This window comes from Adiantum capillus-veneris, chromosome 21 (genome assembly GCF_014529385.1).
Source record: "Adiantum capillus-veneris isolate H3 chromosome 21, ASM1452938v2, whole genome shotgun sequence".
NCBI classification, from domain to species: Eukaryota; Viridiplantae; Streptophyta; class Polypodiopsida; order Polypodiales; family Pteridaceae; genus Adiantum; species Adiantum capillus-veneris.
Window position 1 is genome coordinate 91,805,698 of NC_140951.1, and position 72,089 is coordinate 91,877,786.

At 42.8% G+C, this 72,089-nt stretch overlaps 3 protein-coding genes and 1 pseudogene across 4 annotated transcripts; all 4 read right to left on the reverse strand.

Moving 5' to 3' along the window:
• Positions 1-4,400: 4,400 nt before the first annotated feature.
• CCP2 (ubiquitin-fold modifier) lies at positions 4,401-41,719 on the reverse strand. Of its 2 annotated transcripts, none has more exons than XM_086493942.1 (5): positions 41,600-41,719; positions 41,457-41,519; positions 4,877-4,968; positions 4,764-4,796; positions 4,401-4,671 (listed from the first exon to the last, which is right to left on the reverse strand). In XM_086493942.1, the coding sequence occupies exons 1-5, from the start codon at positions 41,626-41,628 to the stop codon at positions 4,598-4,600; spliced, it is 291 nt and encodes a 96-aa protein (XP_086350068.1). In that variant the 5' UTR covers positions 41,629-41,719; the 3' UTR covers positions 4,401-4,597. The 2 variants fall into 2 exon arrangements, with proteins under 2 accessions (XP_086350068.1, XP_086350067.1); XM_086493941.1 differs by having other exon boundaries at positions 4,877-4,974; positions 41,600-41,695.
• Positions 41,720-44,653: 2,934 nt separating this feature from the next.
• On the reverse strand, positions 44,654-45,034 carry LOC147431343 (uncharacterized). The gene has a single exon (XM_086493661.1). It carries the CDS (start codon positions 45,032-45,034, stop codon positions 44,654-44,656), a length of 381 nt encoding a protein of 126 aa, XP_086349787.1.
• A 125-nt stretch (positions 45,035-45,159) lies between these two features.
• LOC147431344 (uncharacterized) lies at positions 45,160-47,069 on the reverse strand. Its single transcript, XM_086493662.1, has 2 exons — positions 45,624-47,069; positions 45,160-45,582 (listed from the first exon to the last, which is right to left on the reverse strand). Exons 1-2 carry the CDS (start codon positions 47,067-47,069, stop codon positions 45,160-45,162), a joined length of 1,869 nt encoding a protein of 622 aa, XP_086349788.1.
• Positions 47,070-49,761: 2,692 nt separating this feature from the next.
• Positions 49,762-50,443, reverse strand: LOC147431345 (uncharacterized; annotated as a pseudogene).
• Between the last annotated feature and the right edge of the window lie 21,646 nt (positions 50,444-72,089).

Sequence of the window (72,089 nt, forward strand, 5' to 3'; positions counted from 1 at the left end):
TGTGTGTAGAAGAGGCCTCCTTTTAAAAGCCAAAAGAGATGCCCTCTCTCCTGAGAGGTAGCCGTGTGTAGCCGCCCTTGTGTTGAGTCCGACTTGGACTCTCCAATGCGCCCATGTGTGGCTGCTCTTGAAAAGACAAGTCCATCTTGAAATTGACCACTGGCCATTGAATTCAACCACTGTCCACCGGTCCTTGACTTCCGACCATCGGCCCACCGGCCATTGACTATCGGCCATCGGCCAACCGACTGATCGTTTTTCGACCACTTTCAAACCGCCGTCCGGCCATAATATTCCGACAAAAAAGAATATTCCAGCAAAGGCCATTAAAATTTTGGTTTTCAGCAAATGATTTTTCTTCACACACGACGGCTTCTCCTCATAACAGGGCCTTACAAATATGTGTTTTTAATACAAAAAATTACAAGGGATAAATCAAGCTCCATACTTAACAACCGGCCTCAATCGGCCCTATCACGTTGTCATCGACAATGATGTCGTTCGCTTTGTGCTTCACGTACCTATCAGCTCTTGCCAACATACTCGGAGCGTCAGCCCCACTGTCGGTCCACGCCGTCCCATCAACGCGTCCATGCCCTCGATTATCCTTCGTCCACGTACTCGATCACATCATGATGGAGTCGCATGTGGCTCTATCAAGCACCTGTCGGCCCTCGTACATGCGCTTGGCTCCTCGCCACACCATGAGCCATCCCTTCAGCGCATCGGCTGTCGTCGATGAACGCATCATTCGCGCCCTTGACCATCGCATCCTCTCATGGAAACCTTCTCTTGCGGACTTCCCCCAACAAGGGGGTTTCCCCCGTTTGCCGGTCCGTGCGTCATGGTTCTTGGGGGTTTTGTCGATCTGCGCCAGATTGTGTACAACTATAAGATAGTGGTGCTCGATTGAGACGAGAACAGGGCGGACCGCAGAGCGAAGGACATGTGAGGTGAGGTAGACATTGGGATGCAATCCCTCCTCTCATGCTAGTCCAAAGGCTACCTTCCACCGACGGGCTTGGCTACTTTCGGGCCGTTTTCAGGTCTCGCGGGGCTCAATGCGCTCGGGGTGGCCGACAGGGCTCGATAGGCAATAAGTGATAGGGGACCGTGTCCAGGGCCGAGGCACCGACTATGGTGAGCTTTCGCCCGGGCCGCAGTGTGATCAAGGAACACGACGGACTTTTTTTCGCCGCGAGCTACGTGTTGTTTGTATCGATATGGAAGGTCCCGAACCCGTGTGCATAAGTAAATTAAAAGCTATTTATAAAAAAAAACTTTTTTTGTGATTCAATGATATTTTTAAATAAATAAAATTTTATTATTATTTTATACTTTCAAAAAATAAACAATTACATAAAAAATAATTTTTTTCTTAAATTATCACGTAAATAATTAGGTTGAGATATCTTGATTTTAATTTATTTATATTATTTTAAAATAAAAATAAAAGATGACATGGCTATTGAGGTAGCCATGCATGAATGACATGGTCATCCATGTAACAAACTGATGTGAATGATTGATGACATGAAATGCATAGATGAAAAGATCAGGTGGCGGATGGGATCCCCTCATTTGCCATGTCATATGATGACGTGTCAAAATGGTGACATGTAATGATTAGGTGGCAAAAAAGGAGGTGATAAGTTGACAAGGTGGTGATGTGGCATGCTTGGTGGCTCATGAGGTGGCGAGTGATGTGGCAAGCCATGCGAGCAATACTACTTGTGATATGTGAGGTAATGGATAACATGGCACTTAAGGTGAAGTGGCATGCAAGGTGGTAGTGGAGGGCGGTAGATGAGTTGGCCGTTAAGAGTGACATGGCAAGCAAAGAGTTACGGTCAAAGTGTTGACTGTGGTGATGTGGAAGGTGAGATGGGGTGATGACATGGACCTTTGGTGAGTGGCGGCCTCCTTGTATGAGGTGGACTCGCCAACTAGGATTGGGAGAATAGAACCAAGCCATATATGTTGACAAATGTCAAAAAATTTAGGTTTGGTATTTACCAAACGTAAGGAGGCACACCTAAAGTGACTGGTACAAGTAAAAAAAATTAAAACAATGAAAACGTGTCTTTCACTTACTCAAATTTTTTTTCTATGAGGACCTCACACTAAGAGTTATTACATATATGAAAATCAAAATGAGTGGCAATGTATATTATTTATTAGATTTTTTAAAAATTTTATATCAAGATTCTCTGAGCAGTCTTTGTTATTTTCTAAGGTAGATCTTTATAAAATGAACCGTTGAAGTTTAAAATTTTTTGCATGGTCACATTCTTTGGGTCATATTTACCTGATGATCGTTTGATCTTGCAAAATAAGTTCTACATCATTAGATATATGGTGTTAAAATTTTAGATTTTTGTAAATAAAAATTCTAACAAAGAAAAATGAATATTAATTATACAAACATCCAAAAAATTATCAATAAATCAAGTTAAATTGCTTGCCAAGTGAACATTTCATGTCCAAGAGGGTAAATAAAGAAGAAAAGCCGATAAAAAATTATAAGTATTTCTTCATCAAGGTCACAATGCAGTGGCAAGGTGTGATAGGCTCAACCAGATTAGTCATTACACAATAAAATTACCATTTAGATGTGAAAAAATGAAGATCGGAGCTTTCCATTGTGTTTGCAACTATGTGCTTTGTGTGGCTACCAAATCTTGCCTCTTCAAGTAAGTGCAAGCAAATCAAATGTACGTAAGAATGGCAAAAAAGAGACTATTTCTCAACTGTCTTGGTAGGGGCAACTACTGAAAGTGGATATTATCATGCATACACCCAAAAACATAATGGATATATTGATAACCAACTCACGTTTATGATTATTTTGACCAATAAAAAGGAAAAGTTAATATTTGAAAAGACTCTAGTAATCTCGTGTGGACATTGAACATGTACACCAAACGTCGTGTTGACACCTTCTATAAGCAATGTGTCTTGGAGAAGCCTTCTCGTCACCCCCTCTATTCACAATCCATGCTTCCAAACAATCATAAAAGATGTGAATAGATGTGTCACCTTACATTTGTTTGGGAGAACTTATCTGCTTTGCCACATAAAAGCTAATTTATTCTTCAATCAATGCAATGCTTTAAATATCATCCTAAAGGGGGGCTCAAAAAGTGTACCATAGTTGGCATACACATCTATGAGTGCATTACCATGGGGCCAACGACTTCTTGAATAAACATGGATATTTAGCTTTTCCTTTTCTCTTGAATGGCTTCCTCATTGCACTTTAGCTTTTCTATGTACACAATATTAGGTATTTATGTTTATGGAGGCAAAAACTTTCTAGAAGATGCTGGCCTTGCCTCTCTTGGGATCAACTTCAAAAAACGACTTTGGCTGGTCATAAAAGAGTAGAGGAACAGTTAGAGGATCTCTCTTTCAATGGTTTCTCGTCCATAGTCTTTTTTCCTACACCCACAAAAAACATAATTCTCACATTCAGATTACCTCCAATAGGTTTCCATAAAAATATTAGGGAAGACAACTGTACATTAGCTCGTTGGGTTTCCACTCTTGAATGTTCAACCCTAAAAATGTAGCAACCATTGTCCTCTCTCTCAATCAGCTCCCTAAAAGACACATTATCAAACCTCTCTCTCTCTCTCTCTCTCTCTCTCTCTCTCTCTCTCTCTATATATATATATATATATATATATATATATATATATATACCCCTCCCTCTTCTCTGCCCACATAGCCATAACTCTTAACTCTCTCTTTCTATCCCCTCCCACGGGGTTTCAATTTAAAAGGTCCATGCCACATTATGTCTAGGTCACATAATTCCATGTCTAGGATAGACATTGTAGAGTTTCAACAACCGTAGATTGTGATCAGCAATACATCGAAGTTAGTGGAAACGCCTGAAGTCCTTAGTATAGGCTGGACCTAGAAAATGGGCTGTTTTCAGTAAAATGTAGTGTGCACAACTTCGGAGGCTCACGATGATCGAATAGTGAACACTTCAGAGGGTTACATATTTTTTCCATCATTAGTGGACACACCCTTCAAAGAAAAGTCCAGCCACTTTCGATTCATTAAACACATCAAAAATTCAAAGGAGAGAAGCTTTCTAGATAATAACATGAAAAAACTGAATTGTCGAATACTCCCCATTTAAACTAAGCCCTTCACGACAAAATAAGTCCTGTTGATGAGACCAAAGTGCTCTTTTGAACTAGCAATACTTGCTCTCTATACTGTGTATGTGTCTACCAAGGATGAGATATATATAGCCAATGCAACCAAACTTGCTTCACTAAATAGCACGTCTTTCATAAGTCAAAACCTTGCATGTATCAAAACTAATATCGAACACATATGTATATGGCTTAAACATCACAACACTACACACCTCGGAAGTCTCAACAAGAAAAGTGTGACGTGGTTCACTGAGGATAATCCAAAAAGCTTGCACTCAACCCCCACCACACACACAAACATATTATTTTCTTAACTGCAATTGATTGCGTATTATTTTCTTAACTGCAATTGCTTGATAATTGCATATAGTTTGAGGATACACAACAATGACAATCTCCAATGTAAAATGTCATTTGCCCATTCAAAAGGGAACACATCCCACCCTATCACGAGGAATAAGCCGCAGTTCTGATCCGTGCTTCAAGAAAACATTTCCTGCAACAACACAATCGCCTCTATTTACATGTATATACACACACATAACAGGGTACATTAAAACACATTAGATCCAACTTTCATTATAATACCTGCACTTTGTTGAGGATTGATACCCACACCATCTGGAACACCAAAAGCCTATTAGGGAAACTGAAGAACCTAACACTACAGCGTCACAAAATTAGTTGACACAATAGCTTACCATTTGTGATTATCGCACTTGTCTGTGGTGGCACCTTGAATTCTTCGGCTGCAAATTTCAACACTGCTGTAAATGGTGCTTCCTCGGGTACACTGAATCTGTTCACAAACAAAATCTCTCTCTCTCTCTCTCTCTCTCTCTCTCTCTCTCTCTCTCTCTCTCTCAAGATAGATATTCTAATAAAATAAACATCTCAAGAGCACAGCCTCAAGAAAAATATACGAAAGACAATCACCACAAAAGTGTGATTCCAAAAAAATTCATAAATATACGAGTTACCAAGACTATTTCTTTGGTTTTCAAAAAAAATCTCTCAGATCTCTGAACACAAACATTCTTTTGGGATCCAAGAGGGGAAGAGTTCTCTTCATACTATGTCATACCCCCAGCAAGAGGAACATCATCACTATCAAAACCACATGAAAGCACTCTAGAGTATTTTTCCCCAGTCCTTCCTACATTTTCTAAATCCAGCCCGTAGGGCGGTAGACTTTAGCTTTCACCCAATTCTGTACTCAACGAACTTAACTTTACTTTACGACACAAAGGAAAACTTCACGAATAAACCGCTTTTACCGGGCTGAAAATGGCCTACTCTAAGCCCATTTTGGCAACGTAATCTTAGCAACTAGCTAATCCAATACCTGTGCAAGAGGCTCTTGCCTTGGCAATCGCGCATGAACCCGCACAATTGTACATACAGATTAAAAGCCCTCAAGCACGGCATCACGTTTTTGTATTCAAAGGGGGGGAGAGGTGCGCGAGAGCGGAATCATCGCGCTACATAAGACAAGGGAGAAGGCAAGCTTTCCATTAAAGTTGTGATCACCTATACCCACTACTCACACACACAGTAGTTCACTTATCAAGTCAAATCAGCCCCCTCTCATTTTGGGCACCCCCTCTTCATGCAGATCAGGCAGATTCATCCGGTGCCGCCGTGTGTCCACTTTGCGTCTTTTAAGTTAAATTCCTAGTACCCACCGACTTATAAAGTGTAGCGAGGGGCCTAAATGACTTTGAATTGAGCCTAGACACCCTTTCACTGCTCGGATTCCAGTGCCCGATTGGCCCGACCTCTCGTGGCGACCTGTCCTTCTCGACTGCGGGTGAAACTCTCGGTCGTCAGCTGTTTCACACTAGCCACAAAATGTCCGATCATTTGTTACTTCCAAAAGAAGGTCCCAAAAATTAAATAAAAATAAAGGGAAAGAAACCAACAAGTAAGCTTAGTGGTTGCCACAACCTCGGGACATACCCCCCTCTTGAAATCGCAAACGTCCTCGATTGCATGTCAAATATACATGCCATAGATGATTTAGTGTGATTAGCACCCTTTTATCATCACATGTATCCACAAGAAAGGTCATGAAACATAGATACAAATGACTTAATGAGACCTTCATTGCACTGAATCCGTATGTACATTTGATGTGCTAGCTCCATCATTACCCGTCCTTTGAGCACGTTGAGTTGGGGCATACGTAGGCTATAACCCAATGGCCTCAAGGTAAAGCTGCAATACATTCGGTGACTCTAGCAGTTCACACTCTTCCATCCACTTTGCATCCATAGGTGGATAGTTCTTGAACTTCACCAAATACCATCGTGCAACTTTTCCCTTAAACTTTCCTTTCCTTATTTGCCAAAACCTGTTCAGGTACCAAGATCTCATCAAGTTCCTCAACTTCTAGCTGATCTTCATCTGGCATATCTCTAGCACATCACCCACAAAGGGTCTTAGAAGACTCGCGTGAAACGCATTATGAATCTTCCAAGTATCAAGCAATTCCAGCCTACACGCAACATCGTTGCCATTTCAAGAGGGGGCTGATAACAGCTCAGAAGTGCTACTGTGTGTGTGAGTAGTGGGTGCAGGTGATCACAGCTTTAATGGAAAGCTTGCCTTCTCCCTTGCTCTATGTAGCGCGACGATTTTCTCTCGCGCATCTCTCTCTCCCCTTTGCACATATGGTAATGCCCCACTAGTTGGGCTTCTCATATGACAATGTAGAGTTCTGGGGGTTTTATGCGCATTTGCCAAGACAAGAGCCTTCTGTACATGAACCGGATTAGCTAATTGCTAATCCCTTCAAGTATACACAGTTCCATCGCAAAGGAATGCGAAAACGGAGAGTTTTCTCGCATGAAAACTTGTCCGATTTACAACGGAACTATCCCATTACGTGCGGGAGCACTTGAGACACACGTAGGCGTGCTTGCTCCGCTCGAAACGATCCAAAAGAATTACAGCCTGCTGTGTTTTTCTGTAGGTTTTGTGTTTCGCACCTAACTTGCAGGGAATTGCCAAGGGAACCTCGGAAAGGTGTAACAGACTTGGACACTCCAAGTCAAGATTCTACCGCGACACGACAGCAATTCACTTCAAAACAGTTCACAGTTCACAATTGATTCGACACGGCCCGGCCGAGTTCCATGCCTAGAGATATTGGCCCCAAAGACTAGCGCCCCTTTCGGTATTTCTTTTTGTATTAATCTGCAACTCAAAGTACAAGGGAGTGGGAGGGTCTCACTCTCAGACTCTGCGTCAAGATGCTCTAAAGAGTGGGAGCCCTAACCACACTTATAAAAGAGTTACAAGGGATGCCAAAAGCAGAGCCCCAAGGCTTAAAATTAAAGCCCTTTCTCTCTCTTCAAGCTTGCGTAGAATAAAGCAATCACTTGTGTAAAATTTCCAGCCTGCATTTGCGTAGAAAAGAAAATCTGCCGTACTGCTGCTTTTCTGTACGCTGCTTGCCCGCTATCCGTACAGCCTTCCGCAGATTGCGCCGCAGTTTCCGGGGGTGTCACTGCTGCCACGTCAACCAGGCAGAGCGGGTGTGTGTGTGTGTGTTCATGGCAGCCACGTCACCAGTTTGTTACATACCCCCCTCTTGAAAGCATTGTAATCGCCCTCGATTATGCCTGCAAAACAAACAGAAGCCATAAACTGTCTTAGCAGACACTGATTGTCAGTACTGACGCACTAGGAACACACATCTAGCACATGTACCAATCAACAATCGCACCACACGACATCACCTGACATCACATGACAAATCACATTCAAAATTTTATTCGGATCTCAAACCATGATTTATCGGCAACGTATTTAGCAAACGAATCTAGATCCACTCAGGACCTCATGGATGCCTGATTGACTAATCCTTAATGCAACCATGTCTATCGAGATCATTCAGACCAAAATGCTGCAGTCATTTCGTCTACCGGTTCCTGCACTCAAACAAGTCAAGAACAAATTAATATCATATTATCGGGAATTCCAATTCATCAAATCATACAACAGAATATTGTCAACCCACAGTATCCCTGAAACTCAAAGAGACATCAGTGACTTTAGTATCAAAAATCAAAGGCAAACTGTTGACAAAGGAGTGGAGCGACTCCCCTCTTGTGCATACCCACTGCACCAGATTCCGCCCAAGCGGAGTTCGGGGTTCCATTTAGAATAGACTATGCTAATCCAAATGCTTCAAGGTAAAGATTCACAATCTGAGGAGTATCTGCTAGGTCCTCCTCCTCCATCCACTTTGCATCCAATGCAGGATAGTTCTTGAATTTAACCAAGAACCGATTTATCACTTTACCCTTAATCTTTCTGTCTTTATGTGCCAATATCTGTTCTCGAACAAGGATCTCCTCATTTTCTTCCACTTCGGGTTGCTCATCAGGCTCCCCACCTTCGGGCACATCGCCTTTAAAAGGCTTCAGGAGACTCACATGAAAAGCATTGTGAATTCTCCAAGTATCGGGCAGCTTCAGTCTAAAGGAGACATCATTAATATTTTCGAAAATCTAGAAAGGTCTATAGTATCGCATACTAAGCTTTGGATTGAAGGCTTTGCACTCGGACAACGGTGGAGAATATGTCTCCAAAGAGTTTACAGACTTTTGTTCAAGTAGGGGAATTAAGCGTGAGTTTACAGCTCCTTATACCCCTGCACAAAATGGTGTTGCGGAACAAATGAATAGGGTCCATCCAAGAGCGGATTATGTCTATGCTATCACACGCTAATTTACCGCAAGTGTTTTGGGATGAAGCACTATACACAACCGTGTACTTGATCAATAGATCACCACATGCTTCATTACACTTTCAGGTACCTTTGGAGTTATGGTCAGGACATAAATTGTCTTATAAAAAACTCCGCACATTTGGCTGTGAAGCTTATGCACATGTACCCAAGGAGTTGCGTAGACACCGAGTGAAAGAGGTTGAATTTTCTCAGGCGTGCCTTCTCAAAATGTAAGAGCACCCAATCGTTCTCCTTCAATTTTTAATCGCGACGATGGCGATTTACTGCCTTTTTCTGTCTTTCTTGAGATTTCTGCAAAGCCTCGTGGACCTTGGCAAAAGCCGTGTCAAGTCACACGTGTACTCATCGGCTTCAAAAATCTTATCTTTCGTGCTTAGGAAGGGTGGAACCTTCATGGCACCTTCAATAATCTCAAATGGCGCCTTCCCCGTCAAAGAGTGTATCGCGTTATTGTAGGCAAATTCCACCAAAGGTAAATACTTCTCCCATTGAGTCTTCTAATCAGAGATGTAAGACTTCAATAAATCTAGTACCACTGAATTGGCAATCTCTGATTGAACGATGACGAGAACTCCAACCACGTGCCAATGTTCTCCCAAATAGCCTTCCAAAACAAACTCGTGAATCTGGGATCCCTGTCGGAGACAATCGTCTCAGGCATGCCATGTAATCTGAAGATCTGGGCCACAAACACTCGCTAAGTGATCCGGCTTGACTATTTTCTTCACTGGAATGAAATGAGCCTACTTGCTAAATCTATCAATAACAGTCCAGATACCATCGTGACCACTCTGTGTTCTTCGGAGATCAAAACTGAAATCCATTGCAATACTTTCCCATGGGTGGGTGGGTATGGGCAAAGACTGTAACAATCCATGTGCTTTATGCCTGTCAAACTTGACCTTCTGGCATACCAAGCAACTGCGCACAAACTCGTCCACATCCTTCTTGAGTCTCGATCAATAGAAGTATCTCTCTACCCCTTTCATGGTGGTAGCAATGCCGCGGTGACCCGTAAAAGGCGGACAATGGCATTCAGTCATAACCTTTTCCCTCAACGGTTGTGTAACGCACAACATGGTTTTCCTCATCAAGTAGCCATCCCGAATGGAATATCCCGCTATTGTCTCCCCATCTCATATCCGTGTGAAAACGTCTGCAAAATCCGTATCCGTGGCATACTGATCGACCATATCCTCGAAGCTCCTATGATGAACCGCGGAAATAGCCAAAACCAAAGCATCTACCACCAAATTCTTCTGTCCCTGAACATGGACAATCTGGAAGTGAAACTGTGACAAGATGTTCGCCCACCGCATCTACTTTTCCGATAGCTTCTGTGACAAGTAGCATAAACTCTAATGGTCTGTAAAGACAGTAAAATCCGCTCCGAGTAGGTAATGCCGCCACTGAGTAAGAGCATGGATAACCGCCAAAAGCTCTTTCTCATAATTCTGTGTTGTCAATTCCGGCCTTGAGAACAATTGGCTCTCGTAAGCAATGACATGGCCTTCTTGCATTAAGACCGCACCCGAGATTACAACCACAAGTATCACAATATACTTCAAGTGACTTTTGCAAGTCCGGCAAAGTCAAAACTAGTCCCGTAGTCAATTTCTCTTTCAATGTGTGAAAGGCAGTCACCTCTATGGGTCCCCACGAGAAAGAGACTCCTTTCTGTGTCAAGATATGCAAAGGGGAAGTAAACTCTGCAAACTTTCTAATGAACCGCCTGTAGTACAAACACAAGCCCAAGAAGCTTCTAACTTCATGGACATACTTCAAATCAGGCCAATTACGGATAGTCTCTATATTGGCCGGGTCCATCTGCACTCCTGCTGCTGAGACAATGTGTCCCAAAAAGTGTATCTCGGGAGGGAAAAATTCACTTTTCTTCGCATTAAGCACCAACTTGTGATCTCGTAATGCTTGAAAGACCTGTAACAGATGTTCTCTATGTTCTGCCTCATCCTTGGAGAAAACAATGATGTCGTCAAAGAAAGTGCCAACAAATAATCTGTACTCTCGAAAAATCATGTTCATCATCCGGTTAAAGGTCGCTGGAGTATTGGTTAGGCCAAAAGGCATCACCAAAAACTCAAATACCCCAAAAGTCGTCCAAAAAGCTGTCTTGTAGACATCTCCCGCCGCAATTCGGATCTGATGATATCCGCTCTTCAAATCGATCCTACGAGGATTCTCCAAGATCCGTCTTTCTTCAAAACCAACAACACTGGAGAGCAGTACGGTGAAGTACTAGGTTGGACACGACCCTTTTCCAAGAGGTCTTTCACTTGGTTCATAATTTCTTCGTTCTGGACTCGGCTCACACAGTAAGGTGGCCGGTTCGGTGGTGTGCTTCCAGGTATCAAATCAATGGTATGATCCTCAGGACGAGCGGGTGGTAACTCGCCTGGCAGGTCCTCTGAAAAGCAATCGCCATGAGTGTGGAGAAAATCTTGGCGTTCTTTATCAAGTTTAGACAAGAAGTAGCATAAACTCTGATGGTCTGTAAAGACAGTAAAATCCGCTCCGAGTAGGTAATGCCGCCACTGAGTAAGAGCATGGATAACCGCCAAAAGCTCTCTCTCATAAATCTGTGCTGTCAATTCCGGCCTTGAGAACAATCGGCTCTCGTTAGCAATGACATGGCCTTCTTGCATTAAGACCGCACCCGAGACTACGACCACAAGCACAATATACTTCAAATGACTTCTGCAAGTCCGGCAAAGTCAAAACTGGCCCCGTAGTCAATTTCTCTTTCAATGTCTAAAAGGCAGTCACCTTTGTGGGTCCCCACGAGAAAGGGACTCCTTTCTGCGTCAAGATATGCAAAGGGGCAGCAACCTCTACAAACTTTTGAATGAACCGCCTGTAGTACGAACACAATCCCAAGAAGCTTCTAACTTCATGGACATTCTTCAAATCCGGCCAATCACGGATAGTCTCTATCTTGGCCGGATCCATCTGCACTCCTGCTGCTAACACAATGTGTCCCAAAAAGTATATCTCTGGTAGGAAAAATTCACTTTTCTTCGCATTAATCACTAACTTGTGATCTCGTAATGCCTGAAAGACTTAAACAGATGATCTCTATGTTCTGCCTCATCCTTGGAGAAAACAATAATAACGTCAAAGAAAGTGCCAACAATAGCCTATACTCTCGAAAAATCCCGTCCATCATCCGGTTAAATGTCGCAGGAGCATTGGTTAAGCCAAAAGGCATCACAAAAAACTCAAATAACCCAAAAGTTGTCCGAAAAGCTGTCTAGATGTCTCCCTGTGCGATTTGGATCTGATGATATCCACTTTTCAAGTCGATCCTGCTAAAGCACGAGGATCCCTGAAGTCGGTCAAGTATATCATCGATTCTAGGAATCCGAAATCTCTTGTTGATAGTGATTTTGTTAAGAGCTCTATAATCGATGCACATTCTCCAAGATCCGTCTTTCTTCAAAACCAACAACACTGGAGAGCAGTACGGTGAAGTACTAGGCTGGACAAGACCCTTTTCCAAGAGGTTTTTCACTTGGTTCATAATCTCTTCGTTTTGGGCTCGCCGCACACTGTAAGGTGGCCGGTTCGGTGGTGTGCTTCCAGGTATCAGATCAATGGTCTCCAACACGGACTTATTAGCCACTCCCACCCTTACTTCATCACGCATCGGGCGCGCTCCCGTCTCCACCGCTCATGTCTTACAGGGCATAAGCCAATTAAGATCACTTACAAGAGAAGGATCCATATTTGTTCCGAGTCACTGTTTTTCTCAGAAGCAGTGCCATGCAGAAGTTGATGTCTACAGCTACCAAGCCGCACACTTCCAAGTACTTGGCAAGCTTTCAAGAAAATTATTGCCCGAAGTTATATGGTTTCTGACATCTTCCTTCGGGTTGCAACTTCTGGCAAAGTGGGGTATCCTGAAATGTTTACCATGGAAACCCTAGGAGATTATAACTTGAAGTTTCTCGACATCTCCCAGTAGATGTCTCTTCACGAGCAGATGACCTTGGAGGTTTAGTGTGATTGCTATCTCTTGGGACTACCATCGCCGCCAAAGAAACACTGTCTGTCCAAGAGCTGATGGACCATGCCATGCTCGGCTACGACCTCATGGAAGGAACCTAACCCTAATTTTTGGTGCAGGTTTCAAGATGGAAAGTCAGTCAACTTTTTGAGCTCGACTAATGTCGAGATTGCTTTTTAAGTTTGAGTTTTGTTTGATCTTGTTTGGTGATCCTGTTTGGAATTTGTTTGAAATGGATGGTATCTGCTTTGAACCTGTTTTGGTGCCGATTTGAATTGTTTGACTCTGGTTTGATACTAGTTTCAATGATTGGTGATTTTACTCCCGCGTGGAGAAGTGAGAAATATTGTTTTGGTATTGTTTGAACCGCGGAACGACGCAGGCCGATGCCTGGGGAGCGGGAGCGTTTGGTTGTATGCTTGTAAAATAATTGTTGTTGTGACTTCCGACCCGGACCTCGATAGTTATGCGGGAGGAGTATTAAGAAGTCTGAGCAGTGGTTACTCTCAGCACCTCCAAACGACGCAGGCTGCGGTCTGGGGGGCGTTTGGTTGTAAAAGGCCTCTATATCTCCCAGCCTGGACCTTTCTAGGTTATGCGGGAGGAGTGATGAGGGAGTCGTTGAATATCTCCAGGCCCGGACCTTGTTAGGTTATGCGGGAGGAGTGTTCATCGGCGGCTTTATGTTTCTATGTCCTGTAACATGCATATGTGAGCATTTGTGTTGCATTGTGATGTGCCAACCACTGAATATTCCTAATTGGATGAGATTGCCTGGGTATGTAATTTTAGTGCATCAAGACACCCGTGGAAGATCAGTACGGTCTGGGTGTGATGGCTAATTTTACTACGCCGGAATATCAAGAGTTCCGATCTGGACGAAAGGAGAAGCTAACTCCTTGATCAAAATAGCCGATAGGAGCAGCTAACTCCTTGATCAAAAGAGCAGAAAAGAAAAGCTAACTCCGTAATAAAAAGAGCAAACTGATTGTCCCTCGGAATGACCCTCGGAAATTTTTGAGCTAACTTGAGTTGTTTTGCAGATATGCTGTAATCGCGGACGATTTCAAGAAGGGGAGACGTAACAAACTGCTGACGTGTCAAAGCCTAAAGAATAGAGCCAACTTACAGATGATACGGTTGCCTGAGAGCAGAAACCCTAACCCTAATTTCTGTCAAAAACCCTAATTGTTAAAACCCTAATTCTGGAAACCCTAACCCTAAAACCTGCAAACCCTAATTCTAGAAACCCTAAGAAGAACAAGCAACAGAAGAAGAAGTCCTACCAACTTATGGGGACCCCGTCCGATGGGGCCCCAAGTGACATAAAGGCATTAAAAATAAAGCAGAACACACTCAAAAGACTTTGCACATCAAAATATGATGATGTGGCACTTGTACGGACGTCCCAGAATTCGCGACGGATTATTAGGGAAATTCCGAAACTTTAGGAAAGTGATTTTTTGGGGTCAGCTTTTCATATTTGATGCTTTTAGGCTTTGGGAAAGTGATTTTTTGGGGTCAGCTTTTCATATTTAATGCTTTTAGGCTTTAGGCCTTTAAATATGAGCCTTGGGGGCCCTCTTTGGCACTCTTCAACGCGCAGATTGCAGAGGAGGTGCTCCTCGGCTGTTGTACTTTGCGAATCAGTAGTAATATAAAGAAATACCGAAAGGGGCGCCAAGGCTTGGGGCCAATACTCTCTGGCGTGGAATTCCGCCACTCCGTGTCGCGTGTCATCTCTCTCTCTCTCTCAGTTCAGTTGTTATTGAAGTGCTAAAAGTCTGTTCAGTCTGTTCTTTTCTATTGGCACGTGGTGCCCGTCTTGTGACAATATGTAAGTGTTGCACTCGAGCTACTGAGAGCTGTCCGGAAAATATCCCAACTCTCGAGCAATGTGCATAGCAGAAAAGTGGCTTTGAACTCCTCGTCAATCTCAAATTTCAGACCTGACAGTTGGCTGAAAATTGAGTTGAACTCATTGAGGTGCACCGACATTTGCGTGCACTCCTTCATACGGAGATCCATAAGCTTCTTAAGCCAGTAAACCTTACTAGCAGCACTCTCCTGTGCATACAAATCGTCCAATCTCTTCCACATGTCCCATGCTGACTTTTCGTTCTCAACATTGAACAATAAGCTGTCAGACGCTGAAAGCATAATTGTGGAACGAGCTAACTTGTCCACTTCCTCCCATTCCTCATCCGACATGTCAATAGGTTTCTGTCCCTGCACTTTAATCGGTTTTGCCTGTTTCTTTTGCAGCATCACATTATAACATTGCTTCTTCCATATCGCAAAGTTATGGGCCCCTTCAAGCTTCTGAATGTGCAAAAGATTGCCACTTTCACTGCTTGAAGCCATCCCAAGTGAGTGCAAATGCTAAAACCCTGATTTGGCGACTTCAACACACCCAAATGTGCGCAAATAGGCCAAAAACAGCCTGTTCTCTCTAAAAAACAGCAACCGATTTTCACTCAAAATCAGTCCAAAACGGCTTACATTCACTGCCAAACCCTTACCAAAGGTTTCCACAAGGTGTAATACATCTATTGCTTGCTAAAATTCACTGTTTTAGGGCAAAATTCAGACCTGTAAACACCTACTTTGCTGAATTTTCAGACCAGTACTAGTGGAAATACCTGTAAAAATGACCTGTGAAACTCGCCCTGCTGAAATTGTGTCGAATTGACGTCGAAATTGGTCAATTTCAACAAAAATTGACTGCTCTTTGCCAGTTTTCGAAACCCTAATTTTGCGGAAATGGTCACCGTGGGTCTATTCTACAAGATGAGGAGACTCCTTCGCGAAAAGTTGAGGCAAATTTGGCAGAAATCCATGCGCGCAGCGAGCAAAATCAAAATTCTGATTTGTGCTCGCGAGATGGCTCTTCTGGGAAACCCTAGGCTCTAATACCACGTGTGGGGAAGGTGAAGAAGAAGCCTTACTTGGTACCTCTTGTGATGGCCATGGAGAAGAAGGGTAGAGTAAAGCAGGAGAAGCCCACGAAACTGGTTCAGAAGGAGATGGCGTGGAGAGGAGAAAATGAGAGAGAGAGAGAGAGAGAGAGAGAGAGAGAGAGAGAGAGAGAGTTCGTACGATTTGGGAAAAGACCCCCTTGTAGTGAGTTTGGGGCTATCTCTTTATTATATGAGTGACCTAAAGGTCCAAGGGCCATTCACATTTGGGCCCTTGGACTCGAGGCCTAAAATGCCTTTATAAACATTATTCCCGAACATGCACGATGCACATGACTCTCACCGGTGGGCACACGAGAATGAACACCACTCTAGAAAAAATAGAAAGATTCTTTTAATGGCCTAAAATGCGAAAGGATGTGTTTTGTTATGTCACACAGTGCACTATTTGTCAAAAGGAAAAAGCTCCTCGGGGTAAGCAGCAAGGCCTCTTGCTTCCGTTGCCTATTCCCGATGGACCTTTCAGGATATTTCCATGGATTTTGTGACTAACCTTCCACCTAGTTTTGCATTCAAGGAACACTCAATGTTTGACAATTGTTGATCGTTTCAGCAAATTTTGCGTCTTGATTCCTTGTAAGGCCACAGCCACCGCACAAGATGTAGCGCGGTTGTTCATTAAGCATTGGTACCCCCTCTGTGGTTTGCCCAAATCAATTGTTTCAGATAGGGATGTTAAGTTCACATCCAATTTTTTGTGCGCACTCTTTGAAAATTTTGGCACTAAGCTAATGTCACAAAGTGATGACGTGGCGGACAGCAGAAACGCTAATTTCTGCCAGAAACCCTAAAATTCCTGCAAACCCCAAAAACTGCCAAAAACCCTAATTCGCAGCAAACCCTGATTTCTGGAAACCCTAACTGCTGCCTGAAACCCTAATTTCTGGCGCCAGTGCCACATGGCAGGGTTGTACGGATTTTTCGGAAATTGCGCCGCAATTTGCGCTGGCAGCTTTTGGGCGTTGCTTTTTGCATAAAAGAGAGAGAACTTGCTTTTTTTTTAATAAAAAAAAAGACTCTCTCTCTCTAAGAGAGAGAACTGATGCTTTTGATTTTTAAAGCTTTTGGGGCTCTGCTTTTGGGCATCCCTTGTAACCTTTAAATTAGTGGTGAGGGCCTCACTTCTCAGAGCATCTCGACGCAGAGTCTGAGAGTGAACCCTAACCACTCTCTTGTACTTTGATGATTGATTAATATAAAAAGAAATACCGAAAGGGACGCCAGTCTTTGGGGCCAATATCTCTAGGCACGGAACTCCGCCGGGCTAGTGCAAATCTATTGTGATCTGTGAATTGTTTTGAAGTGGTTATTTGGTGCTGTCGAGGTTGATTCTTGACTTTGGAGTGTCCAAGCCTGTTACAGCTAAATTTTTCATCGGCTTTTCATCCACATTAAATGGTCAGATTCAGATTTACAATCAGTTGGCTTTTGATGTTTTAAAGTCATATGTGCATGATCAGCAGTCCCATTGGGAGCTCTATCACCCATTAATTCAGGCTATTTTAAATGACTCTTTTCCTCTGCCATTGGTCGAACTCCGTATGAGGCAGCTTTTGGCCGTCCGTTCCAGTCACTTTTGACTCGCTCGGTCAATCAAATGCCTGATGCCAATGCGGAAAGTCAGTCATTGGAAGAGATTTCTAAGAGTGTGAAGCTTCGGCTAAGCAAGGCTCGGGAGTCTTACTCACGCCAGGCTAACAAGTATCGTCAGGATGTTTCGATCAAGAAAGGGGATTGGGTGTATTTAAGAATCATGAAGTAACGTCTTAAGCAAGTTGAAAAGAAGTGTCCAAAGTTGTCTTTCAAAATGTATAACCCATTTCCTGGCATTAAAAAGATAAATGAGGTTCAATGAAATTGCAATTGCTTAACTTATGGTCAATGCACAATGTTTTCCATGTTTCTTGGTTGAAAGTGTTTTACGGAACACCTCCAAAGGACATTTCAGAAGAAGAAGAACCGGAGATCATCGATGAAGTTGAAGTCATGGAGCCGGAGCAAGTGTTGTTGCATCAGTTTCGCCATGGTTCAGAGAAGCAAGTGAGACAGTACTTTTTGAAGTTCAAGGATCGAGGCACCCACGAGGCAGTGTGGGTTGATGAAGAGTTTTTCAAAGATTATCCCGAATTGTTGGCAGCTATAACCGGCCTGTACAACGTAGAGTGCAGTACTATTTCAATTACCTGTTAACTTTACATAGAGCACTGAGAAGGAAAGAGAACACAGTTGCGTCCAGCGACTAGAATGCCACTGCGCACACGACACCGACACCCTGTAGGCCCCAAAGACTGGCGCCCCTTTCGGTATTTCTTTATTCAAATTAAGGTAGACTATCCGACCACTTAGCACAGGCTTTCACAAAGCTGTCCAAACCTGACGAGGGCAGAAAACGCAGGTTTTCGACTTGATTTTGGCAGCATAACGATGCAAAAACCCCTGTAGGTCAAAAGCACCTGTCTAGGACGTATTCCCTCGCTATATGGAAGCTTTCTGGTGAGTGAGTTGTCACAGAAATTCAACGGCCTGTAATTCTCTGTTTTCCACTGCCGGGTGCCCAAAAGCCTGTATACGCATCCCAAGGCTCTCACGAGGCTCCCCCGGGGTTCCCCTGCAATTTAGGTGCGAAACCCTAAACCTGCAGAAAAACACAGCAGGCTGTAATTCGCTGTTTCGGATCGTTTTTAGCGGAGCGAACACACCTACGGGTGTCCCAAGGGCTCCCGCACGCAATGGGACAGTTCCCCTGTGAATTGGACACGTTTTCACGTGAGAACTCTCCGAACTCGCAATCTTTCACGATGGAACTGTGCGTACCTATGGGGGATTAGCAATTAGCTAATCTGGTTCCTGTTCAGAAGGCTCTTGCCTTGGCAAACGCGCATAAACCCCCAGAACTGTACATGTTCATCTGAGTAGCCCAACTAGTGGGGCATTACCATATGTGCCAAAGGGGAGAGAGAGATGCACGAGAGCAAGTCATCGCACTACATGAAACAGAGATTAAAGCTGTAGACCTGCACCCACTACTCACACACACACTGTAGGTCACTTCCATGAGCAAAAATCAGCCCCAGCCTCAAATGGGCGCCCCCTCCAGCTGAGGTGTCCTGCAAATGGCTCTACAACTGCCAAGTGTCCAGTTTGCCCCTTTGAGTTAATTCCCTAGTTCCCACTCACTTATAAAGTTGTAAGTGACTTTCCGAGTGCCCCAGATTTCATTTGGCGGGCACAGGCTTCCATACTCATCAGAATTCAATGCTAACTGGCCAGACCAGTCCCCGACTAACCGACCCAGACTCCCGATGTGAGAAACCTATTCGGCCGCAGCCGTTTCACACTGGCCATGCAATGTCCACTTGCACCTTTTCAAGGGTCCCAGGGAAACAAGTAAAAATAAAAATAAATAAAATTATCTAGTACTTATTTATTGAAGGCAACAGGAAAAATACACCTCCTGGTGACACACCCCACCCTTGAAATACTGCAAGCGACCTCGCTTGCATGCCAATAATACATGCGGTATCTCCTGATATCATATATATTCTATGATGGGAATCCAAGATATACATGCGTCCGGAAATGTAGCGTTGGACGATTAAACAATCCCACCAACCTGGCTACGACACATATATCAAGCATAGAAGTCTTCTAGTGAACTCTCAAGCACAAACTTCTCTAGCTAAATGTTGTATGGAAAGAGTAGATACAATTGCTTAACTACTCTCTTGAGCATCATGAACCATGCTCTTGCCTTGCTCCAGAAAAGACTACATCGTCAATGTGGGTTCCATCTGAAAGGCTTCAAGATACAATTGCAATAGCTGAGGTGAATCAACCAATTCAGACTCTTCCATCCATTTGGCATCCAACGATGGATAAATCTTGAACTTCACCAAATAGCGTCTTGCAACCTTTCCTCTAACCTTTCTTTCTTTATGTGCCAATATATGTTCAAGAACAAGGATTTCATCCAATTCTTCCACTTCGGGTTGTTCCTCATCAAGCATATTCTCTGGCACATCACCAACAAAGGGTCTTAGAAGGCTGACATGAAAAGCATTATGTATTTTCCAGCCTTCGGGTAGCTTCAACCTGTAAGCTACATCGCTGATCTTTTCTGAAATCTGAAAAGGACCATAATATCGCATACTGAGCTTAGGAAACAAGCGTTCCTTGACTTCCCTTTTCCTTAACCTGGCCTTTTCAAAGCGCAAAAGCACCCAATCACCAAGTGAAAATACAAGTTCACGACGGTGACGATCAGCAGCTTTCTTTTGTTTAGCCTGAGTCTTCTCAAGAGCAATCTTTATCTTCCTGTATGTTTCATCCATATCTGTATACTTGTCTGTCTCAAAAATCTTGTCCTTAGTCTGCAAAATGGGCGGGACTTTCTTCCCTCCTTCCACTATCTCAAACGGTGCCTTACCTGTTGACGTATGCACAGTGTTATTGTAAGCATATTCAACCAATGGAAGATGGTGTTCCCAAACAATGCCTTCCAGAAAAGACTCGTCATACGTGGATCCCTGTCACTGACAATTGACTGAGGCATCCCGTGATATTCAAAGATATTGCTCATGAATATCTTGACCATGTGTTCTGGCTTTATCTTCTTCCTCACAGGAATGAAATGGGCCTGCTTACTGAACCTACAAATGATAGTTCAAATCCCATCATTGCATGTTTGTGTCCTTGGAAGATCAAAGATAAAGTCCATTGCTATGCTTTCCCATGGCCTATCTGGGATCGGCAATGGCTGCAACAATCCCGATTGCTTTTGTCTGTCAAATTTGACTTTTTGGCATACTAAGCATGATCTTACAAATGTGTCAACATCTTGACGCAAAGCTGGCCAATAGAAGAATGCCTCAACCCCTTTCACTGTCGCATCGATTCCACGATGCCCAGTGTCACCAGCGTGTGACTACTATCTATCCTTTTTGTTGATTTCTTTCTTATTATCTATTTACTTTCACTTTTTGGAAACACCCCTCGGGAAATCTAACTGCCCTGCATTGCATAGCTAGTGTGGAACTGTCCAGAGGGAGTCCGGGCCTGAGGGCAAGAGAGCACTAAGGTTGGACAAGGACTATGGTTAGCCAAGTGGGGTCATTGACTAGCCAAAGTGGAATCCTTTGCTACAGAGGCTACATTTCAGTTCTGGATGTGGCCGCAGTGTACAAAGAGGGTCGGATGACCTAGAAAGATACAATGGCAGCATCTCCTAAAATTTAGGGAACTGCTATTTTGGGACCTGAAAATGTCTTCGCGTCATTACGTGCAGTTTGACATGGGGATCATTTTGTTACTCTGTGGCCAAGTCAACAGAGGCTGCAGGTGAGATATTTTTAGACCCGAGGGTCTAAAGCGGGAAAATGCACAAATGAGTGACACTTGGCACTTTGAGGCCAGTTTACTACTTATAGAGAAGGCAAAAACGTGATTTATAGCTGGGAGGCTCATTTTGCAAGTCTCTGTCACAGGTTAAGAGCTATGGAGTGCTTGCTTTCCCTCTTATGCACAGTGCGGTGCCAGGAGTGATGCCCTGCACGCTACGCACTGCCCTCTCTCTCCCCTTTGGCAGTATGTTATGCCCCTCTAGTGGGCTTTTCATTTGACCAATGTACAGTTGTGTGGGTTCATGCGCGATTGCCGAGGCAAGAGCCTCTTGCACAGGTACTGGATTAGCTAGCGGCTAATCCCCCCGCAGGTATAGGTGAATTCGGAGAGGTTTCACGCCAGAAATCTCGTCCGATTCAAAGGGCAAGTAGCCCTACAGGTGCGGGAGCTCGAGGACTTGCTAGGGATGCGACCGGCACGCGAAACGGAGCCCGAAACAGTGAATTACAGCCTGCTGTGTATTTTTGCAGGTTTAGGGTTTTGGCCCTAAACGGACCCTAATACCCCCAGGAGGTTCGGGGACGCAAGGGGACCGCTGTACAGGCGATCTGGCGCATTTTCAGGGCTGAAAACAGAGAATTCAGCGTGCTGCAGATTCTCGCCAGGTTTTGCAAAGTGCCCGTATGCGTCGGGAAAGTCAGTCAATGCGTGGGAATACTGACCGTGAAGGGTTCTAGTACAGTTATGTTGCCGAAATCAGGCTGGAACAGTGGAAATTCAGCCGAGTTTGTGCGGGGCAGCTTGTAGGGAACCACAGCGTTTATTCCCTCTTTTGAACAATAAAGAAATACCGAAAGGGGCGCCTAAGTTAGGGGCCAATCTGGTGTCCGTCTACTCATACAGGTGCAATCTAGCAGCCTGTATCCCTCTCCCCTTTGTTGTGTCTTGAAAGTACAGGTAAAATAGACGACTAATAATGGGTGAAAGCTAAATCAAGGTTTAAAGTAAAGTCTACCGCCCTTTTTGGATTGAACAGGCCGGTTTCATGGTTCCATCGACGGGATTAAATCACTTTTTCCCATAGAAGTGAGCCTTGGGCAGTTTTGGGCTTGAAGACACAGGGATCATAGACCAGACACAGGGAATTGTAATTATGGCTGACAGACCAGATGATGTGACTGAAGAGGTTTCCTCTTCACAGGGTCAACAGACACATGAAGTGGGTGAGTCCTCAAGACCACCACAGACTGATGATGATATATTCAGGACCCAGTTGGCTACTGCTGTGGCTATGTTCACACAAGTAATGCAGAACCCAAGGTTTTTAGCCTTTCTGCAACCTCCTGTTCCGTCTCAGCAAGTTGGGTCACTGGATCATATTCAAAAGCCTGTTAAGGCTCGAGCACAGGTGATTCATACCGCACAGTCAATGGAAACACCTGTACACTTGACGGAGAACATGCAGTCTCCACAACGTATGCCTAAGGTGCAAGAACAGGTGGCTGAGATGCCAGTTTTTCAAGCTGTACCAGTTCAGCCCGCCACCTTTCAGCAGCCTATAGCTGGTTCTAATGGGCAGGGAAGCAACCTACAGGCTATGCAACAAGTCTTCCCACCACCTTCAGTACACCCTGGCTATTTTGGAGGTGGATCGGTATTTCAGAGCATGGCTGGTCATGCACCTGGAAATCAGTTTTATACGCCAGGAACAGTGTTTGGGGGTGCTCAAACGATGATGCCTAACCCCATGTACAGTGTCATGGGTATGCAACCAGGGTTTCAAAGCACTCAGGGACAATTTGGGATGCCACAAGCAAATTTTGGTATGGCTGGAATTACAAATCAGCAGCCAAATATGGCATTTCCAGGTCAAGTTAATAGCGGCCAAGGAACACAAATGAACCCTAATAGTGTTCCCATGTTTCAGTCACTTCCATATGACAATTTAACGCCGCTGGAGAGGCCAACTCCGTACAAAGAAGGTGGCAAAGGAGTGTCATTCACGACCTTTACAGGGTTTGATGACAGGAAGAAGGCTCTTTCATTCCTCCAGCAGTTTGATAAGGCCTATGCAGGGGGAAACTTTACAGAGGCTTCAAAGGTCCGCAAGGCAGCCACTTTCTTGACAGGGAATGCGGGACAATGGTGGACAACTTTATTGCTTCAAGGGCAAGCTCCGTCCACATGGATTTACTTCAAGCAGATTTTTGCAGCAGCATGGTTATCTGATGATTTCGAAGCAGATGTCATGACAGAATGGCACCAGCTTAATGCTGCCACTTGCAGAAATCTGGATGATTACAATCGGAAGTTTTGGAAAGCTCTACTTCCAGTAACTTCCTATAGGTTTGTGCCATTGACAGAACAGATTGAAAAATACTGTTGTGGCCTACCTAAAGGATTGAGAAAGTACTGTACGAAGACAAAAGTCACTACTTTGACGCAGCTCATCGAGGTAGCAAACACTGGCAATGGTTTGCTCAAGGGAGAAGATTGTGAATTTAACACTGGCGTCAAGGCAGGATCAGGCAAGAAAAATTCAGCCAAGAAGCACGTTCCCAATGAGGCTCCTAAAGGGACTCAGGAGTCAGCCAACGCAGGGAAAGACAAAGCTACGGCTGAATCAGAAAAAGGACCAGCAAAGAAATGGAAAAGACGTTTTCCTCGCAAGTCAGAAGAGCAAAAGAAGGTCCTGAGGACAGAGAACAAATGCTTTATATGTGAGCAGCCTGGCCACATCGCTTACAACTGTCCTACAAAGAAAAGGCCAGCTGATTCTGAAGACAAGGAAGACAAGAAAGGAAAGAAGCCCATGGCTGGTCTAGTGCCAGATATGGTGGGCGACAAGCCAAATTCAGATGCAAGTGAGCTTTGCAGAGCATGGGGAAAGGTTAGGGATCAAACAGTGCTTATCTTCTTTGATCCAGGTGCCAAAGCCAACTTCATTTCCCCAGAATTGGCTTCAAAGTTGGGAATCAGACCTGAAGAGATGGGGTATACAGCAGAGGCAGGTTTGGCATGTCCTGGCCATACAGAGGCTGTGACACCCATCATCGGAAAGTTGCGTCTACATATCCAGTCCTATGTAGATGCTGAAGAATTTTACATCATGCCACTGGACGGATGTGATGTGTTGTTAGGTATTCCTTGGTTATTTCGTGTACAGGGAATCATGGATGCCTACAACAAAAAGATCACTGTACAGAGCAGGGGAAAGACTCACATTCTGGATGTAAAGCTTAAAGGGGAGTCTATTCCTACTGTATCAGCTTCTGCTATTACTTCTGTAATGAAAAAGCATCTTTCTGCGTACTTGGTTTTTGCACGTGAAGTGTCAGATTGTGATGAATCAAATTTATCTGTGCTAGATAAAGAAAGGTCAATGTTTTTACAACAGTATAGTGACTGCTTTTCCGATTCATTACCGTCTCAATTACCGCCAGAGAGACCCGAGGACCATGCGATAGATTTGGTGCCAGGCAGTAGCCCACCAAATAAGCCTCCGTACAGGGTTAGTGCGGCTCAGCAGAAAGAGATAATGGGCCAAGTACAGGAGCTGTTAGAAAAGGGGCTGATTCAGCCCAGTTCATCTCCATTCTGTTCTCCAGTGTTGTTGGTGCAGAAAAAGGATGGCTCATGGCGTATGTGCATCGACTACCGTGCACTGAACAAGAATACCATCAAGAATAGGTTTCCTATACCTAGAATTGATGATATTATGGACAAATTAGAAGGAGCAGCTATGTTTAGCAGGATAGATCTAAAGAGTGGGTATCATCAGATCCGCATTAGATCAGAGGATGTGCACAAGACTGCTTTTAGAACGACGTTTGGCCTTTACGAATTTTTAGTGATGCCCTTTGGTCTCACAAATGCTCCTGCTACGTTCAATAGGATGATGGACAGAATTTTCCGTCCACACCAGCAGTTTGTTGGTACATTCTTTGATGACATGATAGTCTACTCAAAGAATGAAGAGGAGCATAGGCATCACTTGGCCATTGTGTTCAAAGAGCTACGCAGTCATAGGTTGCTCATCAATGCAAAGAAAAGTGAGTTTTTTCTGGAAGAGATTCACTTTCTGGGACACATTGTCTCAAAGGACGGTGTCAGAATGGATCCTGCAAAAGTCGAAGCGATCAAGTCATGGCCAAATTTGAAGACGGTGCATGATGTCCGAAGCTTCTTGGGACTATGCTCCTATTACAGAAGGTTTATCCGAAATTTCGCTGAGATTGCTTCACCTTTACATGCTCTTCAAAAGAAGGCAGTCACCTTTAGATGGACACAAAAAGAGATTTCAGCTTTTAATCTCTTAAAGGAAAAGATGACTTCGGATCCAGTCATTGTGTTGCCAGATCTTAGGAAGTCATTTGTGGTCCAATGTGATGCCTGCGGTAGTAGCATTGGTGCTGTGCTAATGCAAGATGGCAGGGTAGTAGCCTATGAGAGCAGAATTTTGCAAGGGCCAGAGATGACCATGCAGGTCTATGAGAAAGAGTTACTGGCTGTGATTCATGCGCTCTTAAGTTGGAAACACTACCTGCTAGGTGCAGACTTTGTTGTCCAAACGGACCATCAGACCTTGCGATACTTCTTGACACAGACAAAGTTATCTGAGAAGCATATGCGATGGGCAAATATCTTGTCCATGTTCCATTTTCAGATTGTGCATGTGGAAGGCAAGAAGAACGTTGTGGCTGATGCCTTGTCAAGAAAGCCACAAATTTCAGCTGTGTCGATTCCTTATCATCATGAACTTGATGATATGAGAGAACAGTATGCAAATGATGAAGATTTTGCAAGGGTCTTCGAGCAACTAATGGATGGACAACGTCATGAACACTATCTTCTTAAAGACGGGTTCATGATGATGCATGGCAGATTGTGTGTCACAAAGCCATTGCGACGCAAAGTTATGGAAGAGAGTCATGTCCCACCGTATGCAGGGCATCGTGGTATCGATGCTACAGTTAAAGCGGTTGAGACATTCTTCTATTGGCCTACATTGAGAAGAGATGTGGATGCCTTTGTGCGAGAAAAGGCAAGGTTAAAGAAGATGAAGGGCAAGGAAAGAGTGTTTCCAAAGCTCAGCATGCGTTACTATGGGCCTTTTCAAGTGTGCGACATAATCAGTGATGTTGCATATAGGCTGAAATTGCCTGACAGTTGGAAGATTCACAATGCGTTTCATGTGAGTCTTCTCAGACCCTATGTGGGTGATGTGCCAGAAGATATACCAGCTGAAGATCAGCCGGAAGTCGAGGAACTTGACGAAATCTTGGTCCCTGAACAGATTTTGGCACACAAAGAAAGGAAAGTGAAAGGCAAGGTTGCTAGGCGTTACTTGGTAAAGTTCAGAAACTATCCACCAATGGATGCTAAGTGGATGGAAGAAGGTGAACTTGCAGAGTCACCAACTGTGTTATCACTTTACCTGGAAGCCTTCGATTTGCAACCTACCTTGACCCCTTGAGTTTCAAAGCTAAATGGATTGTCAGTGTGACAATGGCTTTTGAAACAAATGATGTACATGGTATTTAAAGTGAGCTCAAATCAAATACCTGTTACATGAATGTTAGAGCTGTACAGATTGTCAGTTTGGCAATTGCTCTTATGGAATGTCCAAAAGTTTGGTTAGTGCTATAGAAGTGAGTATTTCTTGTCAGTCTGTCAAGGATACAGTGATTGCTTCTATTAAAGAGTACATGTGTAACTGCATTCTTAAACTGTCGGTTTGGGTATGCTCGAAAGTGTTACGGGATCCAACGTGTACTATAAGACAGTGGCAAAATGTGCAGCTACCATTTTGTCATTGGAAAGTTAGTGACTCAAAGCAATGGCAGAGTGCGAAGCTACCACTATGTCATTGGGACAGGGTTCACACGCAGGCAATACATGAGTCGACGAGGTGTTGAATACACCAGGGTTGACAATGAGCATGTATGTGTCGTATATGTGTCGACAGGTGTTGAATACATCAGTGTTGACAGTAAGCATGGACGACATAGATGCAAACGAGGACGTTTGAGATTTCAAGAGGGGGGTATGTCACCAGCGTGTGACTACTATCTATCCTTTTTGTTGATTTCTTTCTTATTATCTATTTACTTTCACTTTTTGGAAACACCCCTCGGGAAATCTAACTGCCCTGCATTGCATAGCTAGTGTGGAACTGTCCAGAGGGAGTCCGGGCCTGAGGGCAAGAGAGCACTAAGGTTGGACAAGGACTATGGTTAGCCAAGTGGGGTCATTGACTAGCCAAAGTGGAATCCTTTGCTACAGAGGCTACATTTCAGTTCTGGATGTGGCCGCAGTGTACAAAGAGGGTCGGATGACCTAGAAAGATACAATGGCAGCATCTCCTAAAATTTAGGGAACTGCTATTTTGGGACCTGAAAATGTCTTCGCGTCATTACGTGCAGTTTGACATGGGGATCATTTTGTTACTCTGTGGCCAAGTCAACAGAGGCTGCAGGTGAGATATTTTTAGACCCGAGGGTCTAAAGCGGGAAAATGCACAAATGAGTGACACTTGGCACTTTGAGGCCAGTTTACTACTTATAGAGAAGGCAAAAACGTGATTTATAGCTGGGAGGCTCATTTTGCAAGTCTCTGTCACAGGTTAAGAGCTATGGAGTGCTTGCTTTCCCTCTTATGCACAGTGCGGTGCCAGGAGTGATGCCCTGCACGCTACGCACTGCCCTCTCTCTCCCCTTTGGCAGTATGTTATGCCCCTCTAGTGGGCTTTTCATTTGACCAATGTACAGTTGTGTGGGTTCATGCGCGATTGCCGAGGCAAGAGCCTCTTGCACAGGTACTGGATTAGCTAGCGGCTAATCCCCCCGCAGGTATAGGTGAATTCGGAGAGGTTTCACGCCAGAAATCTCGTCCGATTCAAAGGGCAAGTAGCCCTACAGGTGCGGGAGCTCGAGGACTTGCTAGGGATGCGACCGGCACGCGAAACGGAGCCCGAAACAGTGAATTACAGCCTGCTGTGTATTTTTGCAGGTTTAGGGTTTTGGCCCTAAACGGACCCTAATACCCCCAGGAGGTTCGGGGACGCAAGGGGACCGCTGTACAGGCGATCTGGCGCATTTTCAGGGCTGAAAACAGAGAATTCAGCGTGCTGCAGATTCTCGCCAGGTTTTGCAAAGTGCCCGTATGCGTCGGGAAAGTCAGTCAATGCGTGGGAATACTGACCGTGAAGGGTTCTAGTACAGTTATGTTGGCCGAAATCAGGCTGGAACAGTGGAAATTCAGCCGAGTTTGTGCGGGGCAGCTTGTAGGGAACCACAGCGTTTATTCCCTCTTTTGAACAATAAAGAAATACCGAAAGGGGCGCCTAAGTTAGGGGCCAATCTGGTGTCCGTCTACTCATACAGGTGCAATCTAGCAGCCTGTATCCCTCTCCCCTTTGTTGTGTCTTGAAAGTACAGGTAAAATAGACGACTAATAATGGGTGAAAGCTAAATCAAGGTTTAAAGTAAAGTCTACCGCCCTTTTTGGATTGAACAGGCCGGTTTCACCCAGCATAAGGTGGAGCATGACTTTCCATCAAAATCTTTGGCCGTAACTGTTTAGTAACGCATAACTTTCCATGCATCATGAGAAAGTCATTCTTAAGCATATAGTGCTCATGATGTTGCCCATCAACAAGCTGGTCATAGATCCTTGCAAAATCTGAATCTTCAGCATATTGTGTCTTCATTTCGTCTAGTTCACAATGGTACGGAATTGACACTGCTGAAATTTGGGGCTTTCGTGACAACGCATCAGCCACCACGTTCTTTTTCCCTTGCACATGCACAATCTGAAAATGGAACATTGACAAGATGTTTGCCCATCGCATGTGCTTCTCAGACAGCTTCATCTGTGTGAGAAAATATCGCAAGGTTTGATGATTCGTTTGGACAACAAAATCAGCCCCTAGCAGATAGTGTTTCCAACTAGTGAGAGCATGAATTACTGCCAGCAATTCTTTCTCATAGACTTGCAAGTTCCTTTCAGTCTTCAAAAGAATTCTGCTCTCATATGCGACTACTCGGCCATTTTACATTAGAACTGCACCAAGACTATGGCCACACGCATCACACTGAACCACAAAAGGTTTCGAAAGATCTGGCAAAATGATTACCGGATTTGAAGTCAGCTTCTCTTTCAAGTGTTTGAACGCTAAAATTTCCTTGGCTGTCCACTTGAAAGTAACTCCTTTTCCTTGTAGTGCATGGAGTGGAGAAGCAATCTCACTAAAATTTCGGATGAACCTCCTGTAGTAGGAACATAAGCCTAGAAAGCTTCGGATGTCATGTACGGACTTCAAGTATGGCCATGATCTAAATGCTTCCACTTTAGCGGGATCCATGCGTACCCCATCCTTTGAAACAATGTGCCCAAGGAAGTGAATCTCTTGCAAAAAGAATTCACTCTTCTTCGCATTAATGAGTAGCCTGTTCTTACGTAACTCATTGAAAACTGCAGTCAAGTGATCCCTATGTTCCTCTTCGGACTTCGAATAGACAATCATGTCATCAAAGAAGGTACCCACGAAGTTTCTATGTGGTCTAAAAATTCTGTCCATCATTCTATTAAACGTGGCAGGAGCATTTGTGAGACCAAATGGCATAACAAGAAACTCATAGAGACCAAATGTTGTCCTGAACGCAGTCTTATGGACATCTTCTGGCCTAATGCGTATCTGATGGTACCCACTCTTTAGGTCTATTCTTGTAAACAATGACGCTCCCTCAAGCCGATCAAGAATGTCATCTATCCTCGGTATGGGGAACCTGTTCTTGATAGTATTCTTATTCAAGGCGCGATAGTCAATGCACATGCGCCATGAACCATCCTTCTTCTGCACTAAGAGTACAGGCGAACAAAAAGGGGATTAACTGGGCTGAATCAGCCCCTTCTCTAAAAGCTCGTTGACCTGACTCAGAATCTCTTTCTGTTGGGCTGCACTAACCCTGTATGGTGGTCTATTCGGTGGACTAGAACCTGGCACAAGATCTATAGTATGATCCTCAGTTCTCTCAGGAGGTAACTCCCCTGGCAAAGAGTCCGAAAAACAATCACTGAAACCACTCAAAAAAGTTGACCTGTCTTTATCTAAGGTAGACAAATTAGATACAACTTGAGGTACTTCTTTTGCAAAGATCAAGTACGCAGAAAGATGATTCTTTATTACAGATGAAATAGCAGAAGCAGAAACAACTGGAACAGACTCGCCTTTAAGCTTTACATCAAGGACATGAGTCTTTCCTCTATGTACAAGGGTAATCTTTTTGTTGTAAGTATCTACCATAGCATGCAACCTGTAACACCATGGGATACCTAGTAACACATCACAGCCCTCAAGTGGCATAATATGAAATTGTTCTGCATCCACATAGCTCTGAATGTGAAGATGAAGCTTCCCCAAAATGGGAGTAACAAGCTTTGAATGACCTGGGCATGCCAAACCTGCTTCCCCTGTCATACCCATCTCCTCTGCACGAATGCCCAACTTTGATGCCAATTCTGGTGATATGAAATTTGCACGGGCTCCTAGATCAAAGAAAACAATCATTGTCTGGTCTCTAACTTTGCCCCAAGCTCTGCACAGCTCCGTGGCATCTGTGTTTGGCTGGTCTCCAACCAAATCTGGAACAAGTCCTGCACTTGGCTTTGGCTTCTTCCCTTTATGGTCTGACTTGTCATCCTTGTCCTGTGACTTCTTCTGTGGGCATTCATTCGCAAAATGTCCTTCCTGTTCACAAATGTAGCATTTCTTGGCCTCCCTAAGAGCTTTCCGTTCTTCAAAAGTTTTGCCAAAAAAATGCCTTTTTTGTCCTTGTCCTCATCCCGAATAAGACTTAGACTGCTTCTTGGACGTATCACCTTCTTCAGTGGAGGACTTCTTTGTGGGAGGCTCAGAAGGCTTTGCTGCAACATTGCCCTTGGCTGAAAACTATTTGCCCTCGGACCCTTTCTTGTGGCTATTAAATCCATCGGAATCTCCCTTCGACAGATTGCTGGCCACTCTTGCATTCTCTATCAACTGAAACATATTCATGACAGTAGTCTTTGTGCAGTAGTCCCTGATTTTCTTGGGCAATCCGCAACAGTACTTCTCAATCTGTTCTGACAATGGCACAAATCTGTAAGAGGTGACTGGCAACAATGCGGCCCAAAACTGTTTATCGTACTCTTCCAAGTTCGCACATTGCTTAGCATTCAACTCGTGCCATTCTGTCATCACATCCACTTCAAAAGTGTTTGTCAACCATGCAGGCGCAAAAAGCTATTTGAATTGGACCCACGTTGTCGGGGCTTCACCCTGGTTCAACAATGTGGCCCACCGTTGAAGTGCATTCCCTTTCAAGAAAGTGGCAGCCTTGCGTATCTTTGAAGATTCCGCGAAGTTTCCTCCAGCATAAGCTGCGTCGAACTGTTGTATGAAGGTCAAAGCCTTCAATTGATCCTCAGTTCCTCTGAAAGTTTCAAACTTCACTCCCTACCCACCTTCCTTGTAATCCTTAAGCTGACTCAAAGGAGCCACATTATCGTAAATCGGTGCCTGTAACAGTGGTGCTCCATGAATGTTCATTCCAGCACTCGCATCAATTGTTTTCCCTGTCATATCTGCATTTTGTACGTGTGGCTACGAAAAACCAGCCATACCAAAGTGTGTTCCAGGCACTCGAAACTGGCCATAGGCACCCTGAAAACCTGGTTGGACACCCATGTTCGCGTACATAGGGTTGCCCATGCCTGTTTGCATTGTCCCGAACACGTTCCCTGGCATATAACCTGTGGAAGGTCCAGCCATAGCTTGAAACACTGAACCACCTCCAAAATAACCAGGATAAGTAATAGGTAATGGAAGGGTCTGACGCATAGCGTGTTCATTACTCCCTTGACCATTCACAAACGGTTCCTGTCCAGCTAAAGCAAGTTGCTTTGGATCATTGGACACCGCTAGTTGCTCAACCACATGGGCTTTCCCTCGAGCATCATGAGTCCTCTGCGCATTGCTTTTCCTGCAACGGCTCAGTCATGCCCTGTGTAGGAGGCTGAAAACCCTGTGTCGGAGCCTGTAAGAACTCCTGCATCCTTGGGTTGTTAGCCAACTGCTGAAACATGTCCATGCAGCAACACAGTTGAGTTCTAAACAACCTGTCCTCTTCTTGAAGAGTTGAAGGAATTTTCTTTGTGCCATGTGAGGAAGATCCCTCTTCAAGTACTTGGTCTCTCTTCTCTGCCATATCGACAAGCTCTGTGTTGCTTTCACCCACAACAATCCACGCTGCACCTTTTGAAGAAAAAGTGACTATCCCGTCGATGGAACCATATAACCGGCCTGTACAACGTAGAGTGCGGAACTATTTCAATTACCTGTTAACTTTACACAGAGCACTGAGAAGGAAAGAGAACACAGTTGCGTCCAGCGATCAGAATGCCACTGCGCACACGAGACTGACACCCTGTAGGCCCCAAAGATTGGCGCCCCTTTCGGTATTTCTTTATTCAAATTAAGGTAGACGATCCAACCACTTAGCACAAGCTTTCACAAAGCTGTCCAAACCTGGCGAGGGCTGAAAATGCAGATTTTCGACCTGATTTTGGCAGCATAACGATGCAAAAACCCCTGTAGGTCAAAAGCACCAGTCTAGAACGGATTCCCTCGCTATCTGGAAGCTTTCTGGTGAGCTGTCACAGAAATTCAACGGCCTGTAATTCTTTGTTTTCCACTGCCGGGTGCCCAAAAGCCTGTATACGCATCCCAAGGCTCTCACGAGGCTCCCCCGGGGTTCCCCTGCAATTTAGGTGCGAAACCCTAAACCTGCAGAAAAACACAGCAGGCTGTAATTCGCTGTTTCGGATCGTTTTTAGCGGAGCGAACACACCTACGGGTGTCCCAAGGGCTCCCGCACGCAATGGGACAGTTCCCTTGTGAATTGGACACGTTTTCACGTGAGAAAACTCTCCGAACTCGCAATCTTTCACGATGGAACTGTGCGTACCTATGGGGGATTACCAATTAGCTAATCCGGTTCCTGTTCAGAAGGCTCTTGCCTTGGCAAACGCGCATAAACCCCCAGAACTGTACATGTTCATCTGAGTAGCCCAACTAGTGGGGCATTACCATATGTGCCAAAGGGGGGAGAGAGATGCACGAGAGCAAGTCATCGCACTACATGAAACAGAGGAGAAGGCAAGCTTTCCATTAAAGCTGTAGATCTGCACCCACTACTCACACACACACTGTAGGTCACTTCCATGAGCAAAAATCAGCCCTAGCCTCAAATGGGCGCCCCCTCCAGCTGAGGTGTCTTGCAAATGGCTCTACAACTGCCAAGTGTCCAATTTGCCCCTTTGAGTTAATTCCCTAGTTCCCACTCACTTATAAAGTTGTAAGTGACTTTCCGAGTGGCCCAGATTTCATTTGGCGGGCACAGGCCTCCATACTCATCAGAATTCAGTGCTAACTGGCCCGACCAGTCCCCGACTGACCGACCCAGACTCCCAATGTGAGAAACCTATTCGGCCGCAGCCGTTTCACACTGGCCATGCAATGTCCACTTGCACCTTTTCAAGGGTCCCGAGGAAACAAGTAAAAATAAAAATAAATAAAAATATCTAGTACTTATTTATTGAAGGCAAGAGGAAAAATACACCTCCTGGCGACAGCAGCCTACAAGGAAGCCATGCAGATCGGTACCAGTACCTCACTTTAAAAAGGAGGGGATGTCATGTGCACATCTAACCCTATGTGCATGTGGACAAGCTACTTCATGACAAGGGTTCAGTTAGCTTAGCTTAGGAAGTGTTCTGTCACTTTTGTGAGTCTGTTTGAAGACCGTGCATGTCCAGGCACTTAGAGGAGGTGCATAACCTCTGGTTGTACACAGCATGGTCATCAGCATTACCATCAAATTCCATCAGGAGTATTTTACAGTGCACAAAACCTAATTTCCCTATTTTAGCCATTTTTCACTTATTATTAATGAGTGACTTTGTTGGGAAACTCGGTAGGGCAAATTGGCCAAGCTAATATATAAAAAAACTAGCGCTAAAACTTTCTGGTAACAAATACCGTCTGAAGTGCACCTTCTCAGCAAGCCCGGCAAGAGAACATAGAGTCTTCAGCCACCAAAGACCAGCCAGCGTTTTCATCAAATGCACATTAGCCCCAACGTTTGCAATTGCAGATCAGCCTGCGTTAGCAGATTTTCAGCAATTCCTCTAGTGTTTCCAGATTTGCAGATCACCTAGCGTTTTGCAGTTTCTTGGCGACAATTCAGCCCACAGCATCAGCATTTTGCATTTTCAGCAATTAGACTCCGTACCGCAACCCCCAAACCTCGAAGATCTCACCTTCCCGCAACAGATCCTCGCCGCACGGTTAGATCAGCCAGCGTTTGCAGAGTCAGCCCGCTATTCGCAGATTTCAGCATCTGCATTTTTTTTCAGCGCATCGTCATCACATCGCCGTCGTCACCGACATAGAGTCAAAATTCAGCAGATACAAGATTTGTAGATTTCAGCCCTTAGCTTTTTCGATTTTCAGCCCACCTCATCCCCCTCATCGTCGTCGTCGACATCGTTGGCAAGTCCATTGCATTGTAGAGATTTGTGCAATCAATAGTAGACCGCTCTCGCCATAGAGAGTGGGGACTTTGGAAGAGGGTTTGACAACATTCTGGTGTCGTATTCTTCTCTCTCTATCTCTCAGTCTCAGCACCTTCATTCACAGTGTTTACCACTTTGTTTGTGATCATTTACACTCTCTCGCTAAAGGAACGGAAGGCTCTCCCTTCCGTAATTAAAATGAACCCTTGAGCACAGTTTGGAGCACTCATCTTGAGCAAAGTTCAACATTCACTTCCGCTACACCTTACACATACTTGTACGGATAGTATGTCTCCGCCCTGGCCACCCATAGTCTAGGTTGTACATGGTCCAGCTGCCCGAGTTTGGAGCCGGATGCCCACCTTGTCCGAGCGCCCTCATATTATTTTTCCTTGTTGAGTAGTGGGGGGTTTTTCCAGGCATTGCCCTACCTCTCCTTGGGCACCTATTTATGGGGCCAAGGGGCTACCCACTTTCACATATCACAGTTCTCATCAGGTTATTGTGTATTATTGGGTCTTTTGCTCATGGTAGTCATGGGGGGACTGATCGCCCCCCTTCACCATATCTTGCGTTCGTAGTCTACTCTCTCTCTCTCTCTCTCTCTCTCTCTCTCTCTCTCTCTCTCTCTCTCTCTCTCTCTTCCGCACACACGTTCTCACAGACTATTGGGCTAGATAAGACACATTGAACAATGAGAAAGGCAAAGAAATCATCCGTAAATTTAAAGGGCGAATCTGTCCCACTTATATCGGCTTTTGTCATTTTTAAAGTAATGAAATCCAATCTTTTTGTTTACTTAATCTTTTTGAGAGATTTGGAAGAACATAACAAGCAAAATTTGTCAGAGTTAGAACAAGGACAAGAATTTTTGCAAGCTCAAGCTGATTGTTTCTTTGATGGTTTACTAGGTCTTGAGAGGCTTGATGATCATATGATTGATTTGATAAATGGCAGTATGCCACCTTGCAGAGTGAGCAAAGCCCACAATGAGGAAATAAATGGAGCACTGATGAACAAAGAGTCGAAGTACTAGGTCGAATTAGACCCCTTTCAAGAAGTTCTTTTACTTGGTTAATACAGAGCTCTCAACAAGGGTTGCCAAAAGCAGAGCCCCAAAAGCATCCAGTCTAAAAGCTCTAATCCAAAAGCTGTTGGCCCTCCAAAAGCATGGCGCAAATGCCACGTCAGCACTCAAACCGTAAATTGTGAAGCGTCCGCATAGTAGTGCCACATCAACAGCAATCCGTGAATTGCGAAGCCTTCAGCCAACGTTTGCGCTTTAGGCCCCTCCGCCATGGTCGTCACATTGGTAGGGGTTAGGTTTTTAAAAACCTAAACACCCTAGGAAATAGTTCAGTCGTCTCGGCCAATCTATTTATGTTGGGTATGCCACATCACAAACTTGTGACACCTTGGTACCACAAGGGCCGCGTCGTGGTCGACTATTGTGCTAGAAAAGACACATTGAAGAATGAGAAAGGCAAAGAAATCATCCTAGATGTAAACTTAAAGGGCAAATCTGTCCCACTTGTATCGGCTTTTTCCGTTTTTAAAGTAATGAAATCAAGTCTTTGTGTTTACTTAATCTTTTTAAGAGATTTGGAAGAACATAACAAGGCAAATTTGTCAGAGTTAGAACAAGAACAAGAATTTTTGCAAGCTCAAGCTGATTGTTTCTTTGACAGTTTACCAAGAGAGCTGAGAGACTTGACGATCATATGAATGAATTGATAAATGGCAGTATTCCACCTTACAAAGTGAGCAAAGCCCAAAATGAGGTTTCCAATACCCAGGATCAATGATATAATTGACACACTACAGGGTTCTTCGTGTTTTACCAAAATCGACCTAAAAAATGGCCATCATAAGATCAGGATCGCTCTTGGAGATGTATACCAGACCACGTTCAGGGCATCCTTCGAATTGTACGAGTATTTAGTGATGCCTTTCAGTCTCGCAAATTCTTTTGCATCGTTCTACAGGATGATGGACCGGATTTTTAGGGAGTACATATAGTTTGTAGGCACCTTCTTTGACGATATCATCGTATTCGCCAAGAATGAAGCAGAACACAGGAAACATCTCTTACAAGTTTTTGAGGTACAATGGAAACACAAATTAGTGATCAATGGGAAGAAGAGTGAATTTTTCTTGTGAGAGGACACTTTTTGGAACACATCGTCTCTGCAGAGGGTGATCAAATGGACCCAGCCAAGGTAGAGACCATTCAGAATTGGCGAGAACTAAAGAATGTGCATCAAGTTCCAAGCTTTTTGATTAGTGCTTGTATTACATGTGGTTCATTAGAAAGTTTGCGGAGATTGCTTCGCCTTTGCATACCCTAACTCAGAAAAGTGTTTCGTTCACTTGGAGACCCTCAGAAATTGCAACGTTCAAAAAAGTTAACGACCTGTTTTGATATTACCAGAGCCTTTTCAGGTTTACTGTGATGCTTGTGGTAGCAGTCTGGGAGTTGTCTTAATGCAGGAGGGCATGTCATAGCTTACGAGAGTAGAATGTTTTCCAGACTTGAGTATGTCCACAGATTCGAGGAGTAGTTGTTAGCATTGATACACACTTTGACTTAGTGGAGACATTACTTGCTTGGAGCAGAATTCACAGTGTTTACAGATCATTAGAATTTGAGACACTTCTTGTCCTAGAAGCAGCTTTCTATTAAGCAAATGAGATGGGCAAACATTTTGTCTCGGTTCCATTTTTAAATTTTTCATGTTGCGAGAAAGAAGAATTTGATGGCAGATGCGGTATCTCGGAAGCCACAAGTATCAGCCATCTCAGCGATATATCACCAGAACTATGATGATATGCTTAATGAGTATGCTACAGATCCCCATTTTGTAGACATCTTTGACCTGATACAGAGTGGGCAGAGATGACACGTGACACATCTAACCCTATGTGTCCGTGGACAAGCTACAGCACGACAAGGGTTCAATCAGTCCAGTCAGTCTAGATTTAGAGGTGATATGGCACTTTTGTGAGTCTATTCGTAGACCGTGCATGCCCATTCACTTAGTGTAGATGCATATCCTCTGGTTGCACACAGCATGATCATAAGCATTCCCATCAGAATCCTTCAGGGGAATTTTTTAGTGCATTTAGCCTATTTACCTATTTTTGGCAGTTTTCACTTATTATTTTTAAGTGACTTTTGTTGGAAAGTAGGTAGGGCAAATTGAGTAAGTTTGTATATAAGCAAACCTAGACTAGCACTAAATGGCAGAAGAGGCAACAGGAGCCAAGCTCAGCAAGTAACTTCTCAAGCAAGACCTTGGCGGTTCTCCCCTCCCCAAGCAAGACTCAGCATCTAGCGTTTTCTTCATCAAGCACCATCGCCAAGCAAGTCCTAGTCCTTGGCGTTTTTGCATCGGGATATCATCGCCCCCACACACCCCCACACCTAGCGTTTCCAGATTGCAGCCCTAGCGTTTTTCATAAGGCTAGCGTTTTCAACAGATGGAACCTCAGCATGCAGCGTTTTTCAGCCATAAAGAACCATCAGATTCAGCCCCAAGAAACCTCAGTTTTCAGCCTAAAACCTGCAGATTTTCAGCAACAAAGATCATCCGAAAACAGCCCCAAAATCAGCGTTTTTGGACTTGCCGCGGATTTCAGCCCATAGCGTTTTTGGACAGCAGATAAAAGATTGCAGATTTCAGCCCTTAGGTCGGTGTCGTCATCCTCGTCGTCATCATCGACATAGCCTAGACTTGCTTCAGCCACATGCATTCCCATTGTACCAGATTGTGCAATCATAAGTAGACTACTCTCGCCGACGAGAGTGGGGCCTTCAGAGGAGGGTTTTACGTCGTCTCTGGTGTCATATTCTCCTCTCTCTATCTCTCAGTCTCATACACTTGCACGCACAGTGTCCACTCACTTTGTTCGTGATCATTGCACTCTCATTAAGAACGGAAGGCTCTACCTTCCATAAGAACGAAAAGGAAACCTAAGCACAGTTCGGAGCACTCATCTTGAGCAAAGTTCAAACATTCATTCCGCTGCACCTAACAAGAGAGTTGCAGGTTATACTAAGAAGGAACATTATTTAATGTGGAAAAACATGTGTGTGATGGAATTTGAGAAAAAAGGTGTTGACAGAGTGCCATAATCCTCCTTTTGTTAGGCATTGAGGCATCGATAATACCTTGCAAGGGGTAGAACGATATTTTTACCAGCCTCAACTCAAGAAGGACGTGGTTGTTTGGTGTGTCAAAAAGTCAAGTTTAGAAGCTGAAGCTTTTCATTGAGAGTGCTTTCAGTAGGCCCAAGGCCTTTAAATGTGTAAAGGTGAGGGTCTCTCTCTGGCATTCCAAAGTACACAAAGCAGAGGAGTACCCAACACTTGTAACCTGTTGAAGCAATATAAAAGAAATACCGAAATGGGCGCCAGGGTTTTGGGGCCAATGCTCTCTAGGAATGGAACTCCGCCACTCCATGTCTCTCGCGTGGATTCTCTCTCTCTCTCTTTCAGTTCAATTGTTTTGAAGTGCTAAAAGTCTCTTCCAGCCTGTTCTTTTCAATTGGCACATGGTGCCCTCAAGTTACAATCTGTGTGTTGACTTGCTGCTATTTGTTTGGATTGCTAAGTCATCCTCCTGCCATTCTTTGGTAGCCGAATCAGCCACTTGCTATTTCTCGGTCATTGAGTTATCCACATGCTATTCTTGGGCAGCCAAATTAGTCATTGCTATTTTTGGATCGCCGAGTCAACCACCTACTATTTTTGGATATCCAAATCAACCACATGCTATGTTTAAATTGCCAAATCATCCATCCCCTATGTGTGGGCAACTAAACCAGCCACCTACTATTTTTAAATTGCCACATCAACCACCCGCTTTGTTTTGGTCAGTAAGCACCTGAAGCTCCTCTCCAATAGGCGCCTTGTAAGCACCTCAAGCTGCTCAAGCTCCTCAATTAAAGTTTGCTTAGTCAGCAATTTGTGACATTCTCTCCTCTTTAAAAAAAAGTAATCGTCCTTGATTACAATTGTAGAAACAACAAAAAGACGAGTTGATGCTGCTATCAAGCATACAGCGCATCGACATGTCATCCAAGCAGTGCACATTATGGAGCACACATCATAAGATAAGCATCACAACGGATTAACCACCATCCACACGCTGCAGAGATGCTTACAGCTATCTTGTCTAGTGAACATAGCACATAAATATCATTCAAACCACATGCAATCATAGATGCAACCACAAAACTACCATCACATCCGGGTCTAAACTCATACAGGTGCTACGGATGGAATAGTTATCCACTAATTAGTCATCTCATCCAAGTCTAACTCATCAAACCCAACAGGATGTACCTGATGCATTAGTTCCACTAACTAGTCATCACATCCAAATTGATTTGTTGGACTCAACGGGATATATCAAATGCACTAAATAGTAAATAGTTAGAGATGCAATGATACAAACATTCGTCTCTCAAGCCAAACAAACAAAATATTTGGAGAGTCTACACTTATCACATGCACACATAGAGCATACATGAACCCAGGTACTTGTTCAACATTTTTCATTGAACTTCAAAATCCTTCGACTCTTTCTTTCACCAACAACAACTCCTTTGTTAGAAGAACCCAATCCAAAGAGTTCTTGTATCTCCACCTTCATTTTTTATCCAAAACAACCCTTGATTTTCCTTGAAATCATGACCTGCATCGACCTTCTTGGTGCACGTGCCAGAAGTATAGTGCCCAATTTTGGGGGCATGGATCCTGGTTCAACAACCAACCATTAACACTTCAGCACAACTCACACCGTTGCTCACTTTCTTTGCCCATCTCTGCAAGTGTCGCACATAGGAGCTTCCCATTTCTGCGAGTCTAACAATTCCTTCTTTAACTCATATATCATGATAGTGAAGAAAAGACTAACCTTGACATGGACAAATCTAAGAACATCTCACCAATTGCACTAAATTTATCATGATCGAACAATCTTCTCATTCTATTCGGTCTACTAGTTGTGACATTCAGTGCAGTTCCCAACATAAAGTACCATAACGCCCAACCTTTGGACCAAAATAATAAGCACAAAACACTATTTCCTTCCTTAACTCTCTTCCCAATGCTATCGCATAGCCAAACATAAAGGTTTGAATTGATTCTCTAGAACCAAATTTCCAACCTGTCCACAAGGTGCGTATGCTTTTTATGGGAATGCCAAATTTAAGGTCGAGCTACAGTATTTTTTAATACTGGAGTAAAAGCAGCAGCTCTGTAGGCAAGTCCTTTGATAGACTTTGTGAGTTAAGAACGGACAGTAAAACGATCTTTCTAGTTTTTGGATGGTGGGAGGTCCAGATATATGCGTACACCTCATGTCAGCTAAGATTTCAAGTCCAAATAATGTTCAATCAGTGCTGATCAGCACCATCGAGATGATAAAAACAGACCAGTATTCAAAACAAACAGAAGCTTCAAGCAGTAATACAGAATTGCGAAAACCCACAATCCTCTACATGCAGAACGTATTAAAAGAAAGGGAGCCTGATACTTGATCATGATAAGCACTCACACTTTGAAAGGAAGCTTAGGATCCGACGTGAGCGTCACTTTGAATGAGACCTTGCCTCCAGACCTGCACATATTTATTCCGGTAACTTGAAATCTATGCAAAGACGGACAAGCTACAATGAAAGGAAGGAGTGGAGAGGTTACGGCTTCGTTGGCTGCGCAGCGGAACCCATATTCGTGGGTAGCTTGGCGTTTTTCACTCTACGACTTATTACGTGTGCACGCTCTCTTCCCTTTACATAATCTTCCAAGCATGGTAAGGCAGTGGTCACGCGATGCTTGAAGTAATTGTGCCTCTTGCATGGTCACCCAACCCCAAGACTTTTCATAGCTACTAGTAAAACGGCGCCGCCGCATGGCCCCTCTTGTCCTCAAACCCCTCGCTCTTGAAAATTTTCATAAAAGCATATGAAGAAAAGTACTCTCTCTCCCCCCCCCCCCCCCCCCCCTTGCCATAGGTTTAGTGAAATCCCACCTCGATAACTTTAAATCCCTCTTTCTTATGAAGTTGATGGTGAAAAAGCTTACAAATCTTGGCAATTTCAGAATGTATTTGTCAAGATGACACAAAGTGTACTCTCTCTCTCTCTCTCTCTCTCTCTCTCTCTCTCTCTCTCTCTCTCTCTCTCGTGCGCTCACGGTGGCGGTATGACCCATGTAAAAGAACTTTCATGTAATTTGGATATGAACATTTGAAAAGATTTTGTTCAACCCTTTATGAAATGACTTAGGTCCAAAAATATAGCATTACAAAGACCACTTCTTGCGTCTAAATTGCAGAGCTATATAACTGCAGCATTATGTTTCAAGTGCAAAGAAGACAATGCTATCACAATGTATGCACTGACATATTCGAAATTGTTGCTATACCAAATTATTTATAGCATCCTTGGAAAGTTTGCATGGCAAGATATTGTTAATGGTCTCTAAATACGCAATCAAAATGTCAAAATGTCAAAATGTCCAAAATAATATCTATGCACAGTACATAGAGATGCAAGCTTTCTACATCCTAAAGTGCAACCTACGACATGCTCTACCATGGTATCGAACCACCCATGGTCCACGATGTAAGACACATCGACCAATCACTGGGGGGATAGATCCCAGAACAAAAATGCGTAGGGACCAACTACCATGGGTTAGACCTTGAGAAAACACAACATTCATTAGGAGGGTTCTTCCGAGCTCTTGAATGGTGATACGTTCTCTGAATCCTCTTTGGATAGCAACTTGGACGTAGCAGAGCAAACTTGGATCATATGAGGCCTCAAAAAATCCCACCAGCAAGAACTGTGAATGATTTTGTAATCTATATCCAATCAAAAGTCTATTAGTATAAACAAAATAGAGACAAAATAAAACATGATTACTTCATGACATCAACATTGTTACCTTACTACATCCAAAACCTCGAGTAGATGAATAACCTCCATGGCGTTGATAGGGCCCCTCCATAGTAGTGGATCTAGAAAATAATTGGTGATTACGAGTTTCAAATTCGAGAGAGAGAGACAAAGAGAGAGAGAGAGAGAGAGAGAGAGAGAGTAGCATCTTTTACCTTGGATGTGCCGAGGTTGCCTTCCTAGCGTATAGGTCATGGAGGCGTTAGGATCCATCTTCATTCATAAAAAATAGTAAATGAAGGTAAAAGATTGGTGCTATGTATTTTGGAAGGGGGGGGGGGGGGGGGGGGGGGGAGAGAGAGAGAGAGAGAGAGAGAGAGAGATAAAATCATAGCACAATTATGGAGATCCCCTATCATATCACTATATAAGGCCTCAAAATGTAATATCCAAAGAAAACACCTCTCTGAAATTCATGAGCAAATTGGTAGACCAAAAATGTAGTTTTACAAAGCGTATAAATAAGATGGGTGAACTTATATATTATATCTACAAAGCTACTGCATAATTTAAATCTTGCAAGGCTGAATGGGTCTTTACACTTGCATTTCATTTCATAATGAGGTCAATTGCAACACTTCATTATAGACAATGTTAGAAGTGTATGTCCTTTGGTCTCCCCCTTTCACAACACTTGTGTGGTGACCATCACCAACAACAACCTTGATGGCAGAAGACGATCTCACGTGAGACATTTCCACATACAATTGACCATGGGTGAAAACAGGTGTTGGGAGATACAATCCAAGCACTCCCAATGTTTGGCCTTGTGCCTTGTTGATCGTCATCCCAAAAGCACATCTCAAGGGAAATTGTCGACGTTTCAACTCAAAAGGGAGGCCTTCTCTAGCTCCCATGAGAAAATCAATCCTTGGGATGAACACTGCATTTCCTTCATGTGACCTTGTAATGATTTCTGCTTCAATCACTTTGTTGTGGAATTGCTTACAAATCAAGCGTGTCCCATTACAAAGACCACTTTTTGGATCCAAATTGCGGAGCAACATAACTGGAGCATTTTGTTTCAAATGCAAAACATGCGGTGGAAAGCCTCCTCCAAGATCTAAACTATTTAAGAACTCAGTTGTGAATAAAATGCTATCACAATCTGATTCACACACTAAGTCTGCACTAACATATTCCTTATAAGTACCAGGAAATTTTTGCTATACCAAATTGTTTATAGCATCCACATCCTTGTTGCGAGGTGCCATGATTGCCCTGTCCTTGAAAAAGGTTGCATGGCAAGAGACCATTTTAAGGTCTCCATATATGCAATCAATAAGTCCTTGCAAACTATTTTGTGGTAGCATCATGCAGGCTGGCAAAGCTACATTATCATGTAGCTCCCCATCACAAACATTGCCATTCCCAATATCAAGTGTCCACTGCACAAATGCTCTTTCTCTAACATTATTGCATCAATTGACCACTCGCATGTTCTCTGTTAGACGCAAAATTTTTGTACAACACCAAATGTATGAGCGGCACAAAGATGCATCAACAATGTCTGCCCTTCCTCCTCTACGTACAACATGCAAGATCTGTCTAAAATCACCACCAAGGAGGAAAACCTTTCCGCCAAACATCATGTTATTATGCATGACATCTCTTAGTGTCTTGTCAAGAGCCTCAAAAGCATGCCTATGAGTCACAGGAGCTTCATCCCATATGATCAATGAAGCCATTCGCAACAGCTCAGCAAGCTGGCCATTTACTTGCATGTCGAGTCAGAAGCTATATCAATAGGGATCTTGAATCTGGAGTGTGCGCTCCTTCCATTGTCAAGAAGTTATGCTGCAATACCAGATGATGCGCATGCCAAAGCAACTTTGCTCTCTCCTTGTATGCGAGAGAGCAAGGCATTATAAAGATAGGTCTTTCCTGTTCCACCTGGCCCATCCAAGAAGAACACAGTCCCACTATTCATGCCAATGGCTTCCAAAACTCGATTGTAAGCTTCCCTTTGCCCAGCATTCAAAGATGATTCAATTCGAGCAGACATGCCTCTTTGTTCCTCCACATTATACATTAACTCTTTGGCAAGCACTCCATGATCACTCATTACTTGCAATGTGTGATCCACATGGGGCATTCCAGAGTAATCTGAGAGCCTCTTTCCATATTGTTGAAGCATTGTCTCTAAGTTTGACAATGCTTGGTTTTGTGCCATGCGTTCATAGATACGCTCATTGGTTGTGCAAGTCCTCATATGATATAGATGGTCCTCAGAAATCTCCTTACAGAAGTGATTCCATAATGCACCAGGACATATCGGCTCACAAAAAACCAAAATGATTACAAATAGTAGTCGTAATGTTTTCCTGTTTGTTGAAATGAAGCTTCTTCTAAACAAAGAAACCATTCATCATCAACTTGCAATAATCCTTGTGCATTGCATGCTTCTTTAAATGTTTCATATACTCGTCCATTGAAGGTCCGAATATCCTCAAAAGACCTACATCCTTTGCACTTGTTGAGTAACATGCGCAAATAGTATAACTCTCCGGCAGTGGGAACTATGTTGTACATTCTTCCAATCACGTCTCCTTTCTGTCTTGGAGTCCATGTTCTACTTGCTGACTTCCAAACCCGCTTTGTTGGGAAGTCTATGTACAACAAATCATTGGCCTCTGGATATCTTTGATTTGCAACGAACCACTCAGTGAGCGTAGTCTTTTTGTTGGCCTCTCTCTCCACCACACTCTGTATATAGTCACTCTGTCATTAAAGAAGACTTGATTTTGATGAGGTAAATGAACATGGAGGCGTTGTATGTCAGGTTTCTCTTGATGCAAGTCAAACCCAAATATCCGCCAGATAGCCTCAGATGCTGATACATATCTTGCATTAAGATAGTTTGTAACTTCATCTAAAATCCCTTCAATGTCTTGTAGAGCAATAGTCGCCCTGTTATGTCCCTTATACACATACTTGTAGAGATATTTCATAGCGGATATAGTGGAGCAAACCTCCACATTGATATGTGCATTGTATCTTATTGACAAAAATGGATTGTATGGAACAATCCATTTATTATTCATTTGCACATTCTTATAAACAGTGTGATTTCCATCATCCCTCCTCATGTATGTTGGGTATCCTTCCCGATCCATAGTAGTTGATCCATTGAAGCCTCGAGGGTATTTCAACCTGCACTTTCCCTCTACCATACATGGAGCATTTCTATTCAAGTTTCCACATGGACCATGCACATTACACCAACTGATAATGTCATACAATTGTGGAAACATCACCTTATTAGGAAGCTCCGCACACACCATCTTATCATAATGGGATGTCTCTGTTGGTTTGTGTTCGGGAGAAAGTATCAATAGAATGTGGGCATGAGGAAGGCCTCTCTTTTGGAACTCAATCACAGAAATGTGTCCAATGACCTTACCAAAAATCCCCCCCTTAATCAGCAAGCCCATCAAATCCTTGAACTTATGGTAGAAAACGCATGCAGTAAGGTCAGGACGATCGTTGGACGTTCCTCCAGGCAATAATGCGTCCTCTATCTCCTTCCATCCAGGATTGCATGTGAATGTTATGAAGAGATCAGGCTTCCCTCTTTTGCGTACAATTGCCATGGCATCCTGATAAAGTTGGTGCGTATAGCGTGGACTACCAACATATGAAGAAGGCAATACCACCCTCCTGCCAACATTAGCACCGAATAACTGTTCTCTGTCACCCCTTGTTCCATCTCTTGCTCTGATCATGTCAGCCAAACCTTGGTACACCTCACTGCGTAGATCACTCTGATGATTGCGAATCCATAAAAGCCTCAACTCCTCCATACAAATGTATGCATCAACAATAAATTGTTGCAGTAGCCTACCACCACGTAAAAGACATTGTGTTGTGTCACCCCTGATTTGCAATCTATACTTGTAGAAATCCATTGTAGAAATATACCTTGTATTCCCTCCCCCTTGCTCTCTGTTTTCCCGTGGCCTGTCTAATGCCTGTATGTAGGGATTCCAACCTTCTTCACCACTTGGAAATAGCAACACATATAAGAGAGGCATGTACGACCTGTGGCAATTTGAGATTCTTTTTAGACCACCACCAGAAAGATTCAACACAATATCTCGATGGCCAATGTTGCTCTCATCGCCTTGACCAGGCATGATTGCAGCAACTTCCGCACCTGTTAGAGCAAGGTACTGCCAGCCATTAATATGTTTCTTAGTGATGACCATCCTTATGTAAGGAATATTGGAAGTTTGAACCATTGATGCAAACTGCCTGAAAGCTTGAACGTACGGATTTACGCGATGCATCATTGATTGCAAGATTTCCAAAACATCTGGTTGAGTTTAGAAACATGCTGCATCCTATTTTGCAACTTATTCTCAGTGTCAAAAAAATACAATTGAGCAAAGCGAGGGATTTGATCTGAATGTTCTTCAGGCATCAATGGACCAATTTTATGATATATAGATCCATGCACTTTGAAGGTATAGATTCCTTTTCTTTGACAAAGAGATTCATCTATATGAGCTCCTAAAGAAGCAAATTCCAACACACTATTGTATGCTCTAATATGTTTTAGGAATTTCTTGCTTCTAGTATTACCTCCGTGCATTAATTCTCTTAATTCTAAAGGAGGTTCACATAATGGTGGCAAAGAAACACTCCCTGAGTTGCAACAACTTTTCCCCACAAAGGTGCGAATGGTCTTTGCTTCTATCTTCCAAGCAAAAGCACCACAAAGGGAACATGAAAAATCCAAGCTGCTTATGTTGTGAAGTATAGACTTTTTGTGAAAAAGTGACAACATAGAGATATGCATCAAGGGTGTGTTTTTAGGATATATGTAGGTGATGGATAGGCAATGCCTTTCGACTTTGGAGTAATCTCCCTCTCTAGAGACAACTATGGGCTCCCCAAGAACATCTCCATTATTGGCTTCCAAATTGCTTCTCACTTCAATCTCCTCTTGATTTTGCAGAAGCATTGGATCAATATCTACATCCATTCCAACCCTTCCCTGAGAGAATTCATTGCATTGATCCACATTTATCAAATGATGGCAATCTTCCAAGCGAGCTACATTAATCCCCCCTAGAGAGCGCCAAACTCTCTCTCTTGCTGCCTCACGTCGCGTAGCTCGAGAGGCTTGACAGATCCTGCTACGTCTTGCATGTCCAGGAGACAACACCTTCTGACCAATAGCCATCTGTCCCAAAAAGAACTCTTATAAGTAATCTTAAATGTGGAGAATTAAGGACAGAGTGGATCTTTTCTCTATCTCCATCCCTCACGTTTCATGTATGTAAACTATGAGAGAGAGAGAGAGAGAGAGAGAGAGAGAGAGAGAGAGAGAGAGAGAGATGTATTTATACACCTATACACCTTAAAAGAGGTGAGATTACAAAGGGGGGAGGAGCTTGTGCACCAGATTAGCATGACCACTTTGAAAAGTAGTTGAGAGAGAGAGAGAGAGAGAGAGAGAGAGAGAGAGAAAGAGAGAGAGAGTTGGTGCATAAAACAACTTTGGAGAGCACTTCATTCAACATGTTATGGCCACAATTTTAGAGAGAGAGAGAGAGAGAGAGAGAGAGAGAGAGGGGGGGGGGTGTGGGAGAGGACCTAATAGAAAGAGAGAGACCCACTGCATAAAAACTTTGGAGATCACTTCTTTCAACATATTATGGCCAAAATTTTAGAGAGAGAGAGAGAGGGAGAGAGGATCTAAAAGAAAGAGAGAGAGAGAGAGAGCTCGTGCATAACACAACTTTGGAGATCACTTCTTTCAACATGTTATGGCCACAATTTTAGAGAGAGAGAGACATAACGGCAAAAACACTTAGAAAAGAGAGCTCATCATCCATCCACTACATACATAAGATAGACCCCCAAAACGTAGATCCCCATAGTAGCCTATAAAGGAGAGAGAAGAACATGTAGATCTGCAAAGCCTATAAATGAGGAAGATGTGAGTATCAACGCTCATCATCCATCCACTACATACATAAGATAGACCCCCAAAACGTAGATCCCCATAGTAGCCTATAAGTGAGAGAGAAGAACATGTAGATCTGCAAAGCATATAAATGAGGAAGTCGTGAGTATTATCATCCACTACGTAACTCACTTCTTGTGAGGGCGCCCCTCCTTTGAAATCGATGGAATATCTTTAGTCACATTAAGCCCCTTCTTGGGCCAATGGGTGGACACCAATGCATTGAGCTTGTTTGTGATAGACCTGCGGCGGATGGTACCTAGCCCATCACTTCTTTCAACATGTTATGGCCACAATTTTAGAGAGAGAGAGAGAGAGGGAGAGAGAGAGAGATATTGAAAGAGGCGAATCTATACACCTTGAAAGAGGCGAGAGAGAGAGAGAGAGAGAGAGAGAGAGAGAGAGAGAGGATCTAATAAAAAGATGGAGAGATCTTGTGCATAATAACTTTGGGGATCACTTCTTTCAACATGTTATGGCCACAATTTTAGAGAGAGAGAGAGAGGGGGGGGGGGGGGGACTTCTTTCAGGAAGACACTTTGGAAAGTAGTTGAGAGAGAGAGAGAGAGAGAGAGAGAGAGAGAGAGAGAGAGAGAGAGAGAGAGAGAGGGTGTGTGACTCAAGAGACATAATGGCAAAAACACTTAGAAAAGAGAGCTCATCATCCATCCACTACATACATAAGATAGACCCCCAAAACGTAGATCCCCATAGTAGCCTATAAAGGAGTGAGAAGAACATGTAGATCCGCAAAGCCTATAAATGAGGAAAATGTGAGTATTATCGCTCATCATCCATCCACTACATACATAAATGTAGATCCCCATAGTAGCCTATAAATGAGATAGACCCCCAAAACGTAGATCCCCATGAGAGAAGAACATGTAGATCCGCAAAGCATATAAATGAGGAAGTCGTGAGTATTATCATCCACTACGTAATTCACTTCCTATGATGGGCCCCCTGCTTTGAACTCGATGGAATATCTCCAGTCACATTAAGCCCCTTCTTGGGCCAATGGGTCGACACCAATGCATTGAGCTTGTTTGTGATAGACTTGACTTCAGATACACCTATATTATGTTGTATTGCTACGGCATCCAATTTGTTGCTGGTGCTTCGCAATTCAGACACAATGCTTTTTAACTCAATGCCATCCTTGTCAGGTTTGTTCTCAAGAAGAGACATCTCCAACAGGCTCATGATTTTGTCCTGGTTGCTTTTTATGTCGGAAAGTTGTACTTGCACTGAGTTTGGTTGCTGCAAAACATCATTGATCTATACTTGGATCTGCACCTCTAAGCGGCGAAGATAAAATCCTTGCTCACGCTGTAAATGGCTCAACCCGTGAATGCTCTCTTTGTAGGAAACATGTGATGCCTCCACTCTCTCACATGAGGCTTGAATGTTGGAGTATATTGTGTGGATGGCACCTAGCCCATCTGCAATCTGCCCCTCTGATGATCCATTTGCAATTTGCCTCTTTGAAGGTCCGTCCCCCCCTCAAGCAACACGCTTAGCACTTCGCACATTGTTGATTTGATCTCTCTCTAGGGTAGAAAAGACCACCTCCAATGAATCTCCTCCAGAGGCAAGGGCTTGCTCCATTACTCTGAGAAAGTTAGGATAGGTTACTTTTAGGATAAGTTAGGATAGAGCGTGGAGCAAGATTGGCTCTCTCTCTCTCTCTCTCTCTCTCTCTCTCTCTTCTCTCTCTCTCATGTGTGTGTGTGTGTGTGTGTGTGTGTGTGTGTGTGTGTGTGTGTGTCTGTGGCAAACTAAATTCGAATGCCGCCTGAATCCCTCCTCTCTTTCACGTTAAATTTTAGCCTATATATCAATCTCCAATCCCCTACTTCTCTCTCCGGTTTGGTCTCTTGACCTTTTAAAGACGTTAATATATCGTTTCATTTCATTTCATATCTCTCTATCTCTCTCTCTCTCTCTCTCTCTCTCTCTCTCTCTCTCTCTCTCTCTCTCTCTCTCTCTCTCTCTCTCTCTCTCTCTCTCTCTCTCTCTCTCTCTCTCTCTAAATATTTTCCTCCTCCTCTCGCTCTATCCCTACAAATCTCCGTGCCCGGCCACTTCTCTCTCTATCCCTCTTTCTCTCCATTTCTGTCCCTATCCCTATGACTCTTTTTTCTCTCTACCTATCTCTCGATTTCCCTCTTTCTTCCATTTCTCTCGATTGGCTCTCTCTCTCTCTCTCTCTCTCTAAATATTTTCCTCCTCTCTCTCCATCCCTATGAATCTTTGCGCCGGCTACTTCTCTCTCTATCCTTCTTTCTCTCCATTTCTCTCCCTATCCCTATCACTCTATTTTCTCTCTACATATCTTTCGATTTCCCTCTTGCTCTCCATTTCTCCCCCTATCCCTATCCGCGTCGGCTCCTTATCCCTATCCGCACCATTCTATAACGTCATTTTGACCTTTTGAAGACGTCAATGTTTCATTTCATTACATCTCTCTCTCTCTCTCTCTCTCTCTCTCTCTCTCTCTCTCTCTCTCTCTCTCTCTCTCTCTCTCTCTCTCTCTCTCTCTCTCTCTCTCTCTCACACACACACACACACACACACACACACGCATCTTAAAAAAACATTCATAGGTCATTTTGACCTCTCCTGAATCCCTCCCTCTTCCACGTTAAAATTTAGCCTATCAATCTCCGATCCCCTACTTCTCTCTCTGGTTTGGTCTCTTGACCTTTTAAAGACGTTAATATATCGTTTCATTTCATTGCATCTCTCTCTCTCTCTCTCTCTCTCTCTCTCTCTCTCTCTCTCTCTCTCTCTCTCTCTCTCTCTCTCTCTCTCTCTCTCTCTCTTCTCTCTCTCTCTCTCTCTCTCTCTCTCTTGCTGCGACTTTCCTTGCATGCATTGGACGCGGGTTCACAGACCACGGACTACGGGCTACTGCAGCGAGGCGACCCTCACGGACCGGGGGCGCTCTCTCTCTCTCTCTCTCTCTCTTCTCTCTCTCTCCTCTCTCTCTCTCTCTCTCTCTCTCTTCTCTCTCTCTCTCTCTCTCTCTCTCTCAGGTGGTAGAAACAGCTCCCACTCTCACAGGTGAAAGAAACACTCGCAGGTGGTATCGCTCTCGCCTCTCTCTCCCTCTTTCTCTCCCAGTGTTGGTACCGGCTTCATTGAAGTAACTCTCGCGCGACATGAATGCCAGCGGCCTTCCAAGTCACGTCCTCAGTCGAAAATTTCAAGTCACGTCCCTCAGTCGGCGGACCTTTTCCAACTTGAGGCATGAGCTTGCGCCACGTGGAGGGGGGGGCCTCCCCATCCAAAATTTTTCCTCAGCCTACGGACCTTCTCCAACCTGAGGCATGAGCTTGCGCCATGTGGAGAGGGGGGGGGGGGGGCTGAATCCCTCCCCTTTTTATACTAGTATAGATGGGATAATTGCATCAATAACATAATCGACGCCCACATGACCAAATCGTCACGTCTTATCCCATTTCCCTCTTGAGTAGTAGGTCTTGAGGTCAAGACTCGTCACATAGATCTTTGAGGTCTTTTTGGATTGTTTCCACGATATTAAACGTTCTCTTCTCTTCTTCTTTCTCTTAAGGGATAATCTTGAAGGTCTCTTGTGATTATTTCCTACAAGTTAGGATTCTTCTTCTTCTTCCCTCTCTCTTTGCCTTTTCAGATTGTTTCTACGCCTTTAAAAGTTCTCTTTTCTTCTTCTCCTCTCTCTCTCTCTCTCCTTCCTTCTCTCTCTCTCTCTCTCTCTCTCTCTCTCTCTCTCTCTCTCTCTCTCCAATTGTTCAAACCCCTTCATATTAGTGGAGCCCAAGTGCACACTAATAAGGTTCAACAACACGACATAATGTGAGTGAAAATCCTTTAGATTTTTAAGATTTAGATATTAACAAAGAAAAATCGTTGGTTTGCAAGCTACAATTGAAAAACCAGTAGTGAAATAAAATATGGGAGCATTTATACTATGGACTTCCACAAAAATTACAATGAAAAGACACATGAACATGTAACATTTAATGCACTAGTACTTGTGTGTAGCGGAAATTGATAACATAGTGAGCATTTCATTAAGAAGAAGTTCCTAATGAGAATAGAGAGAGTACTTAATTTGAGAAAGCAACATAGCAATTTACACCTAGCTAATTTGGCATTGACAATACTTGAAAAGAGAGAGAAATAGAAACAATTGACAATGGTTGAGGACCAAATTTACGTGGAGCCAACCCCCCCTCCATAAAGGCTTTGTATTATAGCTTCTCCCATCAAAGGAGACTTTTGGACAATACAATCTTTGTGTTCCTTAACAAAACTAGTTGGTGCAATGAAGATAGAAGCTTCATGCACCAAATTATTCTTGAAAAACACACCTAGTGTCCCTAGCCTCAATCCCAAGACCTCACACACCTTTAAAAATGGTGAGAGCTAACAGAAAATGAGGATAGGTTGAGAGGAAGAAGATGTATCTTATCAGAAATAAGTATTCTCCTCACATAATCACTCTAATAGCATAGCTTAGCTTAGTAATTAGCATGGTAGAGGAGATAAGCATGCCGTTGAAGCTTGGCTCTTGGTTGGATTTGCATTCCATAGCCAAGAGTTATTGGTGTAGGCCTCTACTTCTCAATGCTTGGAGAAGGAGATGGAGTTCTTCTTGCACACATGAGTTGTGTGTGTGTGTGTGTGTGTGTGTAGCAATGTGTTAGACTAAAATGCATCCCTCTCTCTCTTCTTGGTCGACCCCTCTTGCAACTTACTCGTGTTGGCTTCCCATTGGCCCCTGCAAAGCTTGGCCAATCACACATTGAAGTGTAATTGATAGCCTTGTGACATGTGTCCCCCTTTCCCCTTTTGTGAGAGCTTTAGGTATTTCAATAATTCATCTAAACTCTCATTGGGCCTTTTTGTCTTGAGGCCAATAGGAATCAGGCAAGCCATTGGGCTGTTGGATGCTCATTGGACCCCTTGGTAGACTGTCCAATAGTCTTCTAGGGAGCTTAATTTCTATTGGTTCTTTTATCAAGCATTTTTAGATTGATTAAACTAATTTTACTCTAGCCTAATTCTCATTAGTCCACCGCTATGTCCATCCAATAGGATTTGAGGGGAAATTGGGGGCAACTGGCCTAGGAGCCTGCCATGTGTCCATTCTTCCCTTTGGGGAGAGCTTGGGAGTGTGTGTGTGTGGGGGGGGAGGGGGGTGTTTCTCTCTCATCCCCTATCATTAAGGCTCGCCCCCTCCTTCCTAGGGATGTGGGAAGACTTTTTAGTCTTCCCATGACCATCCAATTTTTCCCTACTTTGGCATACATGTTTACATTTGCTTACTCTAGGGAATCATTGTAAGCATTGACAAGGTTTAGGTTATCCTTTAATTGTATGCCTTGCATCCATCTAGCATCTTCAAAAGGATAATTTTTAAACTTGATAAGATATCTTCGGATAGTCTTACCGTCTCGTAATACCTTGTCTTTGTGTCGGAGAATGGACTCGGGTTGCAACACCTCTTCTTGGTCCTCGATCTCTGGTGGGTCTTCAATGATTGCTTCTTGAGGTGGCTCTCCTTTGTAAGGCTTTAGTAGGCTCACATGGAAAGCATTTTGTATGAGCCAATGGTTGTGCAACTTGAGTTCATAGGTCATCTCATTGATTGGCCTAAGAATCTAAAAGGGACCATAGTACCATTTTGCTAATTTAGCGTAGTATTTTTGGTGTCGTGTAGGATTCTTGCCCGTGTGTGCCTTAATCAAGCCTTGTGAAACTTAAGCAAGACCCACTCATTTTGTTTAAAGGATAGGGCTCTTTTGTGATAATCAACAACAGCCTTTTGCCTTTGTTGAGAGATGGATATAGCATCCTTAATCTTTTGGAAAGATTCTTGCAAGTCTCGGCTATATTCATCTACATCGAAGATCCTCCCATGTACCTTGAGTAGCAGGGGACTTTTTGATCTTCCCTCTATCACCTCAAAAGGTGCTTTCCCCGTGGAAGTATGTACAATGTTATTGTAAGCATACTCCACTAAGGGTAATTGTTAGGTTAGCTATTTCACTTTGGCCATCCGTTTGGGGATGATAGGCCGAAGATAAGTTTAGCCTTGTACCTAAATTCTCAAAGAGACCCTTCCACAAATTACTAGTCATTCTAAGATCTCTATCAGACACTATAGACATTGGCAAGCCATGGTATTTTAAATGCTTTTTCCACTAAGGGTAATTGTTAGGTTAGCTATTTCACTTTGGCCATCCGTTTGGGGATGATAGGCCGAAGATAAGTTTAGCCTTGTACCTAAATTCTCAAAGAGACCCTTCCACAAATTACTAGTCATTCTAAGATCTCTATCAGACACTATAGACATTGGCAAGCCATGGTATTTTAAGCTTTGTGATATAAAGAGGGTTGCCATTTGATGGGCCTTTAAAAACTGCCCTCACTGGAACCAGAAGATCGCAAGCATTGAAATTTGTATCTTGTGAGTTGATGCGGATGCTATAGCCGAAGCCGAAATCAAGGCCGAGAAGCATAGAGGAAGCTAACCAAGCCGCTCTGGGTACCTATACCTGTACCTGTAGTCGAAGAAGACAATATTGTCAAGCTCCCACTCTATATGTGTGTATGAGGCCACTCCGAAAGAGGCTACACGCTCCCAAATGAGCCATGGGCTCTTGTAGATGGAAGAGACTACAACAATGGTACCTCTAATGGCTATGGAAGCTCTGTAGCACAAACTACCAAAAAAGGGCTGAAAAATGTAGCTCCTGAACCATAGCTAAAATGAGATTTCTGATGGCACGAACGGCTCCAAAGGGGGGTAAAACCTCAAGACATCTGCTGGAAACGCTCTCAAAATACTGAATTTGCCGATCTCAAAGTCGAAACCCTGTTTGCACTCTTAAAAGTGCACGAGCGCATGGAAGCGATTTCGAGAATGAAATAGCTCTAATACCAGATGAAGGAGAGGAGATGGGAGCACAGCAGAAGAGGAAGATGAATCGCACACACACACTCCCACAGACACCACCATAGCCACACACACAGGTTGGAGGGGGAGAACCAACACAGTGTGTGCCCCGTTTCTTTCTTCTCTATCTTATGCACTAAGGCACAATACACATTGTACTTAGTGTTAGTGGCTCACACAAGTGTATAGTTGTACACTTAGGGTTAGTAGCAGTTAGTGATGGACGGTCGGACACATGGCCATTAAACCTAAAGCAAAACAACTCCAAGGGAATCACAAACATGCATCGCATTGGACCTGAAATGGCTTTAAGAGATCCGACAGTGTAAGCACAGATTGAGGGATAAGCTTCTCTTTAAGCTTTTCGAAAGCATTGTTCTCCTTGGTGGACCATAGATACCTAATGTTTTTCTTTTTCAGGTCATGTAATGGTTCCACGATTTGTGAGAACTTTTCTATGAAGCGTCTATAGTATGCACACATACCTATAAAGCTTCTTAGTTCACGCAAATTCCTTGGATTAGGCCATCCTTTTATTACCTCTAACTTTGATGGATCCATTTGGATGCCATCTTGAGAGATAATGTGACCTAAATACTAAATCTCTTGTAAGAAAAATTCACTTTTCTTTCGATTAATATAAAGTTTATTCTCTTGTAAAACTTGAAATATTACGTGGAGGTGTTGCTTGTGTTCGTTTGATGAATTAGAGTAGATAATTATATCATCAGAGAACACTCCAGTAAAGGTTCGGTGAGGCCTGAATAGCTTCTCCATCAAGTGGTTAAATGTGGCTGGTGCATTGGTCAAGCTGTCAACATAGCTTTGGACATGGAGCCTCAATTTCCCAATCAAGGGAGTGACTGAGGCTTCTTGCCCCTTGAAAGCACCATTGGGAGGTAGGACATCTCCCATCTCATAGGCTTAGATGCCCAGCTTGATGGCCAACTCAGTGGATATGAAATTGTGAGTAGAACCAGGGTCAAAGAGAATGAAAGCATCATGTTCTCTTACCTTTCCCCAAGCATGGCATAGAGATCCTTTGTGATGAGCATCCTCTTCTTGAATTTCGACCAAGGTAGCTCTAGGAGGCTCATTACGTGTATTCTTGTGGGGACAAGTGCAATACGCATGCCCTTGCTCCCTGCACTTGAAACAACGGTTATCTTTTCGATAACGTCGTAGCTCTTCAGGAGAGAGTTTATTTTTGCCTTTATAAACTCCCTTCTCCTTAGCTTTGTTGTTGTTGGCGTTGCCTTTGGGAGACTTTTGGACATTGTCCTTCCCCTTAGGCTCATTACGGTCCTTGTTTTCCGTAGGCTTAAGATTTCTCTTAGCCCCTTGTTAGAAGTTGATTCTTGAAGCCACCATGGTATGGTGTATGACCGCAGATATGGTGCGTGGCCTTTGGGAGTTAACATACTCCACCATATCCTCAGTTCGGCCCGCATAGAATTGTTGTTTTTTCTCACCAAAATCCATCTTTTTCAAGACAATGGATTTGAGGTGTAGATCCGAAAACTTGTCTACATATTTTTGAATAGATTCGTAGAGAGAGAGCTTCAAGCTTTGCCATTTCGGTGAGTACCTTGTCTTTGGCACCGGTAACCAAAAATTGCTTCATGATGGAATCTCTTAAAGCTTTCCATGTTTGTGGAGCTTCATGATTTGCTCGTAGGCTAGACCACCATTGCTTGGCGGACTTTTGAAAATGCATGGCTACATGACATAGCTTAGAGGACTCCGTGAAGCCCTCATCTCCAAACATCGCATCGAATTGTTGGATAAAGGCCAAGACTTTGTCTGTAGCACCAAAAGTGTCATTGTATGTAAGGAAAGAGTTGTTTCCTCCCTCTTTGTACTTTTTGAGCTTGGACGACCTATTCCAAGTGGCATAGGATTTCCTATGGCCTCTTCTTTTAGGTGGTTCGAGAGCTGCACCATCACTTTCTTCAGAAGAGGAAGAGTATGAGGAGGATGGAGAAGAGGGTGACCTCTTTCTCGCCTTTTTCTTCCCTTGTTCCTCCTTGTCTGCACCATCACTTTTTTCGTAAGAGGAAGAGGATGAAGAAGATGGAGAAGAGGGTGACCTCTTTCTCGCCTTTTTCTTCTCATGTTTTCTCTCTTCCCTCTTTAAATTATGGTGTAGAGAAGTATGCGATGGCCTTCTCCATTTAGGGGGTGTTCGAGAGCGTTTTTCTTGCCGTCTTCGTGGAGCCATCTTCGTCGAGGTGGCAGGAGACTCACTTCTTTCTCTTTCTTTCGGTGGGGGAACTACTGTTGAAACTTGGGTTCTCCTTTGGGAGGGAGATGCCTCATCAAGTAGTAAGTTTTTGAGACCTTCGTATGGATCCTCCTCTTATTCCCTTATTGGAGAGAGTCCTCTTTTGGAAGTCTCACCGGGCGATTTCCTAGGTACTCTCTCTTCTTGGTGGGGAGTTTGGAGAATACCATGGGTGAGGAATTGTTGTAGCACTTCACCTTGGAGGGATGGGTTGCCCAGGGCTTGTTGAAGCTTAGAAACAAGATAGTTTACAAGCATATGGGCATCATTAGTTACTCTTTCATTAGCAAAATCAAAGCTATCAACATTCATTTCAATCTCTTTTTCTTTGTCAGCCATACTAGCAAATTTTAGGTGTAAATTTTTACTTGTACTTTGACACTTCAAGCCCTAGTTGCTACTCCTCTTTACCTTCAAAGATAAGCACTCAAGCATCTATACCTGTGGCTTGAATATTATTAGTTGCAAGGAATAGAAGAGAGGGTTCAGCAGAGCCAAGTTCTTGTCAAGCTTCTAATAGCTCAATATGGTTAAGCCATAAGCAAGCCCCATAGGACTCCATTATTAAGACCATAGCTCTCGACGGTATCTCCATTAATTGCATAAAGCAGGCGTGCTTCAAGGATGAAAATTCCCTATTCTACTTACTCTTTTGCAATTAATAACACCAACCATTTGTACCAAGCTTGAGGCAATCATGCAAGATTAATCAAGGCGCCATTGCTTGGTGCTTGTGTTAGTTAGAGCATGAGTACATTCATCCAAAATCTATTGATGAGGGATTCACATGCACATGTGTTTATACATAAGCGTCAATCGTTATCAAGCAAGTCAAACAACAAGTAAAAGAAGAGAAAAACACACAATTACCACTCAATTCAATTATTGGTAATCATTGGCGAGGGTAGTGGCCGTGTAGACTTGCCCAAAGCCAATGATGGAGATGCCTAGAATTGAGTTATACTAATCTAATCCTAAAAGAGTTATGAATTGATTAAGTGCTAACTCTCAATCTTGACGTCTCCTTAATTTTTGGCTTCTTTGTAATCTCTTATTGTGCAAGGTTAAGGGGTCGCAGATTGCAACACATGACACTCTGGAGATATTCACCCCAATTGTCTACCAACTTTTGATGAGCATCACATACCCCCACATAACTGAGGTGGGTTGCTTCTGGCATGGAATCACTGGATTCGTCCTCATTTGTGTCCTCTTCACTCCAAGACACATCATTATAGGAGGTGGTACTTGGCCTTGAGGGTTTTGTTTCCCAAATTAAGCTAATATGCTAGCCAAATTCCCTTTTAAGCTCATTATCATTTTTTGTTCAGTCTCTAAGTCACATTGGTCACAATCTTTTGAGGCACTAGTAGCTTGGATGTCATTCATGTCTTCACTCTTCATATCCTCAAAAGGTATATGTATTACACATAACATTTTCACTGGTGCAACCTGCGGTATTTTGTTTCCCTCAAGTGTTACCCAAGTTGTTCCTCTATTATCCCAAGTGTCTATGGTTGCAGCGAGGTGTACCCAATCAACTTTGTCCGATTCAACCATTCGAGGTAGGACATCCATATAAGGAGAGTCTTCCCCAATATCCTCGTCCTTTTTACATGTGTAACAATACTTGAAGGAGTTGAGTGAATTGTGGTGTCCAATAGATTGTCAATTATACACTTGTTTTCTAAAAAATGTGCTTGATCGCTTACAAGATCAACTTGGATGACAAAGTTTTGGAATTGTAAGTAGAAGTGGTTTCTAGAGCAGTCATGCACCATTTTTTCTTGCCTCATCAAAGAACGCTAGATCAATAGATTCCTAATAGCTTTTTGTTACAATGTTGACTCCCACACCACCATCAAGGATTCCCTTCATAGTTAACCCTTTACTAGTGATTGGTAGGGCTACATTATATTCATCGCCTTCAATGTATTGCCCCAACTTGTTAACATGTATTTCAACAATTGAGATTTCATTTGGTTTGGGTTGTGGGTCCAAGCTTCCTCCTCAACTGGGATTTTGTTGAGCCTACTCATTTGTGAAAATTGTGGTAGGCCGACTCTCAATTCTCCATTGAGAAATGCCCAAAGAGCTAGGAATAGCTCTAGATCCCCGTACAATTTAGACATGGTAGTGGTTATAACTTTTGAATCCATGAAATCTGTTAATTTGGCAATATTCAAGGGTACTTTTTGAGATTCTAGTCCATGACCTAAGGCTGGTGAAGATGGGATCTCTAATTCTTCAATGGGGTCAGGTATTCCCTCATTAAAGGTCCTTGGGTCCCATGCCTCGTACAATGTTGTCCCATGCGATGGTCCAAAGTTCATAGATGTGGCCCTAGGCATAGCATGTGCAAGGTATGACATGTTATTGCTAACGGGAATGGGCCCCACTTGAATAAGAGCTTGGATAAGGCCATTATGGAGCATAAGCCCTTGCAATAATTGGGGGTGTAGGAGCTACATGAGCATGAGGGGCAACATGAACATAGGATTGATACAAACTTATATGCATTGTTGTAGGCATTGTGCTACTAGGTAGTGGTGCTTTACTATTAAATGAAGTCCAGTGTGTACTTTTTCCATGCTCATCACTGGGGTAGGCATGGTAGCCGTAGTGTCTTCGAAAGAAAGATGACTAAATTTGGAAAGGTAAAACTATTTCTTGTGGGCTCAAACTGTACCAAGACTCTAGGTGAAACAACATATGAAGGATCCATGGACTCATTGAGGGAGTTTCCATTTGTGATAGGGTTGGTTGTTTGGCCTTTCTCGTATCCAAGAATCTCATAAGACCCCTCAAAGGAATGTTAAGCTCCTTGTTCTTCCTCTCCAATTGGACAACCCTATGGATGACATCACAGACCATTTGTTGTCGCTCTTCTAGACTTGTGGCACTAAACGTGGATTGTACAACATCTAACCAACCCACATGGTATGTGTAGCCCGTCTACGGGTAATTCAAAGTCTTGGTTTGTAGGCCATACTCCCAATTTTCATTGAGAAATACCCTCTCTAAGCTTGGAATGCTAGAGTTTTCCTAAGCGTTGATGAGTACCTTAAGAGGATTTGTCACTAGCTATTTTGGTCGTTTTCACTTGATTTTTCTTATTTTTTAAAACTTTTTTGATGTGCGTGATGTGGAATAGGTCATGTGATAGCGTGAAATGAGCGTATTGTTTAGAGGAATGTGGTGTGCTTTACAGCACACAATTAGGCTACCCAAAGCTCTCTCGTAACCCCCAAAATAGTTGATTTCTACTTGGGCGTGTAGGCAAAAGGGGAAGTCTAAAGGAGGCTCGTGGAGGGAAAGGTGAAACCTACATCCCACATGCTTCCTTTTGCCCTTGAGAAATCGTATATATATAAGATGGGATATACTATTCCTTCACTTGAAAGGAATCTATGGAGGATCCTACTTCCTATAAATATAAATAAAGACCGAGGGCCTTTGGGGCTCTTTCTTTTTCTCACCTACATGGGAACTAGTGACTATAAATGTCGATGTGGACAAGTTGTTGGAGCTGAAAGTAGTATGCACAAAGACATCCTTTTGGAAATTTAGAGCACCATATTTTGTTGAGCATATTGCAACAGATGGAAAGGTGGAGGACATGCAAAATGCGAGAAATAACATAGCAACAAGCAATGAAAGAAGACGTATATACCTTTGACTCTCCACAGGGATATTTCTTTGCATGCACATGCTTTTGGTGCATGTTTGAGCGTCATGACAGACTTCTATATCTTTGTGGATACTGCCATTGTACACTTTTGTGGAGCCATCTTTTGGCTAGTACAACAGTCCCGACCATTTCTGAGACTTGGTTAGGATGATAGCCATTTCTGAGACTTGGCTATACGTTTTGCTGCATAACCTACGTTGTTGAGGGTTGATAGTGTGAGGTTTTCATTGAGTTGGGTCTTCTCAAATGTGGAGATACCTTAAGTGATACAGGTAGCTGGAGCATCCCTTACAAGGCCTCACTGTAGGATATGTATAGAGTGGTATAGGTGCTTTTGACACCGAGTTGGCGGTCTATGGTCAGTTTGACAGTTTATGCACCTCAATTGGTCTCTATACAGTGTGCTTTTGAGAGGCATTGCCCTCTTTTATGCTTTGTGAGTGGCATACTTGGTCATTTTGTCTCGCATTTTGGTTGACATAGTCCCAACTACAAAGGAGACTCTGCCAAAAAAAAATCAGAATCGTTTTGTCACCATGTCTACTAGCAAAGAGCGTGACATTTATGACATAAAGAAGTTTGATGGCACTAATTTTCAGCTTTGGAAGAACCAAATGCATGATGTGCATGTCCAAAAGAAGCAAAAGTTGCCTATTGCCTATGCAGCTAGAACTGAAGATATGCACATGAATCAGTTTCAGTGGGAGGAGCTTGATGAGCCATGCAAGCCTACGATTAGATTTCACCTTGGTGAGTCGGTCTACTTTTCAGTGTTAGAATGCGAGACTACTCATGCTTTATGGCAGAAATTATGCAACACTTACGAAAAGGAGACGGCTAGCAATAAGGTTTTCCTGATGCAAAAACTTTTCAACTTCATATGAAGGAGTTAGCTACTATTGCCAGTCATACCAATGATTTTGATTCTCTTTTTGCCCAGATTCGTGCACAGCGCATGACCATTGATGATGAGATAAAAGCAATCTTTTTGCTTTGTTCGTTGCCACTCTCTTAGGACATCTTTTGCACAGCTATATAGTAACTCTACTCCTAATGGTACGCTAAAGTACAATGATGTTACTAGTACACTTTTGTTAGAGGAGATACGTGGGAAGACCATGACTAGCTTATATCATGGTGACAAGCTCATTATGTGCAAAGGGATGATAAGCAATGTAAGGGCCGTTCTTCGCAATGTGAGTCCAAGAAAGAGGGCAATAGAGATGCATCAAAGGGTAGATCAAAGTCTTGTGGTCGCCACACTGTTCAATGCCATTATTGTGATAATTTTGGTCATATAAAGAAGGATTGTTATGCTTGGAATCATGACGAAGAGAAGGGAAAAGGTAAAGGCAAAGATTATGATGATAAAGAGGAGAAACCAAAGAGTTCGGTTAAGATTAAAGAACTGAACATAGTTCAGGATGACAATGATGCACAAGACATTAATATGTTGATTGAAAGTAATGATGTCTTTTATGATGCACAGGAAACTCTATCTTTGTAGAGTTCTATGCCAGCTGAACTCCTTATTAGTGGTGAAGTATCCCATACATGGATTCTTGATTCGGGTGCTTCGTTGCATATCACACCTCATAGACATTGATTTACTACATACGAGAAAACCGTATGTTACACTAACTCTCATGACATTGCTGGTGTAGGTGATATTGCCATGGTTATGGAAAATGGAGTAAAGTTTATCATCCGTAATGTGCGTCATGTTTCAGCCTTGACACGCAATCTGATTTTGGTTGAATGTCTTGATGACTTGGGTTACAAAGTCACTTTTCATCAGCAGTCTTGGCGTGTTGCGAAGGGTCATCTTATTATAGCCCATGGTTCTAAAGTTGGTTCACTTTATCCTCTTTATGTCTCTGATAAAAATAGTGTTCTTTCTACAGCCGAGCTGCCAACCGTTGCTTTGTGGCATAGCAGGTTAGGACATATGTCAAAGAAGGGAATGAAGAAACTCTCTCGTTTGGGCTACTTACCGTCTTTGTCATTTTTTATTTTCCCTTTTGTGAGCACTCTCAATATGGAAAGCAAACACAGACACGTTGTATACGTTCTTTTGACAAAGGAAGAAAACCCTTAGAGCTTGTGCACAATGATTTATGTGGGCCTATGCCTTCTAAATCCCATGGTGGTGCGTCCTATTATGTTACATTGATTGACGATGCAACACGACATGTTTGAGTCTATGCCATGAAGTCTAAAGATGAGACTTTTTCTTGCTTCAAGAAGCTCTTACCTAGTGTTGAAACTCAGTCTGAACATAAGTTGAAAGTTTTGCACTGAGACAATGGTGGAAAATATGTCTCCAAAGTGTTTATAGACTTTGTTCAAGTAGGGGAATTAAGCGTGAGTTTACATCTCCTTATACCCCTGCACAAAATGGTGTTGCAGAATGAATGAATAGGACCATCCAAGAGCGGATTATGTCTATGCTATCACAGGCTAATTTACCGCAAGCGTTTTGGACTAAAGCATTATACACATCCGTGTACTTGATCAATAGATCACCACATGCTTCATTACAGTTTTGTGTACCTTTGGAGTTATGGTCAAGACATAAATTGTCTTATGGAAAACTCTGCACATTTGGTTGTGAAGCTTATGCACATGTACCCAAGGAGTTGCATGCTAAGCTAAATCCTAACTCTAGGAAATGCATCTTCATTGGCTATGGTGTAGATGGTCAATTTGGCTATCATTTATGGGATCCAAAAAGTCGATCAATGATTTGTAGCAGTGATGTTGTCTTTAATGAAACTAAGATGCATAGAAAACCAGTGAAAGAGGTTGTATTCTGGATGTATCACCTCCTATCCAGACAGCTCCTGAGCCACTTACTACACAGGCTAGTAAAAGTTCTGATCAGCCGTGGAGATCTCAAAGAGTCTCACATCCCCTCGAACGTTTTGTTCCAGGCGTGGATTTTGTTTTGTCGACAAATAGTGGTGAGCCTTCTTGTTACAAAGAGGTTTGTCTAGCCAATGACAAGGTTCATTGGGAACATGCTATGAAGAGGGAGTTGTCTAGTATTGCAAAGAACAAAACATGGAAACTTGTTCCGCTGCCAAAAGGTAGGAAAGCATTGCCTTGTAAATGGGTTTACAAGAAGAAGATTGACAATTACAAAGCTCGTTTAGTGGCCAAAGGTTTCAAGCAAGAATATGGTGTCGATTTTTGGGAAATCTTTTCTCCAGTGGTCAAGATTACCACACTGAGAATGTTGCTTGCTTTGGTTGCCACTGAAGATATGGAGCTTGATCAAATGGATGTCATTACAACTTTCTTACATGGTGATCTTGAGGAAGAGATTTATATGCAGCAACCTGAAGGGTTTGTGCTAAAGGGCAATGAACATTTGGTTTGTAAGCTTCTGAAAAGTCTTTATGGATTGAAGCAATCATCTAGACAATGGTATCAAAATTTTGATACATTTATGCATTCCCTTGGCTATAAGCGCAGTAATGAGGATCCATGTCTTTACATGAAAAGTAAACCCAATGGACAGCTTGTTATACTTATCCTTTATGTAGATGCCATGCTTATTGCTAGTCATTCCAAGAAGGACATTGCTGATTTGAAAACCAAGCTAAAAAGTCAATTTGACATGAAAGATTTGGGTGAAGCCAATCACATTTTGGGTATGCACATTACTTGTGACCGTAAGAAGAGGTTGTTGTACCTTTCTCAAAAAGAGTATGTGCACAAGATTCTTGATCGTTTCAAAATACATGAGGGGAAGGGTTTGAGTAATCCATTGCCTGCATATTTGAAACTTAGCAAGAACGACTATCCCAAATTTGCTGAGGAAAAGCTGCAATGGCTAAAGTTTCCTTATGCTTCATCTTGTGGTAGTCTCATGTATGCCATGGTGGCTACAAGACCTGACATTGCATATGCAGTGGGAGTTGTTAGCAGATTTATGTCTAACCTTGGTAAAAAGCATTGGGATGCTATCACGTCGATTCTCAAATACTTGAGTGGCACTGCAGATAGACAATTATGTTATGGTCGTGGAGAGTCATCCATTCAAGGATTTGTAGACAACGATTATGTAGGCTGTGTTGACAGCCATAAATCAACAACAGGTTGGATTTACACATTTTCCGGTTTTGCTATTTCTTGGAGATCCATTCTTCAAGACTGTACATCCATTTCTACCACAGAGGCAGAGTATGTTGCATTGAGTGAGGCATGCAAAGAAGCTATTTGGCTTACTCGCCTAGTGAAAGATCTTGGATTAGAGCAGTGTACACCAATTCTTCATTGTGACAGTCAGAGTGTTATTGCCTTGGCTAACAATCCAGTGTTTCATTCCAGAATAAAACACATTTATGTGCGTTATCGCTTCAGTCGTGAATGCCTGGAAAACAAGTGCCTTAATTTAGTGAAGATTCCTACATCAGAGAACACAGCGGATGCACCATCAGTTTTAGCACCATCGTGAGTTGATGGGCATTGGATGAAGAGTGGTTTTCTTCCATTCTTATGGTCTCCTACATTGGCCATCAAGTGGGAGAATGTTAGGTTTAATGGCCATGAGGCCGACCGCCCATCACTAACTGCTACTAACCCTAAGTATACAAGTATACACTTGTGTGAGCCACTAACACTACGTACAATGTGTGTTGTGCCTTAGTGCATAAGATAGAGAAGAAAGAAAGGGGTCACACACTATGTGTTGGCTCTCCCCCTCCAACCTGTGTGTGTGGCTATGGTGGTGTGTGTGAGAGTGTGTGTGTGTGTGCGATTCATTTTCCTCTTCTGTTGTGCTCCCAGCTCCACTCCTTCAACCTTCTACGATTATCCTTGATACAAGAGAGGATAAGGGTGATAGAGACGAAAGCATGGCAAGCACGTACATGGGCACTTCCTAGAATAGAATGCTACCCATGCATAAGAGAGGGAAAATGAGTGAGTGGGTAGAGAAGAGATAGATAGAGAGAAGATCGATACGAAGCACTGGGTGCAATCTTGTCCCATACAAGAGTCAACATTTTCCTCTTGCACACACATTTTATTTATATATTTTTATCAATACTCAAAAAATAATTAGATCTATCCACCTGGACATAAAAATGATCGTTGCTCATAAAGATGTCTTCACAAATAAAATACCAATAAACTAGTTATCAATTGCATAGATTATAATTAGACATGCTTTGCTACCTATCACTAATCAATTGTGCTTAGACACACATCAACTACATCCTAATCAAATCAAATCCTAGTATATGCATCTCCATCAAGGAAGCAATTGCCCTCAGTTGCTATATTATTAGTCTACAAATTATCCTTGTCAAAAATAGTGGTTAAAATTATGTCAAAAATATCATGTATAAAAAGAAAACCTCATAAACTCAAATAGACTAATTTGTTTATGCCTTTGATTATCCACATACTACACATGTAGTGTTCCATACCACTAGAATAAACAATATGTTTTGTATTCTAAGGTATCAAGATATCATTGGTCACAATCATTGTTCAATAATCAAGTTGTATTAATTCAAAGTCCAAATCCATAAACGTTGTCAACATTAATCATCATAAACCAATTCCAAATCCATATAATCCAAGTGATTTTCATTATATACCCGCATTAACGAAATCATGCTAGTAGCAATGGTTGCCATCCACTACAACACGATTTTGTGGTGTTGCCTAAACTGGGGAATTGACAAGAATTGGGCGTGTTGCCTAAATCGGTGAATCAACACTAATGCTACTTAAACCGATGGATCTGCATTGATTGTCATGCTGCCTAAATTGGTGAATATGCACTTATGTTTCTTAAATCAATGGATCTACACTAAAAAGAGCTATTGTTGCCTAGCCAGTGATCTATGCTAGGATGATAAGCGTACACTACCTAAATAGTCGAATTTATGTACATGTGACCAATAGAGAAGTTATTATGGCTTCATAATATGAGCGAGTTTCAGTAAAGATAAGCTCTCTTTGTATCACAATTGTGGGCATAATTTTGCAAATGTAGTTATGGATTCAAAGGTTGTTCGAGATGCCATACTTTGGCATGCATGTTTTGAAAATTTGAATATTGCTAGTTTGCTGCGTTTTAGAAAATATGATATGGTTGCTTCTTTGCAGCCTCTTGAAACACCTTCTAAGCATTTTTGTGAAGGCTTTATTTTGGGTAAGTTGCAATGTTCAAAGTTTCCAACGGATGGTTCAGTAAGAGCTATATTCATGTTACAACTTGTGCATAGTGATATTTGTGGGCCTATGCAAACTCCTCCATCCTTGGGTGATTATTTTTGCTTTGTGACTTTCATTGATGATTACTCCAAGCATGCATGGGTGTATCCACTTAAAGCTAAAAATGAAGTGTTCATGTATTTCAAGCAATTTTTGGTTATTGCTAAAAATGTCTTTAAATGTACTATATGCACCCTCCATTCACATTGAGGGGGGAGTATATGTTGCATGAACTTAATTCATTTTTGGCTAGTTGTGGGATAGAACACTAATGTACAATGTCATATACACCTCAGCAAAATGGTGTTGCTGAAAGAAAAAACAGATCACTTACGGATATGGCACAATGTATGGTCAAGAGTCAATCAAGCTTTACCACGTTTGTTTTGGCTTGAGGCTGTCATGTGTGCTACTTATATACTTAACACGTGTCCTACCAAAGCCTTACAATCTATGACTCCTTATGAAGCATGGCATGTAATAAGCCATCTATTGATTACATGCACACCTTTGGTTGTTTAGCTTATGATTTGATGCCACAAAAACAACGCAAAAATTTATATGATAAGGTTTTCAAATGCATTTTTGTTGGTTACAATCCTGAAAGCAAAGGTTACAGGTTATCCCATCCTCAAGAAAAAATGTATCTTGGTTTGATGAGATGCTAGATTCTGTTTAGCCTTTGTTATCATGTACCAGAGATAGTAATGTAAGCTCACGTGACATTTTATGACATTTTGTTGCCTCTTTTTCAAGTTAGAAACTTGAATGTAAGTTCCAATGATGCAAATGTATAGCCGGGTTTTCAAAAATTTTATAGATCAGCCTATTACTGATGCAGATGTATATGATGTACTTGATGTGGAAAGGGCTTAGAATGAAGAGGATAGGGATATGCCAAAATGGATGGTGCATACTTTGTATGACAGTAAATTAGATGCACCTATGTCTAGCCATACTTGTTCATCATGCATCATATGTGTCAAATTGCTATGATTTGACTATTCAAAAAATTGGGTGGCTACAATGTAATCCAAATGCACTTATAGAAAATGAAAAATGGACTTTATGTGATTTGCCTCCTGGCAAAAAGACCATTGGTACAAAGTGGGTTTACAAGTTGAAATGTAAGCCGGATGGTGAGATTGATCGCTACAAGGCTAGACGTGTTGCAAAAGGTTATGCATAGAAAAAAGGCATTGACTACAAAGAGACTTTTGCTCGCACTTGTTGTATGAATACTGTTTGTTTTCTGTGTGCATTGGTAGCTTACTTTGGATATTTTACATCAACCAGACATTGTTACTAATTTCTTGAATGATGGTGATATAGTTGAGGAAGTATTATGCTCATAGTTTTGTCAAGAAAGGACAATAAAGTGTGCAAATGTACGAAAGCTTTATATAGGATGAATCCGTCTCCTTGTGTTTGGTATGAGAAAACTGACATGCATTTGGTTAAACAAGGCTTTTGTACCAGTCCAAGTGAAAGCATTGTGTATGTCAAACATGAGGGTGACATATATCTCATGGTCGTTTTGTATGTAGATGATTTGTTGATTGCTAGTCCGAATGAGATACACATTGAGAATTCAAGGTTGAATTGAATGCTACTTTCAAAATAAAAGACTTGGGGCTTTTGCATCATTACTTGGGTATATGATTGAAGCATTGTTGTGGAGGTATTGCTTTGTGTCAAGCCAGATACATAGAGAGATTACTATATGTAAGTTTGGACTTAAGAATTGCAAACCTATTGCTACTTCAATGAAAACACTTTTGAAACTGAGTCTTCATGAAGCTGGGGATCTTTGGATGTCAATTTGGATGCCTCATGTTTGTATGCAATACAAAGCTGGATTTTTAGTTTGGAGTCTCAGAGGTCAGTAGATTTATGCATAGCCCAAGGTCTAAGCGTTGGCAGACTGTTAAAAGGACCTTTTGCTATTTGAGTGGCACTTCACATATTGGGTTGTTTTGGGGGATCATTGCCGCCAAATTTTCATGATTTCTAAGACTCATATTAGGATGGTTGTATAACATGCAACTGTACACAAGTGGTTTTTGTATCTGGCTTGACAATTCCTGCATATCATGGTTGAGCAAGAAGCCACTTCCAGTTGTGAAGCCGAGTATAGGGCAGTCTTCATAGATACTGTTGAGTGTGTATTGCTTAGACATCTTATGGTTGATTTGGGTGTTGGACACTACACTACCAACATCATCTACACTTACGATTAGAGCGTGTTGGCAGTTACAAGGAACCCAGTTTTTCATGCTCGCATAAAGTACATTGAGGTGCATTATCACTATGTTAGGGAGAGACTATCAACATGACGATCATCTTGGCAACATCATCTACACTTATAGTTAGAGCGCATTGAAAGTTGCAAGGGACCTAGTTTTTCATGCTCACACAAAGCACATTGAGGTGTATTTCACAATGTTAGGGAGAGACTCTCAACAAGAGTGATCAAATTGGCTTATGTATCGACATAGGACAACAACCTTGTAGATCTCTTCACAAAGGCATTGCCTCATTAGAAGTTCAAAGCTTTTTCGGAAAGCTTTGGGCTAGCTTGCCTTTGTGGATTGATCATACACTATGTGCCAGCTCTCGTTCACTACATCATTCTCAGGGGGGATTTGTTACTATATGTGTGGTAGTGAAGTGTGTACTTAGGATTGTCGGGGTACTTTCCCTCACTAGGAGTTTTTTTCCCCTGTGCATTGTATATACACATATCACTCTAGGGCTAACTCATCTTTCCATTTATGTATTAAGAAATACATTCTTCGTTGTGTGCCTTGAGCTTCTTCATCTTCTCCAAGCTATTTGTGCATCCCTACAACCCTAATTCCAAAAACTTATCCATATGGTTATGCATTTTATGCTCTTGTGAGAGTTATTTGTTCCAAGTTATGGTTTTACTTGCTTACAATGATAATGCTTGTGTTTGCATTATCTAATTTCACTTGCTTATGTAGGGTTTCTGTTTGGTTTAAGAGAGGGTTTTTGGACACTACTTATGTGCAGACCTACATTGAGCTATAGGTTGCATATGTGAACATTGGATTGATGTCTTGATCATGGTTACGATTGTGTATTGGTCAAGGTGATCTCCCACTTTGGCATCTTTGAAGCGGTTTATGGTTAAGATTTTTCTTAGTTAACAAGGAAGACTCTGCTGCATTTCCCCCAATATTTCTCGTCTTAGTTTTGGTTTTATCGCCATACACTTTGATATATATGCGATATTTAATGATTTGACATCTTTTGACATCATGCGTGACAAGTCGACAGTGACGACCCATGGGAGGCAATGATCTCGATCATTATTTATGCAATGTTGGCATTGTGGGCATATTAGGCGTTCATTACTTCCGACATTTGAGCTAACGATAGCGCTGTATGCATGATGCAAAGACAATTTGAACACATGCTAAAGAAGTGTTTGAGTATGCCATTGACAATGATGTTGTGTTTGCCTCTAGTGTTCTTACTTATATGCCTGACATAGGTGACATTTTGTCGTTACTAGACAAGGATGCAATTTTCTACATCACACCATGTCGTGAGTGGCTTAGCACCTTCTCTAATGGGAGTCTTAGTGGTGTACATCTAGATTATGGTTTGACATATGACATTGTAGGTGTAGGAGATGTATACTTGTCATTGCCTTGTGGTGCATCATATATGCTACAACATGTGCATTATGTTCCTCGAAAAAGATAGAGTTTGATTTCAATGAGATAATTAGCAGATAGTGGATGTCATATATTGCTTCAAGAGAAAAATTTCCAAATGCATTGTGAATTGCTAGTGATTTTGCAAGGGAAGCCCGGAGTGGCTTGGTCTATCATTTGCATGTATCTGAGATGCGAGACGGTTCGGTCTCAATTGAGTTGTATACATGTCAGTGAGAGATGAGACAAGTCTCTTTCACAAATCTCCAAGTTGTTATGTGCAACATGTCTACAAATATAGAGCTGGAGTGGTCATGCTTTGGCGAGACACAAGAGATTAGGTTACAGATGCCTCCTACTACAGAGATGGATGATATGGAGTTTTCTAATATGCTCATGCTAGACGTTGA

Coding starts and splice junctions, on each gene's coding strand:
- LOC147431344 (XM_086493662.1), bottom strand. CDS start 47,069: ATGGTCATCACTAAGAAACATATTAATGGCTGGCAGTACCTTGCTCTA. Junction 45,583..45,623: donor CTGACATACAACGCCTCCAT/GTTCATTTACCT, acceptor CTTTAATGACAG/AGTGACTATATACAGAGTGT.
- CCP2 (XM_086493941.1), bottom strand. CDS start 41,628: ATGGGTTCCGCTGCGCAGCCAACGAAGCC. Junction 41,520..41,599: donor GCTGCGCAGCCAACGAAGCC/GTAACCTCTCCA, acceptor AAATATGTGCAG/GTCTGGAGGCAAGGTCTCAT. Junction 4,797..4,876: donor AAGTGCGATAATCACAAATG/GTAAGCTATTGT, acceptor TTGGTGTTCCAG/ATGGTGTGGGTATCAATCCT.
- LOC147431343 (XM_086493661.1), bottom strand. CDS start 45,034: ATGGCACAAAACCAAGCATTGTCAAACTTAGAGACAATGCTTCAACAA.